The sequence below is a fragment of the Nuphar pumila genome, chromosome 17 (assembly GCF_984573655.1).
Source record: "Nuphar pumila chromosome 17, dmNupPumi1.hap1.1, whole genome shotgun sequence".
NCBI lineage: Eukaryota > Viridiplantae > Streptophyta > Magnoliopsida > Nymphaeales > Nymphaeaceae > Nuphar > Nuphar pumila.
The window spans coordinates 44,619,989-44,692,077 of NC_143265.1; positions in this window are offsets into that span (position 1 = coordinate 44,619,989).

Consider the following 72,089-nt stretch of genomic DNA (forward strand, 5'->3'; position numbering starts at 1 on the left):
TGAAAGAATTCATCTTTTGCGTTGTCAAAAGAATCGCCTTACTCCTTTGGATCGCCTTGTCATCTTTCGCGCTGTTGAAAGAATCGCCTTGTTCCTTTGGATCGCCTTTCTTATCTTTCGCATTGTCGAAAGAATTCATCTTTCGTGTTGTCGAAAGAGTCACCTTATTCCTCTTCAAGAAAATTGTCTTATTCACCATCCAACTTACCATTTCATTTTCCGCCCAATCAGGATAAGGGTACAAACCTGAGCCTCCTTTGATGAGGTATTTTATTTTCTGCCCAATCAGGATAAGGGTACAAACCTGAGCCTCCTTTGTTGAGGTATTTTATTTTCCGCCCAATCAGGATAAGGGTACAAACCTGAGCCTCCTTTGATGAGGTATTTTATTTTCTGCCCAATCAGGATAAGGGTACAAACCTGAGCCTCCTTTGATGAGGTATTTCATTTTTTGCCCAATCAGGATAAGGGTACAAACCTGAGCCTCCTTTGTTGAGGTATTTTATTTTCCGCCCAATCAGGATAAGGGTACAAACCTGAGCCTCCTTTGATGAGGTATTTTATTTTCTGCCCAATCAGGATAAGGGTACAAACCTGAGCCTCCTTTGATGAGGTATTTCATTTTTCCTCCCAATCAGGATAAGGGTACAAACCTGAGCCTCCTTTGATGAGGTATTTCATTTCCCGGTCAGGTTAAGGGTCAAACCTGAGCTTCGTTTCTACACGAGGTATTTCCTGTCCCATCCAGATTAAGGGCAAAACCTGAATATCACTTCTTTTGAAGTAAACTCTTTCCTCTTCATTCTACATTTCATATCTACATTTTCATCAGGGCTAAATCTCTTCATATCCAGTCAGATCCTTCTAACTGGGGCATTTTTATAGCCCAAATTTGGTGTGTTTTTCTTTGCCACTAAGCTCGTCTTCAAGCCGGCTTAGTAGCAAAGAGGGGCATCTGTAAACACCCCAAATTTTCCTCACTCATTCTCAAACAATCCTCCTTGTTCAGTGCCAACCCTGTCAGGTCAGTGTAGGAGTCAAACCCCGAGTCAGTTTCAGAAAATCACCATTTTACCCTTTTTCACTAGGAAAATTACCATTTTACCCCTAGGTCATCCCGAACCCCAGTCAGTCAGAGTCAACCAAACTTGTTGGTCAGTTCAGAATAGTTAGAATATCAGTCATTTCAAGCTCATCTGAGCTCACAATGAACAGACATTTTCATTTCTGACCATTCCTGCCAAAATGGGATCATTTCTTTAGAAATGAGCTCATTTCTAACTCAAATCCAAACCAATTGTCTCCGAGTTAGTCATTCCTAGTCAGTCATGTTCCCCAGAGTCTAACTTGAGCTCACCAGAAGTTCAAGCACTCCAGTTTCAGTTCAAAACCATTTCCAAGTGTCTAGGAGCCCATCTTAGTCCATTTTAGCTCTTTCAGCTGAAATTGAGTTGAGTTTAGTCAATTGAGGTAGTGTTTGAGCTTCGATTTTAGTTCATGTCAGTATTATTGACCTTTTTTTTTTAGCTCAAAGCCAGCTCAAGTTCGTAATTCAATTCGCTCCAGTGATCATTCCGTACCATTTCTCTAAAAATGGCAAGTTTTCTTGAAAATTCAGTCGGAAAGGTCAATTGAGTCAGTATCATTGTCAGCTCATTGGAGTTCTGAAACTCTAAAACCTAGCTCAATCTGGCTCATCTCAGTTCAATCCAGCTCGAACCTCAATTTTCAGTGTCACTCTGACCCAGTAGAGTCCCGAAAACCATTTCTTGAGCTATTTTGAAAATTTTATCAATTTTAATGCTTTCTAAACTGATACAAGTGTCGATCGGGGTCTGACATCCAAAATTCTTCATTCAGAGTTAGCATTTCGCATAGCATTTCATGTCATTTCTCATCATTTCATATCATTTCTCAGCATTTCATAACATTTCATCACATTTCATTTCATTTTCGAAGTCCAGAACTCCAGTTTTATAAATTTCAATCCAGATTGAGTTTTAAAAGTTTTCAGAAATCAATTTCAAACCTCGGGTTTCCAAAATTGGCATTTTCACCCCGAGATTCTAAATTTGGAAATATTTTCTTGAGAAAAACAATCTGGATTTCTTCCAAAATCAAATTTTTAAATTCTATACTGGATTTGCTTCGCAACGAGCTATTAAACTTCAAAATCTGAGCTCGTTTCAAAAACTGCCAAAAATAGCTCGTTTCGTTTGGAAATATTTTCTCGAGAAAAACAATCTGGATTTCTTTTAAAATCAAATTTTCAAATTCTACACTGGATTTGCTTTGCAATGAGCTATTGAACTTCAAAATTCGAGCTCATTTCAAAAACTACCAAAAATAGCTCGTTTTGTCTAAAAATAGATTTGGAAGCATTTTCTCGAGAAAAATAATCTGGATTTCTTTCAAAATTATATTTTTAAATTCTATATTGAATTTGCTTCGCAACGGGGTATTGAACTTCAAGATCCGAGCTCGTTTCAAAAACTGCCAAAAATAGCTCGTTTCGTCTAAAAAAAATTTCTAAAAAGACTATTTTGCCCCTCTAATCGTCAAAATGAATTTCAAAATCAAAATTTGGACCCGCTCTGAGATGGCCCATTCATTTGCATTTCTATTTTATTAAAAAAAAAAAAAAAGATGCTTCTTTTTATTTGTTTATTTTTGTTTTTATTGATTTTTATTTATTTTTTTTATTTTATTTTTATTTTTATTTTTTTTAGAGAGGTGGGACCCACAAGGTGGTTGCCCAAACCTCCAGCCCTATTTCTTTCTTTCTTTCCTTTTTCTTTTTCCCTCTCTTTCCCTTTCTTCCTTTTCTTCTTCCTCTTCTTTCCCTTTTCCTTCTTCCCTTCTTTCTTTCTCTCTTTTTCCCCAACCTCCAACCCATTCACGTAAAGGGGAGATTTCCTTTTTCATTAGGTCATTAAGACCTAGGTTAGAAGGCAATTAAAACCTAAGTTTAAAACCAAAAAAAAAAGGAAGCACAAAAAAAGAACGTGGCCTCTCTCCCATCTCACGCCTCTCTATCTCTCTCTCTCTCTCTCTCTCTCTCTTCTTCTCCCCTTGGCTGTGACAGCCACAGCAACCCTCACAGCCCCTTCAAGAACCAGCCGGCACTTCCAAGCTCCCTCCTGAACCTCCAGCCACAATCATTGGCAGTCATTGCCACAGCTGCAGCTCCCTCCATTGGTGTACCGTAGCAACAGGTTCAACATCATCTCCGGCCATAGCCGGCGCTCCACCACCGGTTCAGCACAGTAGCAGCACCACCATCTCCAAGACACCCAGCTATTTGCAGTCTCCTACACCAAGGTAGCAAGCCTCCTCTTCCAATCATTTTTCCAGCATATTTCAATTTTCCAAAGCAAACATCATATTTTTTTCAAACTTGCATTTTTTAAAATTCCATAGCACAAGCCTGATTCTTTGTGCATTCTAGGAAAAATAGAGCATAATTTAGATATTTGAGTCGAGTTAAAGCACATAATTGGTCCTTGGTTTAATTACCCCTGGTAAAGGCGCCAGGAACGGTTGAACCTCGTACCGACAGGCGGATCCCATTCTACGGAATTTTCCCGCAAATTTTCAAAACGGAGGCGAGTAAATTTTCAAAATCATTTTCAAAACTTTGGTCGAGTTTGACTCGCAAATTCGTTTCTCTCTCGCAAGGGAGGGGAACAATTTTGCGATGATAACAGGTCCTACCAAACCATACCTAGTCTATATGCATTCCATGTCAGCTGGGTTCAAGTCTAGGCTCCTAGGTTCACATGATAGCATAAATTAAAAGCTGACATTCCATGAAAATCGATTTTGACAACTTGAACTAAATAGAGCATTAAATTGATCAGGTGAAGACAGGTCCCATCACGGTCGCCAAACCTGTTATCATAGCAAAATTTTTTACTTTTGCAAATCAAACTGACCTTTGAAAAAGATTTTGAAAATAACTCGCCTCCGTTTTAAAATGCAGGAAAATTCCGTAGAATGGGACTCGCCTGTCGGTACGAGGTTCAACCGTTCCTGCCACCTTTAACAGGGGTAATTGAACCAATGATCAATCTTATGCTCTACTCTATTCAACTTGTCTAAATCATATTCTAATTTCTAAATGCACATAGAATCAGGCATGTGCTATGAATTTTCAGAAAATGCACATTTGAAAACATGATGTTTGCTTTGAATGATTGAAATATTTAAAAAATGTAAATCGTGAATTGGGATTTGAAATATACTTTTGAGAGAAATAAAATCGATTTTGAGGAATCCTTGACATTTGGTGAAAATCGATTCTGAGAGACTTGGTTTCTCTGAATTCAAACTTGGAAATTGAAATTCTAACTTAGAAAATTTGAATTTGGAACTTGGGAAATACTTGAAATATCCTTTGAAATTCAATGTCTTTGGGAAAATCGATTTTGCTATAAGACTTAGGAGATTTTGAGAAAATGAACTTCTTTGAATTGAAATTGGCAAATGCATGAAATGAATGAATATGATTTTGAGGAATTGAGAAATACTTTTTGTATTTTGAGAAATGCAGTGCAATTTTGAAGTTAGCCTAAGAGTGTAGGCTGAATGTGGCTAATGTGAAGATCATAAATCTAAGTATCATTCGTATTCTGACTATGGCCATAAATACAAATTCCACCAAGTTTATAAACTTCATAGAAGCTAGTGCATGTGCCATTCGTGTAGACCATGGTGAATTTGTAAAAATATGCATGAATCATCATCCATCACACATTAAAATTATAAAAAAAATAAACTATATGCAATGCAACCTAAGCTAAGCAGGAAATATAAATTCTTATTCCAAAGTTTAATTACAAATTACATCACTATTGAAATTTAAATACATGAAAAATAAAGTCTTCAATGTACCTGCAAAACTAGAAAACTTGTTAATGAATATATGTTGGCTTTTCTAGATTTATCCAACAATATCAGGAAATTGTTGGATTTTGCTAGATATAAGCCTTTTTGCCATGATTCCCTTAAATCAAAATGATGAAATATGAAATAAAATTGAATAAATAAGGAAGGTAAGATATGTAATTTCGAAATTGGGGTCCAAATGACCAAAATACCCCTAATAAAAAGACTATGGCCTTGAAATTAGAGTTTTTAGAAAGATATTTTGATAAAATGCAAGTTTTGAAATTTGAATGGAATAAACTAAGCTAAATATGATGTGACATGCTTAAATATGTGAAAATTAGGGTTAGGGATTTCGAAATTGAGGTCAAATGACCAAATTGCCCCTGATAGCAAGACTATGGCCTTGAAATCAGGGTTTTTAGAAAGAGATTTTGGTAAAAATTTGGGTTTTATGACCTAAATGAAATCAAATGAGCATAAAATTAAACCTAAAGTATCCTAAGATGCTTATGAACATAATAAAACCCTAAAACCATATGCTTATGCACGAAAATCCAATAATATCACAAATTTTGTGATTTTTGCAGTGTTTTTGGATCTTTCAGGAACCAGGTTTTACAATTTGCTTAATTCAGCCATCAAATGGATCCCAAAATCTATAAAAATTGGTACCTGCACTTGTTATAACCCTAATGTCGAATTGGAATTATAAAAATAATTTTTTGACATTAAATTAATCCGAAAATTGCATTAAACCCTAAAAATACGCTATTTTTGACCTAATTCACCAACCAGTATCAGTCCAAGACCTGAACCAGGGGTCAAATCTCCATGAAAATTTATGAAATTTTACAGAGACTAACTAAAGAGGAAAAACAGAGATTTCCCAATTTACAGATCGGAAAAATCATCTCCAGTTAGGGAGAAACCCTTCCGGCAATCTGAGCTAACATATATCACTTTTAACAGGGATTAAAACGGCTACTTCAGATTGAAAATACAGACATAAATATCAATACTAAATAAAAATATCTGAAATTTTAGTGGTAAACAGTAGACAGAAAAATAACAATATTCACTTTTTACAGATCACGAATCGGATCTGTGGTTTGGGATTTATGACTAACACAAGTCTGATTAGGGTTTTGGTAAACCCTAACGAGTTTTAAATTTAAAAACAGATTCTCTGAAAGGGGAAAAATACTAAACAGTAATCAAAAAATCCAAAAATTTCACAGAAGACAGATCTACTCAATGTGAATCCATAGAACTTTACATATCTAAAATCGAATATAAGATGAGAGAAATATCATAACAGAAAGTTACCTTCTTGATTTTAACCACGATTTTAAAACTTTAAAAATCCGATTTGATGTCTGATTTTTTTGACAGGGTTCCCGAGATCCAAAACCTCTGATTTTTCTACAGTAACTCAATAACTCATGCATGCATCACATATAAAAAAATTAGAAATAAACAATGAGAACTTCAATCCGAAATAACATTATCTTTACTGTTCTAAACCTAAAACACACAGAAATTTAAGAAACTTGACAAACCATGCATTAACTAATGTAAATAAATAAAATAAACCATAAAACAGTAAATAAAACTTATTTCTATGCTATAGAACGTAAAAAAAACATAAATAAACCATGAAAATAAAATAAAAACAGGGAATCAATGGCTGGAATTTGATATCACCTTTAAAACATAGATTTAACCCATTAAAAGGGGTAAATCATATATTTTATTGGTTAATAATGTAAAAAATCATATTAAAATCAATTCTAATGGATTAAAATCTCTGTAAATCATCCAAAACAGGGTTAGATCACCTTCTTGGATCGTTCTTTCTGATTCTTGATGGTTCTTGAGGTTGAATCCATGGTTTAATCCATGAAGGGGATGACACCAATGGCTAAAATTGATTTAAAACATGAAAAAGTATTAAATAAAACTAAAAAATATTAAAAATATTACCTTGGTGCTTGCAGCTGCAATGGAGGAAGGTGGAGGTGCTGGAGAGGAGAGAGAGGCCACGAAAATTTGAGAGAAAAGAGCCCCCCTATTGGCCCCCCTTAGGTCCCTTTTTATAGTTTTTCAAAAAGTCACTTAATTAGGGTTAATTAAGAGGTTTTTCATTTTTTTAGGACTCTTTCTAATAAATCCACTAAAGGCAACGATTTTTTGTGGTTTTCTAACCCTAAATGAACTCTAATTAAACCTTAATTAACACCTAATTAAACCCTAAAAAGTCCAAATGTGGTACCACCTAGTATGGACCCACATTTGGTTTTTAAAACCTGAATTTAAAACCTTTAAAAACCAATGGTTTAAAACTTAAATAAAATGGATTTTTAAAATTGATTTTGACTCCTCTAAACCTCTAACACTAACCAAGACACTGACTAACCCTAGTCTAGCCCTGACTTACTCGAATATGGCGCCACCCAGAGTGGGCCCTACTTGAGTTTTTCAAAAAGCGATTTTAGAACTTGAAATTGAAGGAGACTTTCAAAAGTAAACTTAAAATTAGAATTTTTGAAATGGCATAGAGTTCCAACTGGGTCAGAACTCCTCTGGATATGGCGCCAACTGAGTGGGCCCACATCGAGTTTTGCAAATTTTTAAATAAACACTGAAAATACCTTTGAAAAGGGGTTAAAATTAATAATTAAAATTCAAGATCTTTGAAAATAGGGTCTCAAGCGAACTGGAACTCCGGGTTAGAGTCCTGAACTCTTAGGACTCTGAGATTTTAGATTTTAAAAGCCAAATGAAAGAATTTTCAAAAGATTTTATCAAGAAATGATGAAATAAGTCAGAAAACACAGTCAGGGTTAGACTCCTAACTCGACCGAACTCTAAAATAGAGTCCTGAACTAACTGGACTCTGTAAAATGACCTAAATTTTGAAAATAATCGAAAAAGACTAAAAATGGAAGTAAAACAGACTTAAAAACAGACTCCTGACTGGATTAGGACTCTGAGACAGAGTCCTGATCGAACTGAAACTTTCAAAAATTTGAGAAATTTGATGAATAGAGGAGTTCAGAAGCGACACCACCTCAATGGGTCTCATCTGTGAATTGGAATCGATTAAAATTTGAATTTGAAATGAATCCAGATTGTTTTCTGAGAAAATATTTCGAAATATAAAGTCCTGGGGTTGGAAAATGACAGAGTATTGAATAAAAACCCAGGTTTTGAAATTGATTTTGAAATAAAGCTTTAAAATTCAAATCTGGATTGAATGTTTTGAAATAGGAGTGCTGGATCTCGAAAATGAGATATAATGACATGTAATGCCATGCAATGCAATGAAATGATATGCAAAAATGGATGCAGTGATATGCAATGATATATGAAATGGACAAACACTGGATGAGGGTGAAAATTTGGGGTGTTTACACGCTGCTAAAAGCTTTTCTATGTTCCGTTGCAATGAAAAAAAAAAAATTCATGAAAATTTTAACTTAGCTTTGTTTTGGAAATCCGGGGCGTTACACTTCCAGGGAGAGGTTTTTTTTTTTTCTCTTTTCCTACTTGATCTTGATCCCCGGTGAAGGATCACCATTCGCCAGAACTTCCAGTATTGGATCATCTAAATTCCAGTTTGAGGTTTGAAGCTGGGTCTGTGTAAGTAGCGATTTATCAGCAGGACTCCATGTATATTTGTTTGAAACTCTAAAACAATCATATGATTGTCGGTAATGGAAATGGCACCCGGACATTGGTTGAATAATCTCAGGTGCGAATTGGCCGATTTCAATCAAATGGGTATATGAAGGTCTGAATCGACTACCCAATTTCTGGTAAGTTTTTTTTATTATTATTATTATCTTCTTTTTTTTTTTTTTCTTCTTCTTTCCTCTTTACAGGTAAGTGCGAATTTTGGCTATGTTCGTTTCTCAAAATGACCTGAGTTCTGTTGTTTTGATCATTTAATAATTCCATTTCATTGTATCTTGTTTCTCCATCAGAAGGTATTCCTTGATGATCCTCATTGGATTGTTAGGGATCAAGGTTGTGAAGATCAATATGACCATCTCAGTATTGTTCAAAATGTCTGCCGACTCTTGGCCCCAATAACCACGAGCTTTCAACTGAACTCTGACGAGTTTGGTTGAGTTTGTTTGCAAGGTTAACCTAGCTTACTGAGGTCGCTATATATAGTCATATGATATAGCGAACCTTAGCTACTAACATCAATTGGTAAATACTGCTGGTTAAGAATCCTGTGAGCAAATGACTGAATGGTTTAATTTCTCGTTATATGGATTATCTGAGTTACCTGAGATCACTAAATGTTGTCACCTGTTTCTGCATGGGATGAACACTTTCATATTTGGTCATCTGGATCGATGAACTGACCTCCAGCAACCTTCCAAAGCTTGCTTGACCACCGGACCCTCTCTCCAAGCATGGGAAGATCTGTCGATTTAGTCGCTACCATTATCCAGGTCAGTTAGCAATCCTTTAAAGCTAGCGTGAGTGTACATTTTCCTTGAGTAATGATAAGTGTATTCAATAGGATCCATTAGGGACCATGTTCATAACCCAGGGAAATCATGAAAGGGATACTGTTGGTACTGCGTATGAGGAGCAATCTCTGTTTATTTCCAGCTGCTTATATATGTTCATCACTAATGTATCCCCTGTATACTTCTAGTCATCCGTCAGCTCCACTGTATTTCCTCTAAGTTTGGAAGTAGAATCCAACCATTGTATTTGAACACTATATGGACTAATAATGAGTGTTAAATGTTAGCATAGAATATGTTGGCCTTGGGTGGTCAGTATGAATGTTAGTAAATATCAGCATCAATGAGTCGGTGTCAACAGAGGATGTCAGCATCGTGCAAAATAGCTCACCTATGGGGTATATGTTGTTAGTATTATGTATCGGTTCTTGTAAATATTCATAACTTACATTATTCAATAATGATACTGATGAGGTATAACATGCACAGTGTAAGCAAAACCAAATAGAAAAAAGGGTCGGTGTATCAGCAGCAGCATGGACAGTAAGTCAGCCTGTCTTCGTTAGCATGTTTTATGTCAGGATGAAATGTGATGATATCTACAGCCGCGGGTGTAAAACCCTGTAAAATTTCAATAATTATCATAATAAATAAATGATGAAGAAGAATTTTCAATTTCGTATTCTTATGATGCTAAGATGAGGTATCTCGGACTTTCCGGGCAATGAACTTTGGGCTTGAGTGAGGAGGCATCAGAGGACCACACATGCTTAAAAGGTATTGAAATAGTAAAGAAGACAAGAAGCAAAGAAGTAGAGTAGAGGTGGAGCGCACGGCTAGAAGGGAGGATGTCCCAAGTTCAAATCCCCTTGGGCGCCAGAAAATTTTTGCTTCAAAGCCAGACAACCATAAAGATGTTAAATAAAATTGGGTTGCAAGAATTTGCAACGAAATGAGACATAGCGCACCGGCAGGGCTCGTTACCCCTTCGGGAGGAGAACCTCGGTTCAAATCCTCTGGTGTGTCAAGAAGACCTTTTTGGCCAAAACAACAAAAAGAAGGGAGGAATTGAGATTTCAAAATTTGAAGTACGCTAGAAAAAATGTGGACTTAAAGGGAGCATTAAAACAAGAAATTCCATTTTTTCTTTTTTTTAAAGAGGGCTGAGTGGATGACCAAGGTTGGAAACCCAACCGTTTGGAATAGGAAGGCCATCCCACAATTTTTTAAAAAAGGTGCAGTTATATCCCATAATGGGTTGGGAGTTACAAAACATTAATAAGGAAACTGTGGGAATTCAATGAGGAAAGGGTTTAAAGATATAAAAAAAAATTTGATGTTCATTGGAAACCGTTCCTTTTTTTTCTCTCTCAAAATTGTTTTGTTTCTCTCACGCCTCCTCTTCCAGCCCAGCCTTGTGAACTCCCCTTCTCTCTCTCAAGTGTTACCTTGTCCTTCTCAAGCCTCCAACCAGTTGGACGACTCCCCCACCTTCATTGTCTTTCACCATTGAACCCGACGAGGAGTTGATGCAAGGCTACCGGACGTCCGCGAGAAAGGCGAACATTTTTCCGGTGGATTCGCAGCTTCACGAGGTAGGGGATGCACAACTCAATACATATGGGTAGTGTAGTGTGTACCTAAATCATAAAATTTCGTTTGTTGGTTCTGTATAAAAATATATATATATATATACTACCTTGACATTGAGAAATATTTAGATCTAAGTTGTTAGAGGGAAATAAAGATATATCCTGTGTAAAGTTTGTTTAAACATGTTATAAACATGACCTGAACATAAAATTTAGACGCTAGGGAACAAAACACACCCTGCGTGGTTTGTTCAACTTGTTGGACTGCGTGTGATGAAATGAAGAAAAAAAAAATCTGGGTAGACTTATTAGCCCCAACCTGTTTTTTTTTTTTCGTCTTGTTGTGATTCCATATGCCTCTCACGTTTCATTGAGGGCTGCCAGCAAACAAATGACGTAATGGGCCTAGACAATCAACTAACAAAAAAAAAAATTCTATGCATGTAGTTGGGATTGGAATTGGGTTTCGGACTATTACCATAGAATGAATAGCATTAAATAAAGCAGATTTCCAATGTAACTATATGTATAATAAAGGTTTGAAATAGTTCAATTTCAGATCACCTGCTTGTTAGTTTTAGTTGTATGCCTAGTGTGAACATAAAGTATTGAAATAAATTTTTTTATTACTCAGACATATTGAGATTATGCAATTATATTGAGAGGAAAATTTCTGTTATCATATGTCCAGACCAAGGTATCTCAACATGAACTTGTTCAAATGGTAGTATTTAACTTATCATATTAATAGTTCTAACTCATATAAGGATCAGGCTGTCTAAAGGTTTACCTATATGAATGTCTGCACACGTTCTGTTTCTTGTTTGAACTTAAGAGGTGGCTTGCCTAATGACATAACATAGTGGGAGTGTTATTTGAAATCAGTCGCTGTTGCAGCTAGTAATAGGGCAACTAGATGGCACGCTGTAGGGCCTCTTGTGACTTGCTGGGCCATGATGGTTGGAGTCCAGTTCGACTGGTCTGGACTGATAGTGATGGCGGATGTGGTAGGGTTCAATAGAACCGAGTTCTATTGCGATCAACGGCTTGTGTTGGCAAACTCACAGTGGTGAGTCAGAAAACCGCACCCAGCAACTAGAGTGTTGTCACAGGGTGGACCAATGGAACTGCATTCATTCACTAGATGATTTGCATCTACCCCCATGATATTTTTATTTCCAGCACTATGGAAACAAAGGTGAACGTAACTTCATGTTTTGACTACTTAAAGTTAGTCTGATAACATAATACATGGGATTCAATGAAATAATATCATCTAGTATCTAATTGGGTTACTTAATTAGCTTTGTATCAAATTGGATACTTAACACAACAGGTTAAACTACTGTATTAATCCAACGAAAAAAATATATATATATATATATATAGTTGGACAGTTTTAAATCTGAGTTTCAGTGCACTCAGACTTCATATTAACGTTAAATTTCAATACAAATGTGATGCAAACTTTCACTAACAGTTGAAGCTTGAGTTCTATTGAACTCAGACTTAGCATTAATGTTATCTACCATTCTAAATGAGATGCACCCTTGACTGACAGTTTGCAATCTGAATGTCAGCAACTCAGACTTAGTGTTAAGGTTCATTATCATGCAAATGACTGCAAGTTGCATGATAATCTACCATTATGTTTTGCTACTGGATATGAACACCTTGATGTGAAATCGTGATACTCAGACTCTATCATAAACCAATTAGTTTTCCTTGTTAAAGTAGCACATCTCCTTTTTAATGTCAACTTTAGATGATTACATGATCAAGAGTTTGTCTTAGCATCTCTATTGTGATAGGTGAGAAACATGTAAGCATATCCCATGAATCACATGGGTAAACCATAATGCTCATCAACAAAAGTAAGCCATGTGTGCTATGATTTCTTTTACTATACTTAGAATGATAAACACATTGTGGCATCCAAATGCAAACAAATTTTTTTTAGTCCTGTAACGTATGCCGTAACACAGAGGAGCACAAATGAATGTATCCCTTGAATCTTCTCTCTTTGAGCGACGGAGGTCTTGTGAAATCTTTAGATCATAAATGCTTGAATTTGAAAGACCTCAATTCTTAATATATCCTCATTTATTCGACTACATGAATTGATATGGGAATTCAAATGGGTGTTGCTATCACCGTGGACACACACACTGGGACATGGTTGTACGTATTGAGAATGTACGTATTGAGGATTGAACGAGATAATAATGATGTAGTCATATTGCCTATGGTTTTGTATGTGGCTTGTTGGTAAACACACATGTTTGTTATAATTGCACAATTGAGAAATACTACGAAGGCACGATAAAACAAATTGAAACTGAGCAGGACAAATCTTTGTGGTGCCAAACGGGTACATATAATGCTAAGTGAATTGCATATAATTGAGTCACGATCGCTTGTAAATATTATGACATGTTTTGTGCCGATTGATGTATGCTTGTTCTGCATATAATTGCCTAATAAAGGGGCACTTGTCATGTCATGATCATGTAAGAGCTCAAAAATCGAGCTTGCGGTCTCGTAGTGCCATACGAGCACTTAAGAACTGATAAAAGTGAATAATGTTATGTTACGGCGTAACTAGTGGGGTACGATATGTATACCCTAGCACCAAAAACAAAGGCTAAATTAATACATGGTGACATAAAGGAAAATTCTAGACTCTGGTACACTTGGAAAACGGTATTTGTTACCAGTTTCTATTTGGGATTCTAGGTATACCTGAAAGAGGGTATATGTTACTAGATTTTCTCCAAAGTTCTAGGTACACCTGAAAGATGGTGTATGTTACTGGATCCAAACAAAGAAAGAATGAAAATCATGCACATATAAAATAATATATGGGATTCTGGGTATACCTAAAATGGTATATGTTACTGGCTTCCCGGGATACTGGGTATACCTGACAACGGTATATGTTACTGGTTTCTCAGGGCTCTAGGTACACGTGAAAGACGGTGTATGTTACTGGACCCATGGTCTACCTTGGAGAGGGTAGATGGTACAAACTCCGTGGGACATTCTTATTTTTGTGAGAGCGAGGCGTCTCACCCGGTCCCCAGTCCTCGGAGTTAGGGGGCCAGAACTACCAATTCGTCCTAGGTGGTAGATCCAAGTCTTCTGCAGAAGTACAGGGTGCATCCTAATTATATTTCTAGCCATTGGGGAGTACTCTCTCGGTCGTGAACCGTCCCCTTTGGATATCCGTACGGCTAGTCATACAGGTTATAAAATAATAAACCCCCGTGTGGTCTCGGTCCGCTACGATGTCGAATGCTTGTGCGTACCCACAGGGTAATTAACAAGATGAGACATAAGGTTAGTGCATTGAGAAAAATCTTCAAGTAGTTGCATACTGCTTGCTGTTGAAATTGTTGGAGTAAGTTGTGACTCCTGCAGGGCATGATTTAAATTGGTTTTTCTTTACATGAAATGCTTTACTTAAGTCAGTTGTACACCCACATAAGTTCCAAAGTTGTTATTACTTATATAAATATGGTTTATGGATCGTGCTTTGATGTTGATGAAATATATCATGAAATGTTTGACTTTAGTGACTTTTACATTTATCAATTGTTAAATGGTTATTAGTTCTATCTAAACTTGTCGCACACATACTTGTTCACATGACACTGCACATATGTATTTTGGACTGTATCACTTACTCAGATGTGGTAGTCTGACCCTTTCTGAATTAATGTTTTTCAGGAAACTGAATGACGAGCAATTGCGGTCGTCGCTGCGACAGTGCCATGTGACCATATCTTCTTCGGATGTCCTGAGAATTTCTGACTTGTAATAAATCATCAAGTTGTAAATGATAACTTGTAGTATTTCAATGCAAGAATTTATTTTACTTAAATGCCTTGAGTCTGTGCTATTACTTGTAACCCGCCCAAATAATTTGAATAAAGATTTAATAAAGTTTTCCGCTGTTGTTTAGAAAAAAAAAATTTATTCCAAAATTTTCAAGTTAAATATTTGGGGCGTTACAGCGGGTAGATGGTTAAGACAATCAGTATTAGCAGAAAACATGTGTCAGCATCAATAGTCCATAACTTGTTAAAAACCAACAGTGGGTGTTAATATGGTATTGAATAGCAGTGTATACATATTAGCAAAGGGGTATACATTATGTTAACAGTTAGGGTACGATTGGCAGTAATTGAAAGTGTTAGGTAGCTTATTATGGTTACTACTTTTTGTTCCAGTTTTACAGCCAAGTCTTGCAGTTAAGTAAAAAAAAAAAAATTATATTGGGTGTTTACTTTCCTCAATTCACTGTACTTTACTTGTATGACCACCTCCAGTGCACCTTACTACTTACACCTATTACACAGGTAACAACAGTATCTTCATCATTTCTATGCTTCTCATACTACCATTTGTGCATGGCCTTAGCATCTCTGTATCTCTCGTCAACCAAACACTCTGCTACCTACATCCTCGTTTCTCATCTACCTGAATAGGCAAAACACTTGCTTGTTATACAGTGATTTCGCTCCCTATCATTCCTGTCAACCAATCATTCCACATATGCAACTCACAGCGATTCATTTTTTTTACAAAAGTAACTTTGAATTACCACGGTTGCCTGTTAACATTTGACAGTTGACATAAATTGAATCTCTGTTGTTACTGTTCCTATGAGTTTTATATTTCACTGGGAAAGTGAAATTGGCATCCTCATCCTCCCTTTATCTGTTTCTCACCTCTCCACAGTCTCACATGCACATAGCTACTTCACTTTCAGCATTTAGGTACACAGTGTCACTACACTGAGTTCACCACAGCCACCACATCCCAATCCTTCCATCCATATCATCACCTGTATACTCTACTTATGAGTCACCTTCATCATATTGTGTTGCTTCACCATTTCCTGCAATGGTTCATCCCCTGTTGCCTCACTTTCTTTTAGTCTAACATGTTATGGTATAAATATACATCACATCTGAATCACCATTACATGCGTTGAATCTTGGGTTGTAGTGTGGCTGAGCATCTTTTTTTTTTTTTTTGAATTTTATAATGGTTGTTCTATCTCTTTCTCATGTAAGTATAAAGCATCATGTGGGCAGCATCATTCTTTTATTATCAAAAGCATGAGCAGATGTACATATATACCCCTTTCATGTAGGTATCTCATTTGCATATTTGCATATTTGCACTAGGCTTTGGTGTGATGCCTTCCATTATCATCCAGGCCTTCATGTGAAACCGGTTTTGCAGGAAATGTGTGTGAAAGGGATTATTTCTCTTCTTAGCTTAGAAAATTGTATTTCAATTTCAGAAATGTAATAACTAGACATTAATGAGAATATTTACATTTTCAGTTATAGATTAGAATGTATGAGCATGTATATTTGCTAGAAATGCTTGTTTTATGTTATTTTTCTCTTTTCTTTTAAAAATTCACAAGTGGAAACACGAATGGCACGTGCACCATTTCGTAAGAGGTAAGATAATCCTAAGTTGATGATCCATATCAATGGCCATAGTCAGGGTGTGGATAAAAACTTAGTATTTTTATCTTTTACGAAATAAACACTGGATCCATTTTCAAAAATTCATCATATTTTCCTTAAATATCTTCTTCTTTTATCAGAATTTAACTTAGAATTAATTCAAAATATATACCAATGGCCATAGTCAGGGTATATTGAGAGTTAATTTTATTTTAAATTCTATAAAAGCACCAAATGTATTTTATTCTTCACCTGAATTTAAATATAGATTATTATATAATACATTCAATGACCATAGTCAAGGATGTATTATATCTTCAATCTTATTTTAATTCATTTAGAGAATGGAATAGCTTTTCAAAAAAATCCAATTTCAAAATCTTTAAATTCATTCATCATATAGGATAGAATTGCATCATATTTTCAAAATTCCCTTTGCAAAATTTCAAGTGATTCTTATTCTTCATTTCTCAGATCAAATCTTATTCAAATCCAATTCATTCTTTCAATTTCCAAAATTCTATTTCATTTTTTAATCTCAAAGTTCAATCTAACTTTGAGATTTCAAATTCATTTTATATTCAAATTCAAAACATATTTCAAAGCTCAATTTGACTTTGGAATTTCAAATTCATTTATGTTCGAATACTCCAAATCCAATCCAAAGTTCAATTTAACTTTGAGATTCCCTTCATCTTCTAAAAATTCAAAATCAAACTTCAAAGTTCAAAGTCTAACTTGACTTTGAAATTCATTTGTATATTCAAGATTCAAATTTTGAATTTCATTTTTTTAATCTGGAAGTTCTTGATTCATCTTCTGAATTTAACAAACTCTAAATTCATTTTTAGGATCCAGGATTCAACACTCAAATTGGATCTCAGACTTCAAATCCAAATCCATCTTAGGATCCAGAATCAAATTCTACCTTGGATCTCAGACTTCAGACCCAAATCCATCTTAGGATCCATAATCAAATTCTACCTTGGATCTCAGACTTCAGATCCAAATTCATCTTAGGATCCAGAATCAAATTCTACCTTGGATCTCAGACTTCAGATCCAAATCCATCTTAGGATCCAGAATCCAATTTTACCTTGAATCTCAAACTTCAGATCCAAACCCATTCTAAGATCCAGAACTCAAGTCCATCTTGGATTTCAAATCTCGGATCCCATTCTTTTTAGGATCTGAAATCCAACTCCAATTCTAGATTTCAATTTCATTTTCGGATCTAATCTGAATCTCTTAAATCCATTTCTATTCCTAAATACCATTGATTTTCTCAATTCATTCCAAATTTCAAACTTCAAAATTTTAATTCCATCTCAAGTATTCATTTCCTCTCCTAAATTCAAGTTCAAAACTCAAAATTCATTTTCGATTTCGAAAGCTTCATTTCCTCTCATTTCAAAAACTTTATTCTTTCTCAAAAGTCAAGATCTATCCTTCCAAACTCTGATTCACTTTAAAAACTTGGAACTTCTCTAATCTATCTCAAGTTCTAAGTTAGATTCAATCACTCCTTACCAAGTTCATCTCAAAATACTTGGAAATTTCCAAAACATTCTTTTCAAAAGAGCATACATCCTTGCATTGCACAAGTATGATTCTTTGTGCATTTAGAGTTAGAATAAATTCTTAGATTATATTTAGGCAAAGCAAAAGGCATAGACTCGATCCTTGGTTTGATTACCCCTGGTAAAGGCGCCAGGAACGGTCGAACCTCGTACAACCCTTTCAAAAAGAAGAAGTTCCAAGGAGGGAACAACACTCAACAAGTCATGAGGCCAAGACAGAACACAACTACGATGGTCAGCAGTCCAACTTCAGCTGCTCAAGGTGTCGTGTGAACCACCCCGAAAAGCCGTGTCCTCGTGACATTGGTGGGTGCTTGTATTGTAGCAAGATGGGCCACTTTATAAAGGATTGCACCAAGAAGGCTGCAGATGAACAGAGGAGTAATGCTGGATCTGCCGGACCCTCTTGACCAGCACTACAACGTTCTCAGTTTCAACGACCTCCACCTAGAGTAGAACAAAGGCCTGCTGCAGGTCATGTATATGCTGTAACGACTGAACAAGTCAAAAATGGTGACCTGATTGAAGGCATCGTACCTGTTAATGGACATGCAACTTACGTCTTGTTTGATTGTAGTGCTACTCATATGTTTATCTCCAACGATTTCACCGAACAACTCCACGCCTCGATGCAACCGATTGATAAAATGATTGAAGTGTATAACCCATTGGGTTCACGCACCAAATGTATCCAGTGTGTGAAAAACTTGGATATAGAGATAGTTGGGCAACACTTGCCTACTGACGCCATCCTGATCGATATGATACAGTACGATGTCATTATGGGAATGAATTGGTTGGCTCAGAATAATGCCAAGATTCTGTGTCGTGAGGGCAGAGTGATTCTATTTTGACCCGGATTGCCTAAAATGGAATACCGGTTACCCAAACCAATTCCACAGAAAAGGCTCATATCAGCACTTAAGGTACAAAAATACCTTAGAAAGGGTTGTGTGGCCTTCCTGTTAAGCCTCTCGGTGGAAAAATCCAACGACCAACCCCTTGAGAGTTTGGAAGTGGTGCGGGAGTTTCCCGATGTGTTTCCTGAGGAATTGCCAGGACTTCAGCCACTTCGTGAGGTTGAATTTGGAATTCAATCCTTACCTGGAATAGCGTCGATATTCGAAACCCCGTATCGAATGGCGCCAGCTGAACCCAGTGAGTTGAAGTGTCAGTTGGAAGAACTGATGGAACAAGGGTTCATCCGTCCTAGTGTGTCACCGTGGGGAGCCCCGGTGCTGTTTATAAAGAAGAAGAATGGATCCCTTTGGTTATGCATCGATTATCGGATGCTTAACCAGGCAACCGTTAAAAATAAGTATCTGTTGCCTCAGATTGAGGACTTATTCGATCAACTCAGAACAGCGAGAGTGTTCTCCAAGATTGACCTCAGGTCTGGGTACAATCAACTCAGAGTTAAGGAAGTGGATATACCTAAGACTGCCTTTAGAACGAGATATGGCCATTATGTGTTCGTAGTAATGCTCTTCGGACTCACTAATGCACCTGCTGTCTTTATGGACCTGATGAACCGAGTGTTCAAGCCATACGTAGACACTTTTGTCATCGTCTTCATTGATGACATTCTCGTGTATTCAGAGAATGACGAACAGCACAAGGAGCACTCGAGAATCGTCTTGAAAACCCTTCAAGATAATCAGCTTTATGCCAAGTTTTTAAAATGTGAATTCTGGCTAAACAAAGTAATGTTCCTTGGCCATGTGATCTCAAAAGATGGAATCGCAGTAGATCCTGCGAAGGTCGAAGCTGTGATAGACTTGAAGCAGCCAGAAAATATCACTGAGGTCCGTAGCTTCCTTGGACTTGCCGGGTATTATCGGAAGTTCATACAAGACTTCTCCTGAATTGCTGTACCGATGACAAAATTGTTGAAAAAGAGAGTCAAGTTCGAATGGACTGACCAGTGTAAGGAGTGCTTTGAGGTTCTCAAACAGAGGCTTACCACTGCCCCTGTCCTTACCTTACCTTCTGGTCAGAGAGACTTCGTCGCTTATACCGATGCCTTGGGAACAGGTCTGGGTTGCGTGTTGATGCAGCATGGCAAAGTAATCGCCTATGCGTCTCGACAGTTGAGAGTCCATGAGAAAAACTATCCAACCCACGACTTGGAGCTTGCCGCGGTAGTGTTTGCGCTTAAAATCTGCCGACACTACCTCTATGGAGAGAAATTTGAGGTAATGTCGGACCATAAAAGCCTAAAATACCTCTTTTCTCAAAAAGAACTCAATATGCGTCAACAGCGATGACTGAAATTCCTCAAAGACTATGAATTCACACTTTCCTATCACCCCGGAAAGGCGAATATCGTAGCAGATGCCCTTAGTCACAAGACTGTTGGCACTCTGGCCAGCCTCACCGGACAATGGAAGTTGATGGAGGATTTCGTCAACTAGAAGCCATTTTTGTCTGATTCTGGCAAAATCCAAATGTCATGTTTGACAATCCACATTGAGCTCCTCGATCGAATTGTAGCTGAACAGTTCAAGGACCCCCAGTACTCGGAGCTAAAGGCTCGAGCTGAAAAAGATGATACTTTCTTCCATTTAAAAAAAGATGGAGGAATATGGATGGAAGAAAGGATTTGGGTTCCAAATAACCCTGATCTAAGGCAGAAAGTACTCCAGGAGGCTCATAGTAGCAAGTACACCATTCACCTTGGAGGTACAAAGATGTTCCGGGACTTGCAGAGAAAGTACTGGTGAAGGGGTATGAAGCGTGATGTGGCTATGTTTGTCTCGAAGTGTTTGATCTGCTAGCAAGTTAAGATCGAACATCAGCGCCCTGGTGGAAAGATGCAATGGATCGAGATTCCAGAATGGAAATGGGAAGGCATTACGATGGATTTCATCGTTGGATTGCCTCGATCCAAGAGACAACATGACTCGATATGGGTGATCGTGGACAGACTCACCAAGTCTGCTCACTTTCTGCCAATCAACACTCGATACTCAACTGAGCGATTGGCAGAGATCTACATTCGGGAAATCGTTAGACTCCATGGAGTGCCGATTTCAATCATATCTGATTGTGACCCGAAGTTCACCTCTCACTTTTGGGAGTAGCTTCAGAGAGCCTTGGGGACGAAACTCTAGTTCAGTACAACATTCCATCCCCAAACAGATGGGCAATCAGAATGAACCATACAGACTCTTGAAGATATGCTAAGAGCGTGTATGCTGGAATGGAAGGGTGATTGGGATTCCCACCTAGCGTTGGCTGAATTTGCTTATAATAATAGCCACCACGCTAGCATTGGGATGGCACCGTATGAAGCCTTGTACGGGTGACCCTGTCGATCACCAATCCATTGGGGTGAAGTGGGTGAGTGAACCTTGGACTCGCCCATTGTGTTGCAGCATTACACTGAGCAGGTCCATATGATCAGAAAGAAGCTACTGACTGCTCAGAGTCGACAGAAGAGCTACGCCGATCAACGACGTAGGGAGCTCACTTTTGCGGTTGGAGATAAGGTTTTTATCAAGGTCTCTCCAACCAAGAGTGTGTTTCGTTTTGGAAAGAAGGGGAAGCTCAGCCCCAGATTCGTTGGTCCCTTCGAAGTTTTGAGCCGAATCGAAGAGATGACCTACCGAGTAGCATTGCCACCGCAATACGCGCAAATACATGATATATTTCACGTGTCAATGCTAAGAAAGTACGTTCATGATCCTTCTCACGTCATTCAACATGAAGATATTGACATCCGGGAAGATATGACTGTAGAAGAAAGGCTAGTGGAGATCATGGACTGCCGGGAGCAAGTGCTAAGAACGAAGGTCATTCCACTTGTCAAAGTGAGGTGGCAACATCATGAAATCGATGATTGCACTTGGGAGCCCGAATCGGATATGCGGGATAAATATCCTGAACTCTTCACTTTGTACTCTTGACTGAATTTTGCGAACGAAATTCCTTTAAGGGGGTAATGATGTAAGACAAGCAATTTTTCAGAAAATATCTGAATAAATTCATGAGGCATTTACCGGTAAAAATAACATTTTTTTCTCAGAATGCGAAACAAATCAATTCCTGCGAGCCAGTTATACTTAAGATATTCGTCGCTTTGCGAATATATGCTCAAACACTCTGGAAGCCATAACTTCCTACCTGAACGAAATCAAAGGATTCCTGCGAGCCAACTTTCTTAGTTACGTCAATACGAAGGGAATGGCGTACTCAGAATTTTTCGGAAAAAAATCTCCGAAAACCCGAAATTTTTGCGGGACCCACGGAAATGTTGGTAGGACCCACAGAAATATTTCTCAGAAAATATTCTAGAATATTCTAGAATATTCTAGAATATTCTAGAATATTCTAGCACCTTCCAGGACCTTCCAGCTCCTTCCAGCACCTTCCATGGAAGGGATTTCTGAAAAGCCAAGGGGTAAAAGGGTAAAAGTGAAACTTGGGCCCAAGTTTCACTTCTTATAAATAGAGGAGCCCCCCTCTCTCTAAAAATCGCCAACCCCTCTCTCTCTCCTCCTTTTCCCAAACCTCCCCTACTTAGCCTAAGCCTGCCTGACCTGGTCTGAGCCTGCCTGACTTAGCCTGAGCCTGCCTGACTTAGCCTGAGCCTGCCTGATTTGGTCCTAACCCACCTGACCTAGGTCTGAACCTACCTGACCTAAGTCTGAACCCAGTTGACTTGACTTGAACCTGGTTTGGTTCAAAGTCAAAGTCCTTTTTCGTCCGAAGTTCAAAGTTGATCCTTTTTCGAAGTCGAGCCTCGTTCAAAGCGTTTGAAGCAATCAGAGTTGTTTCTTCCAAGATTTGAAGTAAGTTCGCTTCATTAATCCATCTCTCTCAAGTATTTGATTGTTTGTATATAGCATATACTTTTTAAAGTAGTATCTTGCTTTAGTTCTTGGTTGAGCCCTCTAGGACGCTTCGGTGTTCACGCGCTCGCCTCGTAACTATTGTCAGATATATATGTTCGAATGCGCAATATATGCGTTCTTTAAAAATAGTATCTTGCCCTAGTTCTTGGTTGAGCCCTCTAGGACACTTCGGTGTTCACTCGCTCGCCTCGTAACTATCGTTGGATACAGATCTAGGTGTATATCTGTTGATTCTGCCGACGCGTCCTATATCGCACAGGCTATGTAATTTACCTTTGCCGTCGCGTCGTATGATGCCAATGCTCCCTGCTTTCTGCACTTTCTGATTAATGCACTTCCGATTATGCATTTACTTACGTCGTCGCGTCGAACGATGCCAAGGCTCCTGCTTTCTGTAATGTATTTACTTACGCCGTTGCGTCGAACGATGCTAAGGCTCCTATTTTGTTATATATGTAGAATATTTTGTTCAGTTACACACCCTGAACAATAGTATATGCATTTCCTTTATGCCGCCGCTGTATAAAGCACATGCTTCTGCTTATACTACATATATGGCGCGTAAATGAAAGTTCAAATGGAGATCAAACTCCAAATCGCCAATGTGATTCCTTTACCGCTCCTCGTTCAAGATTCTGCTTGACGAATGAAGCCCCTATTGGAAAGGCTTCGGTTTTTGGCAAAATGCTTTTTACGTAAAGACAGTCAATTACGTATGGCCTGGCTATGGCCCAGGGTTCCTGCAATCTTGATGGATGCAAAGTACGCACAACGGTGCACATCCATTTCCCCGAATTAAGCGTGGCGATTTCCTACCAAAGAGGGGAGATGCCGCTGAAATGGATAAATGAAACGCACACTTTCTCCGTAAAAGAGAGGAAGTGCTGCAGAAATTTCTGAAGAAGCTAAGAATAACTCATAAAAGAACGTAGCAGGATACTCTGACATATAGCAGAGTGCTACCTGATTCATGGAATGCCCTCTACAACGTAGAAGGGTTCGTCGCACCACTGCCGATGGAGCAAGGGAGGTGCTGACGAAATGGTTGGCAGAAGAGCTGCTGGAACCAGTTGAACGGCATAATGATGTCGGTTGATGGAACGATGCCAGAATGGCTCGTATCCTTGTGCCTACGAGAACACCTTGCTCCTAAGGGCCGCTGAGCCGGAGTAGAGGTTGCGCCTTGGCTAGGTTTGGACTCGTTGCGTAAAAATACGCCAAGTAGCTGATCTATTTAGATCGAGTCATACGCATGCTCATTGAGAACGGTTACACAACCAGACTCGTAAGGGCCGAAGAGCCAGAGTGTGTTGTTTCCACCCAAAGAGGTGTGATGCTCGTGGTGGCCGAAGTGCCAAGAGCGGTGTTCTGCATGCATATGAATAAGACTTAAGGTCGCACATGCCCCGCGGTTGAAAATCGTGTTAGGGGTATCCCCTCAGTAATGACTGTGTTGGGGCGAACTGAATGGGGTCGGGTACATACTCCCGTAGTGCTAAGGCACGGGCTGCCTAAATGACATGCAGATTCTGTCCAAGTAATTGTAAGACTGGCAGACCCCTTCAGGAATTATGCTCATTGTGGAATGACAGTGATGGTACAACCTTGAGTGACACGTATTTTACTTTGGACCTGATAGAGTCCACAATGGCCTCAGTCACTCATGGGTTTTGGGGTCGTGGTTATCCTTAAGATCTAAGGATTGAACCCAACTACTGCAAGTAGAGGATGCATCCGAATATGGGCCTAGTAGGGTTCTCCCAGTTGAAACACACTTCCCTACTATGGATAGGGTCAACAGGCCTCTAGGGTATCTAAAATACATAGAATAATCAACCCCCAAAACGTCGCGTTGATGCCCGGACAATAGCTCTACCTGCGTACCAAAGGCGGGAGCGGTTAATTATCAAAACAATGCATTAGTTCTAGGTACAGTGATGTTTTGAATGTATGAGTGGATGACGTGTTGAGTCAGTCATGCATAACCTTTGTGAAGGTGTCATGTTCGGTATACTACTGGACCGACTGGGCAAAGAGCCGTGTTGTATCTGCACGGCTAAGTGAAGCTCGAAGAGCTGTCCTTAGATGCGTGGGATACAGATGTGCCAAGTATGAAGACTTGAGCTAGACATCACTTTGAGACCCGAAAGAGGTCATGGCTAAGTCGTGAAGACTTGAGCGAATGTTCAACTCATAGCCCTGAGAAGGCTCTTGCGATATACGCTAAGTCTTGGAGGCTTGAGCGTCGTTATTACGAACTGCGACCCTGAGTGGTCATCGTATGTGCTTGAGTTGAATAGACGCATGATTGCATGCTTACCAGACCATCAGTGGTTCTGACCCCGTTTAATGGGGATTTCAGGTGTTGGACCTGCGTGGCGATATGCGGAGCAAGGCGGCATCGAGTTCCAGGGTTTCTCTAGACAGAGTTGTACTGCTTCCTTTTATTGAACCTACATTGCATTTCTAAAGCAGTAGTGTTGTAATAAACATGTGGTTTTCGATAAAATGGAATACTTTGGTGGTCAATGAGTTGCTTGGCCACATACCTACAACGTGCTCAGAGTTTTCTAAAATCGACGACTCATTATCGTCTTATTCTGCTGCTAAAAGCGTTTGTAAGTTCCGCTGCAAAGAAAAAAAAAAAGAAATTCATGAAAATTTTAACTTAGCTTTGTTTTGGAAATCCGGGGCGTTACACATACACAATCAGTCACTGTTGATTCAAGAGCGCTCTTCTGACTTGCTATCAAGGCCAATCGGCTATGGTCAGGAAGGTCGTTTTGCAGAAAGTGACCCATTATTCTGCTGACTCATATCTGCAGAAAGCTTATTCTGTAACTAAGCAGAAGATGCCACATTTCAGCCTATAGATGGTGAAATCTAAGAGCTTTATTTAGGTGGTTCATTCAGGAGATTTGAGGTCATTATATTTTGAAGATTTGCTTAAAATGTTTGATTCACTTGTTTTATGATAGGCTTCTTTTCTTTTTATTGAGAAGAACCAGATCAGAATAGTTCGTGGCTGCTAGTTTTTGCCAGATTCCTATCTTCACCCTGCAGGTATCGGTTCATAAAATGTTCAAATGGGCTAAAAGCTTCATATGGTTTCATTTGTGTCATATTACAGTATTCGAATTATACTATTGTTCACATTTTTTTTCTCTTTCTTGGTGAAAACTTGTTATCAATAATGTGCAACACTATTTTTACTGATTTCTGAAGCTAATCTGAAGTATAGAGGTGATGCTTTTGTGAGTATTCGTATCGGTTGTATATATGGGATGTGAATCTCAAAGGCTTTCGTCTATGAGCTCAAACAAGCAGTCATACCCAAGACATGTATTGTAAATATCATAAACATCATCAGTGGTGCTACTGTTGCCTATTAACATCATTTCTTGGATGGAAATCATGAGAAGTCTATCTCATGGATGAAGGAAAAGTGATATACACTGTAATCTGCTATAATGTGCACGTAAAACAAAGAAGAAAAATGTCTGATATCTTGTCAGCAGCGGTCACAATTTCATAAAGTTTTTATCAGATATGTTGTGGAATCCAGTATTGATGGTTTTGCTAATAGGATACTAATGTGCATACTGCATCCCTCTCCCCAGTATATTTTCCAGCATCAATCCATACCATCTTTTGCTGTCCATCACCTCCCCCTACAACTGCCCCTGCAGCTGAGCATATTTACCTCATATCACTACATCATTATTTATGCACTCACTCAGCACATCCATTGAGCTATCTGCACAGCACAATTGTACCTTGACACATGCACCATCTACGGCGCCTCTGTGGCTGCCTTCCCAATCTCCTGCTGTCCACTATCCACTATGGCATCCATGTGGTTGCCTTATATCACTAGTAATACATTACCACTCTTTCTGCTTTCCAAGTGTCTTCACCTAGCACTTCCCTTCAACCCTGATTCCCAACACATGTCTCCTCACCGCCCAGCCTCTGTTAGGTACCCACCCACTGCAGATTTTGCACAGCAACCACACTACAACCAGTTAGTTTATCTGCCATTGAATGTTAATTAACCTCATATCAGGGTTAGCTCATAGCATCTCACCTTGTTTGGATCGCCAATGTAAGCCCTACTGTTTTTCTGAAGAATTTTAAGTGAGATATACTTCATTATTGGAAAAATCCTTGTTCCATCATGAGCAATACTCGTAAATTTAGCAATTATCGCTTTCTGAGGTTCTGACTCGCGTAGATTTGCTCTACGAGGCGATTCAGGGCAAACCGCGACGGATCCAACCTCAATATTTGTAGATTATATATATATTGTGTTCACATGAGTTCGCTTCGGATTTGGAGTTTAAACGAGAGCAATATCTTGTTATTTCATGGATTTTGGCGAAATAGGGGTATATCGGTAATTACGAGTCCTACCAAGGCCCAATTTCGTTGAAATTGGGAAATTAAATATACTTTATGAAAGTTTAAATCTTAATTCACAAAATGTAATTTAAAATTGTGAATTTTAAATTAGTTTAGATGAGTCCATTTAAATACTCATTATATTGAGTTTTTTTTAAAAAAAAAAGAAAGAAAGAAGTAAATCGCAAATTGGTAAAAACCTAGAAGAGGGTTTTTGAAAACATTTTTACAAGAGGGTTGGTTTTGGCATTTATAAAACCTTGGCATGGGCTCCACCACACCCCATGTCATCTTGAGGCTTTATAAAAAATTTTACTTTTACAAAAAAACTCTTTTCAAAAGAGGATTTTGAAAAGTAAGCAAAACTCAAGTTTTGGGGCCTTAAAGAGGCAATTTGAAAAGTAAGTGGGCATAGGCCCATGGTTTTTTTTTGAAAGGGGCTGGGGGTAGCCCCTAGCCCCATTTAAAGCTATTTCAAAAAAAAAAGAAAAAAAGTTTAAAAATTTGGAGAAAACGTATGGCTTGGCTTTGAGAGGGTTGGCTTTGAAAAGTCAAAGCCAACCACTCCCCTTGAATCAAGGGGAGTGGTTGGGGGTGGTTGGGGGCCATCCCTTGACCCCCTATGACCCTCTTTGCTGGGATTAGGGAGGGGATTGAGGAGGACCCTCCATCTCCCCTCCTTTACTCCCCACCTTTCATCACCCTCAACTCCCTTTTAAGTGGAAAGGAGGGGAAGAGAGAGGGTCGACACTCTCTCCCTTCTCCTCTCTCCCTTTTTCTCTCTCCAGCAGCTCCCCTCTTCTCCCTTCCTCCTCCCTCAAGTTGCAGTATCTCCAGCTGAGCCAACTCAGCACCAAGGTGAGCCTCACCCCCCTCCATGCATTTCATCCTTTTTATTGCTTATGATTTCGGTTTGGGGCTTGGGCCCAGCCCACTCCTTTGCACCCTTGGTGCAGTGGGGTGGTGTGTGGGTTAAACCCACAAGGTGATGGGGAAACCTCTGGTTTCCCCATTCTTTGTTTGATCCCACCTTTAAAAAAAACAAAAACAAAAGTCGTTATTTCATTCCTCGTTTTTTCGAGTTCTTAGAGAACCCTCCAGTAAAATGAGCGTATCTCCCTGGATACACGTCAAAACAGAGAGTTCTTGTTCATTTCGGAAAGCTTGGACAGATATCCACAAAGCTGTAGTTTTTTGTTTCTGCTGATTCGACTTGAAGAGCTGACGAAAATCAGCATCTTTCTCAGATACGTTTTTCCCATCAGCAACCGAGAAACGTCTTGAGTGACGCCTGGTTTTCCGGCGATATTTTCCGAACCATTAATCAGATTTCAGATATCTTGGTTGCTGTAGAAAGCTTACAAAACCCTCTACGAGTTTTGTGTTTGGCGTTTTGGCCGGAGCAGCCTATAGACTGCCAGAAAATGGCAGTCTTTCGACTGCATTTTCTGATATATATATGGTTATATATATATATATATATATATATATATATATATATATATATATACACACGTATAAGTATATATATCTTAGGGATTCGCGTTGCGTGGGAAGGGCCACAGCCCTGGTCCGAACCCCTACGAGACTCGGACCAAGGGGCTGCATAGCTCCTTCTTTCTCTTTCCTTGGGTTGCCTAGAGGCAGCACGGGACTGGGTGCCCTTGGCACCCGGGTTTTTGCCTTGGCGCACCCACTTGGTGGGGGCGCCGGCCAACGTTTGGCCTGGTTTGGACCCACTGTAGGGTCAGACCAGGAGCCACAGACCGTAGGTCTGTGGCTGGCCATCAGTCCGTGGCCTTGCACGGTCTGGATCTGCATGGTCCAGACCATGCAGGCTGGCCGGCACCGACCTACAGGGTGACAGCACCATTGGCGCACCCTTGGGTGCTGGGGCAGCCTGGTCTGGACTCCTCTAGGAGACCAACCGAGGGCCTGGGCTCAGCACATGCCCAGTGTGCTGCCCTGCTCCTTTTTGGGTTCGGTAGGGACTGGTCTCATAGGGCCCAGACCCCGCCCCCTTGTTGGCCCGCCTAGTCGGGTGTTCTGGGCTAGCCACACCCCACGCGGGTGTGGGCTTAGCCCAGCGCCCCGGTCTGAACCCCCTGGGTTCAGACCAGGGGCCCTCCTGTTAACCCAGCTGGGTCTGGTCTTTGTTGGACCAGACCTACAGGGTGGACTAGGCCCAACCCTTTTGGGCCTAGCATCGTCGGAGCCACTACGGGGCTCCCTTGTTGTTTCGCCGGGTGCGGGAGCACCCGGGTGAGCTCGGTATCTGCGTGACCAGTGCCGCAGCCCAGCAGCACTTGGTTTGCACGTAGGGTGCAGACCAAGATGGTCGTGGGCCCCGTAACCCGTCAGTGGCAGCCCCCCCATAGGCCTTGCCTCTTTTGGCCCTTGGCGCCAAGACCAGCACCGAGCGCTGAGGCAATCGGTAGCTTCGCTACCTTTGGGCAGCCGTGAGCTGGACCCAGGCTCCTGTTCGAAGTTGCTAGTAGTTTTAGTGTGGGTGCCCGTGTCACCCATGAAGTTCCCGTGAAGGTCCGGTGGTGGCACCCGTTTCTCTCATCGCCGCCAAGCGAAACTAGTTGTTAAGGGGACAATGTTTATTGTCGTGGTGGTCGCATGCTCACACCCCACTGACTACCTTGGCAGCAAGGTGTTTGCGTCGTGACTTATGTCACGATACGCATTTGCGTGTACTTCGCTTGTTCTCTTCAGACGCTTGCGACGTTTGGGATTTGTGCCCCGGTTGCACGGGCGGAGGGCGACTATACCGTGATAACGGCGATGTGTTTTCCATTCAGATGAAATTGTTTTGACCTCGCTCTCGACACACTTGGGTGTTGATTTTTGCGAGGATTTTACACCGATGGCCTCGCTACATGGGTTTTGGCCGCAGTGTGAGGGTTGAAATACGCGTATTGGGAAAATACGTATTCCAAGCCCTGATCGCTCCTCGCTCATGCAATGAGCATCGCATATGTATTTTGAGCCTTGTGTTGCTCAGTTTTGGTAGTTGTGGCACTTTACCAGTTCATTGGCGTATCGTTGCTCACAGCACGATACTTGTGCGAGATTGAAGTTTTGTGGTTTTTCATGTTTCGCACGTGCATGTTGGCACATCTTGCCACATATGTCACTGGGTTTTGGTTGTCAAACTTGCATTTGGTTGACTCACATTCGTATATCGATGGATATACGCAGCACCAGTGGTGTGCTTTACACTTGACCTGACATACACTTGGAAAGAACTAAAAACACTATAGGGTTTGACACTTTTGACCTGTTGAGGTCTTGAGACTCGGTTGGAGTCTATGGGCAATGGCCCGGGTTTGTGAGAATGTGCTCACATGTTCGTGTCACCCTAGGCATAAAATAAAATGGTAAATTATCGCCCTCACAGGCGGTGTGCTCGTGGTGGCCGTGTGAGGCCGAGCACGTGAATGGGCAGGCTAAGTCCTCGTTTGCGTACCCCGCGGGGACAACGAGGCACGACTACCTCGAGAGGAGGTATGACCTGAAGTGTGAGCCTAAATAAGATAAACTGTCGCGCCCCATTCACAATTTGGTCACCCAGGAAGAGGGTGAATGGTACAGCCCCGAGTGACGTGTCGTTACTACGAATTGTTCTTTAGAGGAGCCGGTGTGCCCTCTGACCTCCAGTCACTCGAAGTTAGGGAGGTCAAGGTGCCCTCCGCAGGGACCTTTACTACTGCAGTAGTACGGATTGCAATCCTTTACCCCTGCGAAAGGTTTCTCCTGGCTGCGTGTCGCCCGCAGGTAGTTTTCTCATTCTGTAGCATCCCCGGTTACCACATTAGAAATTGAATAACAGACGCCGGGTGCATGTCTCACAGAACTCGAGGGTTTTCCTTCGCGTACCCGAAGGAGGTAAAAAGATGAACATAAGGACTAACCAATCAGACTGACTTACTGTAGTTGTTACTTTAGAGCAGTACACACTTTTGTTCAGTTGCTACCCTCTGTTGGTTGGTTCCTACTCTGTTGCTTTAGCTGCTACTTCTGTCGTTCAGTTTCTGTTTTGTTACTTTAGTAGTTGCACTGTTACTTACTTGTAGTTTTACAGTCTTGTGGCACGTGCACCTACCTGACACGCACTGGTACTTTTATTCAAGTGCTTCTAACTGTTCCATCATGCTAGTTATAATCTGGTACTTAGCACACTTGTAGCTTGTTGCTTACCTTCTGTTTTTCCTTAAAAATGATAATGTATAGATGGTTTGTCTCACCAACTCGCAAGAGTACTGACCCCGTTTTATGGAGATACAGGTGACGAGTAGACGCAGCGCGATGCGACGGCGCACAGCAGGAGCCTTGAGACCCACACTTTGCAGCAGATTTTGGCCTCTTCTGGTTTTGGGGTTGAGGGGTTGTACCCCTCCTTTTTGTGAGACTGTCCCTTTTTGTACCCGGTCTCGTTTTTGTATCATTGCAACTATTGTGAAAATGAAAAATATTTTACTTACCTTTTGGTTGGTTTTCTCACTCTGGCTCGCTCAGACTTGCGGCCTTTGTTTTGCCCCTGTTTCCCTCCTTTACTTCCGCTAGTGTTTTTCCACTCTGTATACCCTTTCAAAAAAAATTCCTCAAAAACCCAAGGTTTTAACAAGGTCGGGGTTTGGGGCGTCACAGCCAATTATGTAGGTATATTAGTCATATCTTTATAAGTTCCGCTATTTATGCCATATGATAACTTATGTATCAAGTATAGGTAACATAGGTCTCATTGGTATACTGTCATTTCCTGCAACTATTTGCAGCACCCTCACTGCTGCTTTACTTACCACAATGCACACCTTCCACCTATACATATATATATATTTATATATATACTTATATGTATATAGATATACATATATATATGTATGCATGTATATATGTACATAGGCGTATATCATTTTCATTTTTCCATACTTTAGATCTTAAATACCTTGGCATGCGAGCATCTTTTACCATTGATGTCCATATGATATGTGCAATTTTTCTCCATTTTCATACTAATCAGGTGTTGTGTAAGGAATATGTGGAAAATATCATTACTTGGAGTTGTAAATTCAAATCTTATATGTTGTAATAAGTTAGGTCTTAATGAGAATTTACATTTCCAGCTTTTAGATAGAATGAATGAGCATTGTTAATATCATAAATTGCTTATTTTCATGCTTCTTACCTTTATTTTTCAAATCTCACAAATGGGAACACGAATAACACGTGCACCATTTCGTAAGAGGTAATTGATCATAAGTCGATGATCCACATCAATGGCCATAGTCAGGGTGTGGATAAAACTTAGGGTTTTTATCTTTTATGAAATAACACTGGATCCACACTGGATCCGTTTTTCAAAATTCATCATATTTTCCTTAAATATTTTCTTCTTTTATCAGAATTTAACTTAAAATTAATTCAAAACATATATCAATGGCCATAGTCAGGGTATATTGAGAGTTAATTTCATTTTAAATTCTATAAAAGCACCAAATGTTTTTCATTCTTCACCTGAATTTAAATATAGATTATTATATAATACATTCAATGACCATAGTCAAGGATGTATTATATCTTCAATCTTATTTTAATTCATTTAAAGAATGGAATAGCTTTTCAAAATCCAATTTCAAAAATTTAAATTCATTCATCATTTAGGATAGAATTGCATCATATTTTTAAAAAATTCTTTTTCATAAATCCAAGTGATTCTTTCCTTCATTTCTCAAATCAAATCCTATTCATAAATTCAAATTCAACTCTATTTCTCAAAAGGATTCAAGAATTCAATTTCAAGGTCCCATTTGACTTTGAAACTTTAGAATCAGCTTATATCCAAAATTTAAATTCTAACTTCAAATTCAAAGTCTAAATTGACTTTGAAATTCATTTGTATATCCAAAACTCCAAATCTAAATGAAATTTCAAAGTTCAAATTAACTTTGAAACTTCTGATTCATCTTCAAATTCAAAAACCAAGTTCATCTTTTCAAATCCAAAACCAAAAGTTTGAGATTGATCCTGAATCTCAAAAGCTTGGCCTTTTCTAAGTTTTAAAATTCAATCCGGGTTTTTCAAAACCCAGATCCATACTCAAAAGTCCCATTTTTGGACTTTCAAAAACTCAAATCCAAAATTAGATAAACTTGGATCCAGTTCTCTAAATACGATTCTACTTTTGGATCTTAGACTCCAGATCCATATCACATATAGGATTCCAGACCTCAGATCCAATTCCATTTTAGGACCCAGAATCCGATTTCACTTTGGATCTCAGACTTCAGATCCAATTCTATTTTAGGATCCAGAATCCAATTTCACTTTGGATCTCAGACTTTAGATCCAATTCCATTTTAGGATCCAGAATCGAATTTCGCTTTGGATCTCAGACTTCAGATACAATTCCATTTTAGGATTCAGAGTCCAATTTCACATCGGATCTTAGACTTCAGATCCAATTCCATTATAGGATCCAGAATCCAATTCTACTTTGGATCTCAGACTTCAGACCCAAATCCATTTTAGGGTCCATAATTCAATCACACTTTGGATCTCAGACTTCAGATCCAAATCCATTTTAGGGTCCAGAACTCAACTCTCACTTCGGATCTCAGATTCCAAAATCCAAATCCATTTTAAGATCCAATTCCATTCCCAATTCTAGATTTCAAATCCAAGGCCATTTCCAGATCTCATTTGAACTCCCTAAATCCATTTTCTATTCTTAAATATCATTTGATTTTCTCAGATCCATTCTAAGATTCGAATTCAATATCACTTCAAAACTTCATATTCTTCTCCTAAATCCATGATTAAATTCAAAGTCCATTTCTGACTTTGAAACTTCATTTTTAAAGCTTCAAATCATTCTTTCTCAAAATCAAGATCTATTCTTCCAGCTCTGATTTACTTCAAAAACTTAGAACTTCTCTGATCTATCTCAAAGTTCTAAAGTTAGATTCAATCATTTCTTCACTCTATTACTAAGTTCATCTCAGAATACTTGGAAATTTCCAAATCAAATTTTCAAAAAGAGCATACATCCTTGCATTGCACAAGCATGATTCTTTGCGCATTTAGATCTTTAGGATAAATTCTTAGATAATATTTTAGGCAAAGCAAAAGGCATAGATTTGATCCTTGGTTCGATTACCCCTGGTAAAGGCGCCAGGAACAGTCGAACCTCGTACCGACGAGCGAATCCCGTCTCTCCATTTTTCTCGCAAATTTTCAAAACGGAGGCGAGTTAAATTTCTAAATATTTTTCAAATTAAGGTCAAGTGAGACCGCGCAAAAGAGTTCCTCTTTCTTTCTTTTCTCTTTTCTCTATTTTTTTTTCTTTCTTTTATTCTTCTCTCTTAAAAAAGGAGGAAAATAGAAGTTAGAAGAGAAAAGAGAAGGAAGAGAATGAAAACATAAAGAGAGGAAAAATTTTGCGATGATCACAGTTTTGGCGACCGTGATGGGACATCATCTTCGTCTGGTCGAATTTAATGCCTTTTGCTTTGCTTTGATATTATCTGAGTCTTTATTCTAACATATGTCAGCTATATTTCCATGCAAACCTTAGGAGCCTAGACTCTGTCCTAAGCTGACATCATTTGCATATAGGATTTAAGTATGGTTTGGTAGGACAATATTGAGGAGATTATTCCATGTTCACATTAGACTTAGGTTTGAAATATAACTCTCCTCAATTTTAGGGATTGAATGCAAACAATGTATGCAAGTGTATGCTTCTCTTCATTTTAATTAGCTCTTTAGGACTTGCATTAGAGCCATCTGATTTCTTGCATGATGAGCATATTTTGAAAACCTTCTTACCTATATTGTCCCGGTCTTCACGTTGCTGGGCTATCTCACTTTACCATAGTTCGGGAGAGAGTCTCACAACTGGGCCACTTATTTGGGTTCGCGCCCCCCTACCACGTACCTAAGGGCCATAGTCCGAGGTATATCGGTAGGTGCTCAAGGATGTTGGGAAGCCATTACCCTAGAACCGGAGAATTACTTTTATGCCACGTACTTCAGGCTTCGGCTTGAGTATATCAGCGTACCTTGATTGGAATCAGATGATCTGAACCATAGAGTTAAGATTAAGGTCCTACAAGCTATTTTCAAATATTGCATTTAGAGGCAGCCTTTAGGGAATGCTGTATGCATATCCTTGTTTGTGTGGTTTTGGTTATGCAATGTCTCTCGTGTTTTCATATATACATCAAACTTTTCCAAAACCCTGGGTATATTATTCAAAATTTTCCTTATCTTCAAACACCTCAGGTGTATTTTCTTTTCTTTTTCTGATTTCTTTAAATTCTTTTCTGATCCTGCCTGCAATTTTTCCAATTTTTCAAAATTTACCATCTATTATTCTAAAATTTTCTTCTACGTATCTTCTAAATCTATTTTATAACAAAAATCTCTTTCATCAATGTTATCGTCGCGAATTTTTTCCCCGCCTTCCCTTCCTTGCAGAAGAGAGAGAGGGAAACGCTTTCGCGCTTCAAACTTGACCGGATTTTGGAAATTGTTTTGAAATACTCACCTCTGTTTTGAAAATTGCGGGAAAATCCATGGGATGGGGCTCGACCTGTCGGTACGAGGTTCGACCGTTCCTGCCGCCTTTAACAGGGGTAATTGAACCAGGGACCAAAATTGTGCTTGACTTAGTTAAATCATTAAAATCATGTTCTATCCTAAATGCACAGAGAATTCAGGCATGTGCTATGATATTTTGTAAAATGCCAGTTGGAAAACATGATGTATGCTCAGAAAACCTTTGGAGTTGAAAAACATTTCTCAGGAAAAAGGTCAATTTCTCAGGAAACTCATACGAAAAAGGGTTTTTGAAATCATGGGAAAGTTCATAAAGATATGGGAAAATCATGAATAGTTGAGAATCCTGAGAAAATTGAAGTGATTCTTGAGAAAATGGTGAACATTTGAAAAAGGAAACACTTCTCAGAAAAACTCGGACTTTGAGAATTTTTCTTAGGAAAATGATGAAAAATTTATAGGAAAACTAATTGGAGAAGAAAACTGAAACTTGGGAAATTGAAATCCTGGGAATCTTAGCCTTAAAACCCTTGAAAATTGATTTTTGATTCTTGAGAAAGGTGAGAGACTTCTTTTGAAAATCTTGGGAAAATAACCTTTTCCATGGAAAACTGTGGAAAAACTTGACTTGGGAAAACCGATTTTGAAAAATTCTCAGAGTTTCTTGAGAAATCGATTTCCTTGAAATGAAATTTTCTTGAGAAAATTATGAAAAAAACCAATGATTTCATGATGCAAATGATATGAGTGAATGAATGCACTTTGAAAGATTTTCTAAGAAATTTGTTGGAAAAATGTGCATTAAGTCAAAATAAATCCTTCACATATCCTGACTATGGCCATGAATATGTTCAGAGTTTAATTGATTTAATGCACAATACTTTGAAAATTTGGAAATATGGTGTGCATTTTTAAGATAGCCTAAGAGTGTAGGCTCAATGTGACTGGTAGAAAGATGATGGATCTGGGTCTCGTCCATATTCCGACTAGGTCCGTAAATATGGACTCCACCGAGTCCATCAACTCCCTAAGAGTTGGTGCACATGCCATTCATGAACATCCATAGTGCTTTTGAAATAAAATGCATGAATCACATAAACAGGATATTGCATAAATTCAAACTATATGATATGCATCCTAGTCTAAGCAGAAAATTAAATTTCTTATTCCAAAATTTACATTATTACATCACTAAATAAATGAAATAAATGCAAATTGCAGACTTCAGCTCCTTCATTTGAATGTCCTTGCCAAGCTTGAAATAAGGTTAGCTCAAATATGTGGTTTTTTCCAAGATTTTCCAATAATATTATGAAATTATTGGACTTAATTGGATATAAACCCTATTCTCATGCTTGCTTGATATTTGAAATGATATAAATGCAAGAAATTCGGTGGAAAATAGTTTGAAATTCTAAATGGTGGTCAAAATGACCAAAATACCCTAATTATAAAGTTATACCTTTAAAATCAAGGTTTTTTTAAGGAAAATTTGGTAAAATTGAGATTTTGAAATTCAAATTGAATCAAATGATGATGAAGTGCAGTATGAGACATGATGACATGCTACTAAACACATTAGGACTGTAAAATATAAATTTGATATTTTACAATTTATCCAAAATAACGAATTTCGCTTGTTTTTCGCTTGGATCCGGGTCCTGCGGGGACCTATTTTGATGATATGGCTAAATCAAGCCTCAAATAAATTCCAAATTACACCAAATTCGGTATGAAGCATCTTCCTACTCTGATAAACATCCTAGAATGCTAAAAATCACGAAATAATATGATTTGAATGCTAAACTTTAAAGAAAATCCTAAAATGGATGAATTTCACCTATGGACCCGAACCAAATGCAATGCTTAATATGATAATGCAAAATTTACACCATGAAAACTTCTGATATTTTTCAGACTGCTAAAGTACCTGAAATGAAACACTTTTGGTTTTTACAGCCTCGGGATTTGAACCATGGTGAGTTTGGTAATGGGGATTTGGTTCTGATGGAGGTAAAATCGACCTAATCTAACATAAAATACTCAATAAATAAAAAACTGGCATGGAAATTTCTGATATTTAACAGAGATACTCATGACACCTACAGGGACAACTTTAATGTTCATGACTTTGGTATTTGATCAACAGAAACACAGATAAAAATATAACTCTTTGTTCCTAAATTGACCGAACAGACAAATGTGACCAAACAGGTGACTCACAAGAAAAATACGAAGCAGATATCACAACTGTTCTAAAAATCACAGGCTTTCAGATGCAAATAGAGCACATCTCGGACATAATATTCACTTTTTACGGATTTGGATTTGGAGTAATACCCAAAGAGAACCCATAGCCTTAAGTCGATCCAAAGTCTCGGAAGCCCAAATCAGGCTTTGACACGTGTCCTGAACTCTCGGATTTTTGTCAGACATTAAACAAATTCGTAAAAATCTGAGAAAATCAGGTTAAAAACTAGACATCCTCTTGAGTTCAGAACATCTTTCGGATCAAAAATCAAATCTCTCATGAGGGAGATCTCGATTTTACAAGACGGAAATATAATTTTAAAATGCATCCTGGGTAATAAAATCCGACTCACCTTTTTGAACGTTTACCGCAGTAAACGAATTCAAATCCTTCCGAATTTTTGGCACATTTCTAGGGACAGCTAAGGGCGCATTCCATGATGTTTTTAGATTTTTTTATGAATAATAAATGCATGAAATGACGTGTGGACTAACTGACAAAAACAGAGAGCTACTAAAATTGAGCAGAATTGAAATAAATACCTAATTAACCTATGAAACATGCTAAATTAACGAAATAAAATGCAAATTAAATTTAGCTAAATGCATGAATGCTAAAAATCATCAAGGAATCATAATCATGTATTTTTATATAAGTCGTTTTATGAGAATAGCTCAATCCATCTCTCGGATGAGCTCTTTCTTCAAACGACTCTCGAATCGAATTATGAAATCAAATCAAGAGGAAAAGAGGTGCACCTTGCTTCGTTAGGCAGCGTTGAAGCTCTTGAAAGGGACGGCTATCACGAGCTTCGTTCGTCCTCCGATCCGGGCTTCGGATGATCCACCAAGATCGACCCACTTCACCTTCTCCACTGAGCCAAAGGGGGCGTGAATTCCAAAGTTCAAAATCGGGTTCTCCAGAAGGCTAGGTCGAATTTCAAAGTCTAGAATGATCTCCTCTAGGCTGGGCATGAACCCTTGTTTTTATAAATTTTTCTGAAAATTTTGAATTTCAAACAGGCTCAATCTGAGCCCTCCATGTGGCGCCATCTCAGGGGTGCTATTTTGATTTTTTTTTTAGAAAATAAAATAGGGAATTTGTGGGTGAGACACCTCAGCAGGGGAATTTGTAATTTTTCAAAAAGGCTTGCTTGATTTTCTCTGCAGGAAGCTCCCAGATGGCGCCACCTCAGGGGGTGCTCTCTTGGAGTTTGAAATTCAAAATCGCCTTTTGTAGGGAGTCCTCAGGTGGCGCCACCTCATGGTGGGCTACTTTTATTAAAAATAAATAAAAATAAAATTTGAAGCCAAGTGGGACTCTGAATTGGCGCTACCTCAAAAGGTGATTTGAGGTGTAAAGCTGAAAACAATAGGAGCATGCCATGTGGCGCCATCTCTGGAGGTGTTTCACATGTGTCAGAAGGACAGGATTGGAGGAAGCTGACTGTGCCACCTCAAAGGAATTCAAATTCTACTTTTCTGCAAGAAAGGAGAGGCTGACATGTGGCGGTTCCTCAGAGTGGCTCCTACAATGCCATGTGGCAGGAGAACAAGACTGGAATAAGCAGAATGCACCACCTCAAAGGGGGGGTTTTCTACTTTTTCTAATGCAGGGAGGTTTGGACATGTGACAGACAAGTGTCAGTTGTCTGGAGAGGCCTTCTCAAATGGCGCCACCTTAGAGGGGAATTTGAATTTCAAATGGAGGTTGGCCTTGGAGAAATGGAGAATGGACATGTGGCATTTCCTCAGAATGGCTCCTACGATGCCATGTGGCAGTTTGGGAAAGGCAAGGAACATGTGGCGCCATCTTAGGCCAAGTAGAAAAAGGTAGAACTCCAGGATTTTGGCCACCTAGCTCTTGTCTTAAAATTTTTGAATGGTTGCTTTTCTAAAGGAAGCCAAGAGTGACATGTGTCCTCTACTTTTTCTGAAGGAGGTAGAAGGAGACATGTGTCACCTGCTTTTTCTGAAAGAAGCAGAGAATGACACATGGCAGAGGGGAGAGAAGGAGGTCCACGCCATGTGGCGCCATCTCAAACAGAATGAAAAAGGTAGAAGTTCAGGATTTGCGCCACCTCTGGAGAGATTTGAATATTTGAATTCTAGCTTTTCTGAAGAAAGCAGGAAATGACACATGGCATCTACTTTTTCTGAGAAGAGCAAAGAATGACACATGTCACCTGCTTTTTCTGAAAAGAGTAGAGGATGACACATGGAATTTGCTTTTTCTGAGGAGATGAGAGATTGACATGTGTCCTCTGCTGGAGACACTCTTCAAATGGCGCCACCTCAGAGGAGACAAGCCTACTTTTCTGGAGGAAGCTAGGAGTGACATGTGTCTCCTACTTTTCTGAGAAAAGTAGGAAGGGACATGTGTCAGTCTACTTTTCTGAAAGAAGGAGAGGTTGACACGTGTCCTCTGCAGGAGACACTCTTGAAATGACGCCACCTCAGAGGAGACAAGTTTTGCTTTTTTTGGATAGGACAACACATGACACTTGGCATTCCCTGGTGATCTGTGGAATGACACATGGAGCAGGATGGATATGTTGGATACTGACACATGGCAGATAAATGGGATGACATGTGGCGACTTCTTAAGATACCCCCACACTGACACTTGGGAGATAAATAGGAGGAGGGAGAAAAGACAAGTGGCACCAATCCAGGGGACAAGGCTCCTATATTTTTGGGTTTTTCAAAATTCAAATTTTTCAAAAGAAAAGCCTATGTGACACCACCTCAGTGTGGGTCCCACATTGCTTCTTTATTGAAATAAGGATAAAACAACAACTTCTTTTTGGAATTTTCATAAAATCTGGACTAATTGGTAAAACATAAATTTTTGGAAAGAGTTAGCCCCTGTAGAGCGATTTTGTAAAAGAATGATAGTTGAAATAGCTGACAAAAGGCCAAATCTGAGTTGAAATTTATTGAAAATTATCCAGATTGTTTTCCTGAGGAAATATTTTGAAATTCAGAGCCCTGGGGGTAAAATGGGAAGAATTGATAATTTTGAAGACCCAGGGTTTTGAAATCAAATTTGAAGAGAGTTAAAATTCTAATCTGGATTGAAAATTTTGAAATCAAGAGTTCTGGACCTCGAAATGACATGCTGTGCAGTGCAGTGATATGAGATGCTCATGCAATGATATGCAATGCCATGTCTTATGAAATGCAATCTTGAACCAAGACTTGGAGTTGTTTGTCTCCTGTCAGGAATAAATTTTTGAACAGCTGAGTTAAAAATAGAGAAATTTTGAGAGTTCCAGATGAAATTTGGACTTTTGCAAGGTCCGGGCTCAGAAAATGACCATTTTGCCCTCTAGCGATTTCAGAGGCTGGATGATGATGTTTGGTGAAAATGTCGGGGAGGTGAGTGAAAATTTGGGGTGTTTATAGATGCCCCTCTTTGCTACTAAGCCGGCTCATGGCCGAGCTTAGTGGCAAAGAAAAACACACCAAATTTGGGCTATACATAAAAAATGCCCCAGTTAGAAGGATCTGACTGGGTGTGAAGAAATTAGCCCGAGGAACATGGTAGATATGGAACGAAGAATGAAGAGGAAAGATTTTCTCTACGAGAGCAAAGTTCAGGTTTATGCCTTTGACCTGGATGGGACAAAAATACCTCGCATGGAACGAAGCTCAGGTTTGACCCTTAACCTGATTGGGGAATGGAATATCTCATCGAAATGAGGCTCAGGTTTGTACCCTTAACCTGATCGGGCAGAAAATGAAATATCTCTTTGAGTGAGGCTCAGGTTTGTACCCTTATTCTGATTGGGCGGAAAATGAAATACCTCTTCGACGGAAGCTCAGGTTTGTACCCTTATCCTGATCGGGCGGAAAATGAAATACCTCTTCGACGGAGGCTCAGGTTTGTACCCTTATCCTGATCGGGCAGAAAATGAAATACCTCTTTGAATGAGGCTCAGGTTTATACCCTTATCCTGATCGGGCAGAAGATGGAATACCTCATTGGATGAGGCTCAGGTTTTTACCCTTATCCTGATCGGGCAAAAAATTGGAATACCTCTTTGAATGAGGCTCAGGTTTGTACCCTTATCCTGATCGGGCAAAAATGGAATAGAATCCTCGAAGGAAGAGACAATGATGGAACCTTCGGATTTTGCACAGTAAATCCGACAGGGGTTTTGCAAAAGGAAGGAAAATGGGGTCCCTAAAGCTTGAAAAGGGGTTGATTTTGGGCGTCTCATTGCTGAGACTAAATAGCTTTTGAAATTGCCTTTTGCAGGAAATGATTGGTGGTTCGACCTCGAACCGAAATGGGACTGTCTATGGTGGGACAGTGGGGACATAGGGAATTGTGCGAATCTGAGAGCTCACGCTCTCAAAGAAGGGAAGGAATCAAGTCCTTAGGAGGGATTTAAAATTGGTGTCAGGATGTATCAAAGACGGACATCCAGCTCTCACTTCACGTCAGGATAACTAGAAAATATTATCAAAATGTTAAGAATTTTGTTGTTGATGCAAAGTTTTTGAAAATGTTGCGCATTGTTGCAAAGATATTCTTTCTTTTCTACCCAAAACATTACCTCCAAACAAGGTTCACTTCGTAGAATCTAGATTGGAATCCAAATTGCTTGCAATTGACCTTCTTCAAGGAAACTATCAATTTCCTTGATATGAACAGGAAAGAGAATTTGATATTATGAAAGCAGTTGATGAAAGAATATTGATAATAGAATTTCACAAGATTAAAGAGGATTCTTGATAGATTTGGCAGTTTGATCTCCTGAGAGCTTCTCTCTTGATAATCTTTCTGCACTCTTTTGGCTCTCTGGTGTTTTGGCTATATTCTCCTTCATTTTGGAAATGTTCTGACTTTTTCTCTCTTTCTTTTTCCTCTCTTGCTCTCTTTTTGGGAAGGGTACGTCACAAACTCCTTTAACTTGGAGATGTTTTGATCCTTCTTTGATGATATTGGCTCATGGGTTAGATATCTTTGGATGATAGCTGAAATTAAATATCTTTTAGGGATTGTCGAGAGGTTCATCGCATCTGCCTTCATCTCGACAGTGCTTTGGACTTTCCCTGGAAGGATCCGTTACAAACTCCGTCATCTTGGAGATGTTTCAAATCTTCTTTGGCCCTGGGGGTCAACTCGCTTGATTCGCCTTCATCTTGACGACAATTGAGAGATCCCTTTTGCGGATATTTAATTTCAACCTAGATGATTTTGAGGAGACAAGGCTTGGATGAATTCTCCCTTTTTCTAGCGCTCAGGATATTTCCACTGCCTCATCTTCAGAAGAATGGTCTTTAGAAATGTGCCATAACTGCGATCAATATCAATCATCTATGGCTTTTCAATAACATTGAATCTTCTTTTCTGGCCATATCGAGGATTTATCCTTCATCCTTTTGGTTGACCAATAGAAAGGATTTGGATTTTGAATCCTTCTTCACAAAAGCTTTGCCTTTTTGGAAGTAATACTGAAGGTAAACTGAGGTAAAATTTTGTGCAATAAAATTCTGAAATCAACAGGTAATTGATTGACAAATTGACAAAGTGTTCTTGAAATCCTTAGTAAAAGAGATCGCTTGACATCCGAGTTGACACATCCCTGACGATGGTACTCAATTTTGAAGGTAAATCCAATACGAAGTTGGAATTTTGAAGGTAAGTCCTGGCATAATGCTGGATTTTGAAGGTAAGCTTAACTCAAAAGTTGCTTTTGAAAGACCCTCCGAATCAGGGCTCAGATTCTACAAGGAAAGCTGGAAGATTCGAGTCGAAATTCGAGCCTTCGAAGGAAAGCTAGGAAGTTTGGTTTCTAAGGAGATAAAGTTCGGTTTGAAACCCAAATCTTCAAAGGAAAAACTAGGCCAATTCAGATTTTTGAGTCGAAACTCAAATATTCAAAGGCAAGTTGGAAAGTTCGAGTCGGGGCTCGAATCTCAAAGGAAAACTGAGAAGTTCAGATTTTGAAGGAAAGAAAACTTGAGTTAAAACTCAAATCTTCGAAGGAAAGCAGGAAAGTTTGAGTCAGAGCTCGAATCTCAAAAGGAAACTGGAAAGTTTAGATTTTGAAGGAAAGAAGACTTGAGTTAAAACTCAAATCTTCGAAGGAAAGCAGGAAAGTTCGAGTCAGGGCTCGAATCTCAAAAGGTAACTGGAAAGTTTAGGTCTTGAAGGAAAGAAGACTTGAGTTAAAACTCAAATCTTCAAAGGAAAGCAGAAAAGTTCGAGTCAGGGCTCGAATCTCAAAGGAAAATCTTGAATCAGAAGATTGAAATTTTAAAAATCGATAGTGCGAGGATTGGGATTGAAAGTTTGGAGAATGGCCAGTTTGAGGACTCGATTACTTTGACTTGCAATGAAAAAGACCATCATATTTAGATGTATGTGGTCTGTTTTTCAGGATTAACCCCTTATCTTGAACGGGGATATGAATGGAAATTAGAAAATTATGGAAAATGATTCAGGTTTATCCCTTAACCTGAAGGGGAAGAAAATAGATGCAGATTTAATGCAAAATGAAATGTAAATGAATGCAAAATTAATGCAAATGAGTGCATATATATGCAAAATGAGATTGGTTTATCCTGCCTGCATACAGAATGTTTGAAAACAAAATTTTAAAACATGCCCCAGTGTAACTAGGAAGAGGGAATAAAATTTAAAGAAGGCTCTCTGCAGGGCAAAGACAAGATCAAATTTTGAGGAAATGTTTTTGGATTTTTGGAGGAAAATATTGAGGAAAATATGGTAGACCATTGGAAGAGTATCCCATTACTAGGGATTGAGTCGTCATAAGGATTATGACATTTGTGTTGTCATCCTTTTGCAAGAGAAATAAACAACGTAAAATGTGCCTTGTTACCTAGGCGAGGTCGTCAACCACGAGGAAAACACCATTTTGAAGGAAAGAAATATCTCTTAGAGAAACAATCCGCAAATGGATTTAGAATAAGGAGAAGGCAAGTGGGTAAACAATTTCCACCGCAATAATCAAGGTATGCGCGAGGACAATAAGGTGAAGAATTTTTGCAAGTAGACAAAAGAATTGAAAATCCAATGAGAGAAAACATATGATTTTGAGAAAATTGCTGGCAGGATAAAAATGCAGTTGGAAATTCGAGATCCAGTAGAATGGGAGAATGAAAAATCACCTGGATTTGGAAAGAAATTGGATATTTGGGAAAATCATTCAGGGTTTGAGAAAATAAAGGAAAAGGTGAGAAATATGGAAATTTGAAAATATTTTTGGGAAAATATGAGGGAAATAAAAGTAGCATACAATCACATCTTGCACAAACATTTATGCACATACAGCACTCTCTAAAAGGCTGACTTTAGATGCATCATTTTAAAAACAGCTGTAGGAACCTAATCCTAACTCTAGGCTCAGATCATCTTTGTCCAATCCAGTCATGCCAATATACCCGAATCAAAATCCGAGGTACGTGGCATATAATTTCAACTTTGATTGTAAGGAAAGGTTTTCCAACATCCTTGAGCGCCTACCGATATACTTCAGACTGTGGCCTGCGGTACGTGGTAGGGGGGCGTTAACCCAAATAATTGGCCCAGTTGTGAGGCTCTGTCCCGAACTATGGTTTTAGAATAGAGCCCAGCAACGTGAAGACCGGGTAATGATAGGTAAAGGGGTTTGGAAAAATGATCACATGCAAGAAATAGAGGGCTCTAAATCTTAGAGAGATAGATTTTGAAAACTTTGAAGAAGCATACATTGTTTGCATTCAGATCCTAAATTGAGGAGAGTTGTATTTAGACCTAAGTCTATGTGAGCATGAAAATATCTCCTTAATCTGGTCCTACCAAACCATGCCTAGTCTATAAGCAATCAATGTCAGCTAGGTCAGAATCTAGGCTCCTAGGTTCGCATGATATCAAAAGTAAAGAGCTGATATTTTGTGAACACAGTTTCGATAATAGAACTAAGTCAAACATAATTTTAATCAGACAAGGACATGTCCCATCACGGTCGCCAAACCTGTTATCGTCGCGAAATTTTTCTCCGCCTTCCCTTCCTTGCGGAAGAGAGAGAGGGAAACGCTTTCGCGCTTCAAACTTGACCGGATTTTGGAAATTGTTTTGAAATACTCACCTCTGTTTTGAAAATTGCGGGAAAATCCATGGGATGGGGCTCGACCTGTCGGTACGAGGTTCGACCGTTCCTGCCGCCTTTAACAGGGGTAATCGAACCAGGGACCAAAATTGTGCTTGACTTAGTTAAATCATTAAAATCATGTTCTATCCTAAATGCACAGAGAATTCAGGCATGTGCTATGATATTTTGTAAAATGCCAGTTGGAAAACATGATGTATGCTCAGAAAACCTTTGGAGTTGAAAAATATTTCTCAGGAAAAAGGTCAATTTCTCAGGAAACTCAGATGAAAAAGGGTTTTTGAAATCATGGGAAAGTTCATAAAGATATGGGAAAATCATGAATAGTTGAGAATCCTGAGAAAATTGAAGTGATTCTTGAGAAAAGGGTGAACATTTGAAAAAGGAAACACTTCTCAGAAAAACTCGGACTTTGAGAAATTTTCTTAGGAAAATGATGGAAAATTTATAAGAAAACTCATTGGAGAAGAAAACTGAAACTTGGGAAATTGAAATCCTGGGAATCTTAGCCTTAAAACCCTTGAAAATTGATTTTTGATTCTTGAGAAAGGTGAGAGACTTCTTTTGAAAATCTTGGGAAAATAACCTTTTCCATGGAAAACTGTGGAAAAACTTGACTTGGGAAAACCGATTTTGAAAAATTCTCAGAGTTTCTTGAGAAATCGATTTCCTTGAAATGAAATTTTCTTGAGAAAATTATGAAAAAAACCAATGATTTCATGATGCAAATGATATGAGTGAATGAATGCACTTTGAAAGATTTTCTAAGAAATTTGTTGGAAAAATGTGCATTAAGTCAAAATAAATCCTTCACATATCCTGACTATGGCCATGAATATGTTCAGAGTTTAATTGATTTAATGCACAATACTTTGAAAATTTGGAAATATGGTGTGCATTTTTAAGATAGCCTAAGAGTGTAGGCTCAATATGACTGGTAGAAAGATGATAGATCTGGGTCTCGTCCATATTCCGACTATGGCCGTAAATATGGACTCCACCGAGTCCATCAACTCCCTAAGAGTTGGTGCACATGCCATTCGTGAACATCCATAGTGCTTTTGAAATAAAATGCATGAATCACATAAACAGGATATTGCATAAATTCAAACTATATGATATGCATCCTAGTGTAAGCAGAAAATTAAATTTCTTATTCCAAAATTTACATTATTACATCACTAAATAAATGAAATAAATGCAAATTTTAGACTTCAGCTCCTTCATTTGAATGTCCCTGCCAAGCTTGAAATAAGGTTAGCTCAAATATGTGGGTTTTTCCAAGATTTTCCAATAATATTATGAAATTATTGGACTTAATTGGATATAAACCCTATTCTCATGCTTGCTTGATATTTGAAATGATATAAATTCAAGAAATTCGGTGGAAAATAGTTTGAAATTCGAAATGGTGGTCAAAATGACCAAAATACCTTAATTATAAAGTTATACCTTTAAAATCAGGGTTTTTTGAAGGAAAATTTGGTAAAATTGAGATTTCAAAATTCAAATTGAATCAAATGATGATGAAATGCAGTATGAGACATGATGACATACTGCTAAACACATTAGAACTGTAAAATCAGAATTTGATATTTTACAATTTATCCAAAATAACGAATTTCGCTTGCTTTTCGCTTGGATTCGGGTCCTGCGGGGCCCTGTTTTGATGATATGGCTAAATCAAGCCTCAAATAAATTCCAAATTACACCAAATTCGGTATGAAGCATCTTTCTACTCTGATAAACATCCTACAATGCTAAAAATCATGAAATGATATGATTTGAATGCTAAACTTTAAAGAAAATCCTAAAATGGATGAATTTCACCTATGGATCCGAACCAAATGCAATGCTTAATATGATAATGCAAAATTTACACCATGAAAACTTCTGATATTTTTCAGACTGCTAAAGGACCTTAAATGAAACACTTTTGGTTTTTACAGCCTCGGGATTTGAGCCATGGTGAGTTCGGTAATGGGGATTTGGTTCTGATGGAGGTAAAATTGACCTAATCTAACATAAAATACTCAATAAATAGAAAACAACCATGGAAATTTCTGATATTTAACAAAGATACTCACGACACCTGCAGGAACAACTTTAATGTTCATAACTTTGGTATTTAATCAACAGAAACACATATAAAAATATAACTCTTTGTTCCTAAATCGACAGAACAGACAAATGTGACCAAACAGGTGACTGACAAGAAAAATTTGAAGCAGATATCACAACTATTCTAAAAATCGCAGGCTCTCAGATGCAAATAGAGGACATCTCTGACATAATATTCACTTTTTACAGATTTGGATTTGGAGTAATACCCAAAGAGAACCCATAGCCTTAAGTCGATCCAAAGTCTCGAAGGCCCAAATCACGCTCTGACACGTGTCTTGAACTCTCGGATTTTTTTCAGACATTAAAAAAATTCATAAACATCTGATAAAATTAGGTTAAAAACTAGACATCCTCCTAAGTTCAGAACATCTTTCCGATCGAAAATCGGATCTCCCATGAGGGAGATCTCGATTTTACAAGACGGAAGTAAAATTTTAAAATGCATCCTAGGTAATAAAACCCGACTTACCTTTTTGAACGTTTACCGCAGTAAACAAATTCAAATCCTTTCGAATTTTTGGCACATTTCTAGAGACACCTAAGGGCGCATTCCATGATTTTTTTAGATTTTGTTATGAATAATAAATGCATGAAATGATGTGTGGACTGACTGACAAAAACAGAGAGCTACTGAAATTGAGCAGAATTGAAATAAATACCTAATTAACCTATGAAACATGTTAAATTAACGAAATAAAATGTAAATTAAATTTAGCTAAATGCATGAATGCTAAAAATCATCAAGGAATCATAATCATGTATTTTTATATATGTCGTTTTATGAGAATAGCTCAATTCATCTCTCGGATGAGCTCTTTCTTCAAACGACTCCCGAATCGATATATGAAATCAAATCAAGAGGAAAAGAGGTGCACCTTGCTTCGTTAGGCAGCGTTGAAGCTCTTGAAAGGGATGGATATCACGAGTTTCATTCGTCCTCCGATCCGGGCTTCAGATGATCCACCAAGATCGACCCACTGCACCTTCTCCACTAAGCCAAAGGGGGCGTGAATTCCAAAGTTCAAAATCGGGTTCTCCAGAAGGCTAGGTCGAATTTCAAACTCCAGAATGATCACCTCTAGGCTGGGCGTGAACCCTTGTTTTTATAGATTTTTCTGAAAAATTTGAATTTCAAACAGGCTCAATCTGAGTCCTCCATGTGGCACCATCTCAGGGGTGCTATTTTGATTTTTTTTAAGAAAATAAAATAGGGAATTTGTGGGTGAGACACCTCAGCAGAGGAATTTGGAATTTTTCAAAAAGGCTTGCTTGATTTTCTCTGCAGGAAGCTCCCAGATGGCGCCACCTCAGGGGGTGCTCTCTTGGAGTTTGAAATTCAAAATTGCCTTTTGTAGGGAGTCCTCAGGTGGCGCCACCTCAAAAGGTGATTTGAGGTGTAAAGCTGGAAACAAGAGGAGCATGCCATGTGGCGCCATCTCTGGAGGTGTTTCACATGTGTCAGAAGGACAGTGTGATCATCGCAAATTTTTTTTTTTTTTATTCTCTTGTTTCTCTCTCTTCCTTCTCTTTTCCTTTTCTAACCTCTATTTTCCTCCTTTTTGAAGGGAGAAGAATAGAAGAAAGAAAAGAGAAAGAGGAGGGAAAAAAAAGAGAAAAAAGAAAAGAAAAGAAAGAGGAATCCTTTTGCGCGGTCTCACTTGACCTTTATTTGAAAATATTTAGAAAAATTACTCGCCTCCGTTTTTGAAAAATTTGCGGGAAAATGGAGAGACGGGATTCGCTCGTCGGTACGAGGTTCGACCGTTCCTGGCGCCTTTACCAGGGGTAATCGAACCAAGGATCGAATCTATGCCCTTTGCTTTGCCTAAATATAATCTAAGAATTTATCCTAACTCTAAATGCACAATGAATCAGGCTTGTGCAATGCAAGGATGTATGCTCTTTTTGAAAGATGTTTTGAAAATTTCCAAGTGTTCCGAGATGGACTTGATAAGGGAGTGAAGAAATGATTTGAATCTAACTTAGAACTTTGAAACAGATCAGAGAAGTTCTAAGTCTTTGAAGTAAATTAGAGTTGGAAGAATAAATGAGAAAGAATGATTTGAACTTTTTGAAAATGAAATTTTAAAGTCAGAAAGGGACTTTGAATTTGAACTTTGGATTTAGGAGGAGAAATGAATACTTGAGACAGAATTGAATTTAGATTTTGAAGTTTGGAATTGGAATGGACTGGGGAAATCAAATGGCATTTTAAGAATAGAAAATGGATTTAGGGAGTTCAGATGAGATCTGGAAATTGACTTGGATTTGAAATCTAGATTTTGAAATTGAATTGGATCTCAAAATGGACTTAAGGTCTGGGATCTGAGATCCGATGTAAAATTGGGTTCTGGATTCTAAGATGGATTTGGATCTGAAATCTGAGATCCAAAATGTGATTGAATTCTGGATCCTAAAATGGAACCGGATCTGAAGTCTGAGATCCAATGTAGAGTTTGGATTCTGGATCCTAAAGGGGAATTGGATCTGAAACCTGAGATCCAATGGTGAAATTGGAGTCTGAATCCTAAAGAGGAATTGGATCTGAAGTCTGAGATCCAATGTAGAGTTTGGATTCTAGATCCTAAAGGGGAATTGGATCTGAAACCTGATATCCAATGGTGAAATTGGAGTCTGGATCCTAAAGAGGAATTGGATCTGAAGTCTGAGATCCAATGTAGAGTTTGGATTCTGGATCCTAAAGGGGAATTGGATCTGAAGCCTGAGATCCGATATGAGTGTTGAATCCTGGATACTAGAATGGGTTTTGGATCTGAATTTGAGATCCAAAAAAATGGGGATTTATATTTGGAAATCTAGAACCAAATTGGATTTAGGATTAAATTCAGAAGATGAATCAAGGACTTCCAAGTTTAAATTGAACTTGGAAAACGAATTTTAGAATTCGAATCTTGAACGTACAAATGAATTTCAAAATTAAATTGGATTTAGAATTTGAAATTTGAAATACAAAATGATTCTGAAGTTTCAAAGTCAAATGGGACCTTGAAATTGGATTCTTGAATTCTTTTTGAGAAATAGAGTTGAATTTGAATTTATGAATGGGGTTTGATCTGAGAAATGAAGGAAAGAATTAGTTGGATTTATGAAAAAGAATTTAAAAATATGATGCAATTCTATCTAAATGATGAATGAATTTAAATTTTTGAAATTGGATTTTGAAAAGCTATTCCATTCTTTAAATGAATTAAAACAAGATTGAAGATATAATACATCCTTGACTATGGTCATTGAATGTATTATATAATAATCTATATTTAAATTCAAGAGAAGAATAAAATACATTTGGTGCTTTTATAGACTTTAAAATGAAATTAACTCTCAATATACCCTGACTATGGCCATTGGTATATATTTTGAGTCAATTTTAAGTTAAATTCTAACAAAAGGAGAAAATATTTAAGGAAATATGATGAATTTCGAAAATAGATCCAGTGTTATTTCGTAAAAGATAAAAATCTTAAGTTTTGTCCATACCCTGACTATGGCCATTGATATGGATCATCAACTTAGGATTAATTTACCTCTTACGAAATGGTGCACGTGCCATTCGTGTTTCACCATTGTGAGATTTTGAGAAACAAAAAAAAAAAAATGCATGAAGAACAAGTAATTCATGATATCTACAATGCTCATTCATTCTATTCTAATACTTGAAATATAGAATTCTCATTATGATTTAACTATCGCAATATTGAATTAAATAAAGAATTTCTAAGCTAAGAAGAGAATTGTATGTTCCATGTATTTCCTGCAAATGGATTAACATAAAATGGAAGGAAATGGCATATATCATGTGGATATCTAAAGAAACAAAACAATGGTCATATACCAAGATATGAATGATGGAAAGATGGGAAATTATATATATATATATCTATATACCTGCATATATATATATGTATATAGGTATATACATATACCTAGATAGATACAATATCCTGGGAAAGCATATGGGCATATATATGTATATATATATATATATACATAAGTGCATATATGTACCTATATCAGAACGTCTAAAATCAAATGAGAAACTATATATGAAAAGGATATTCCGAATTTTGCCTTTTAAATGAATGATAAGATGCGCATATGGTCATTCGGCAAATGTACAAGAATGACAGATATGCTAATATTAGGGAAGAGGCATTGATGGTGGATGCCAATGTTGCTGCAAGCAGTGCTGTAGCAGCATTGTGATTGACACATGAAGGTAGGTTTAATGGACCAAGTGGGTGTATTGAACTGCTGCATTTACTGTGCAGCAGCTCTCTGACAAGTCCTTCTCCTATGAGTGCTTAGGGCAAATCAGTAAAGCCAGAAGAGTTAGACAGGTCTTACATTCTGAGAATGACTTGAAAGTATAATTCATGGAAGGCAACCCAAACAAGTTTGCCATACATGGAAAAAGCTAGTTCAATTTTATTTCATGCAGGGGATAGCTCTGTTTCATGCACCAGGTGCTTATTGTCATCGTTGGTCTTGAGTTCTAACAGCAATGACTTTTCACAAGTTTTATGACACATTGGTCTGGATCGGCTTTTGGGGAATACTCCTAAAAATATATTGGATTTGAGGCTGTTGACAGGAACCCCGAGAACAAAACTCTAAATTTCCTTTTGCAAGCTTGCAACTCCTAGATGAGCTTTGAAAGCCACATCAGTAGCTTACTTTGATCATCCATACAACTAGAGACAGTAAAGTACTATAATACAAGCATCTTATTACACTCATCTACAATGAAAACTGTGAAGAAGCATACGGATGTTAACTTTGTTACAGGAAAAAAAAATGTACACCCTTTCTCACCAACCTTTGGGTCCTTCGGATGATCTCACAGTGTATTTGCAAGGATCAAGGAATCAATCTTCAAATCCACCATAATCAGCATCGACCGCACCATCATTAGTGTCTTGCTCCTTTTTATTTGATTTTTTTTTTTTAAGCTGAAAATGTTAGCCGATGCTGCTACTAATTCTGCAGATATTCTCAAGGAGGGGATTGGATTCTTTTCTCTCAACTGCGAAAACCTCTTGTCACCGGAAGGGAGAGGAGAATCCTCTGCAGCTCTGTGGATAAGAGATCTACCTTCAATCTCTTGAATGCGATACACCGGAGGAGAAAGGGTTATGAGTTTTAAGAAAAATGGGGAAGTCAGGATCTCTGGTTGCTAATGACAAGAGTGCTCGACAAAGGGTCCAATCCCCTGTAGAAAGAGGGTCCCTTGTATTTATAACAGGGAAGGGGAACCATAGAAGGATCCAGAGGAAGTTGGGGATCAAGGGCGGAGAAGGAGGGCGTTGCAGATGGATGAAGGGTGGAGGCTGTAAATGGATGTCGCGCATGGGGCTGGCCGGGGGAAGCTTCGTCAAGGTGGGGGAAGTTAAAGATGATGTTGGCGATCAAGGGTTGCCCTGAAGCAGAAGGGGGATGAGCGGTTAATGGAAACGGGGCGTGCGAAGCCGTTGCAGATGAAGGGCGAATGGAGGCCATGGGGGCTTCGAGAGGGGGTTTCGCACATGGGGCTGGCGGGGGAAGGAAGGCGAGTTAGGGTTTTCAAAACCCTAACTCGACCCTTAAACGTCAAAAATCGGTTTTTCCAGAAAGGGGCCTCCTTTTGAGATTTTTCTAAAAAGATGGTTAAAGGTGAGTTTTTCGGAAAAAGTTTTCAAAAACCACGTAGTTTTTCCTAATTTCTTTGTTTTTTGGCATGATTTTCCATTTTTTTGTATTTTTAGAATAAAATCCTAAAGTTTGCAAGAAAACAAGGATTAAAACTATTTTTTTTGTATTTTTCCATTTTTTGTATTTTTGTAATAGAAAAACTAAGATTTAAAGTTTAAACACTAAATTTTTGTATTTTTCTAAGGAATATTTAAAAATGTTTTCTCAAGGATTTCGGGCCATCTTGGAGAAAATTTCTTCAGACAAAGGGGTTTGGACCCAGGTTTTGAGAAAATGTTCGAGTTTTAAACCTCGAATCGAGAAACACAACTTGATGGATCCAAACGGATACCAGACGAAGTGTCTGAGCTTTTCAAAAGATTATTTTAGTAATTTTGAGAATTTAATTTAAAATTGGATAATGAAGCTCAGATTTGGATTTTGATGTAGATCCGAATCCGAAATTGAGTCAGATATGTAAAATGAATTTAATTTCAACAAAATTTGAGAAATAAAAATGGAATTTAGATTTAAAACCGACCCAATTACCCAGAAGATGGGGGAAAAAGCAAAAAGGGGATATTTACAACATTTTGAAAAATTTGGGGTGTTCACAGATGCCCCTCTTTGCTACTAAGCAGGTTGAAAGCCGAGCTTAGTGGCAAAGAAACACTCCAAATTTTGAAAAATGCCCCAGTCAGCCCATCTGAACTGAGTGTGGAAGAATTTATTTTTAAAATACGACTTTTCAGGCTTAAGACCTTATCCCGAATGGTCCTGGGGGGATGAAATCCTCGACAATGATACGACTGAATGATAGTAATGAGGAAATCGTGATGGGACTTTGGGCGAAGATCCCGAAATGGTGAGAGAATTTTGATCAGGTCTCATGGGTGAGACGAGATCTACCTTTTGGAATGACTCAGGTTTAGCCCTTAACCTGGATGGGACGAAGATAGATCAAGATAAATTGGATGAGGAAGGAATATAGGCAGACCTTGATGGGACATTTTTGAGAAAAATGTCTCATGAAATGAAACGTCAAGGACGATCCTTTCCTGGATGGATGTACAAAGAGCACGGATTCCTTTGCGGGGAAAATCAGGATGGGACAGGAGGATTGCCTTGTCTAAATGAAGCTCTGTCTAAATGAAGCTCAGGTTTAACCCAAACCTGAAAGGAAGGTACCTCGCGGAGCGAGGTTTAGGCTTTATTCTTATCTTGAAAGGGACGACCATACAGGATCCTCGAACGAGGAAGCCGTGATGGGACAACAAATGCATTGCCGAAGCGAGATTCAGGTTTAACCCTTGACCTGAGTGGGAGATGAAGCGGAATCTTCGAATGGAGAAACCGTGATGGTACTAGAAAGGATATCTAGTCGGAAATGGGACTCAGGTTTAACCCTAACCTGAACGGAAGGTACCTCATGGGGCGAGGTCCAGACTTAACCCTTAACCTGAAAGGGGCGATGATACGGAATCCTCGGATGAAGAAACCATGATGGGGCCTTCGGAATTTGGACGAACAAATCCAGAAGGGATTTGCGAGAAGAGAAAAACAAGGGGTTCCCTAAAGCTTGAAAAGGGGATGATCTTGGGCGCCTCATTGCTGAGACTAAAACCAGCTTTCTAAAACAGACGACCTCTCGCAGAAGGTTTTGGGTTACACCTCGAGGAGCGAGGTGACAGGTTTAATCCTTAGCCTGAATGGATACAGAATCCTCGAGGAGCGAAAAAAACTGTGATGGACCTCTAGACTTTGCACAACAAGTCCAAGAGGGGTTTTTGCAAAAGGATGAAAATGGGGGTCCCTAAAGCTTGAAAAGGGGTTGTTCTTGGGCGCCTCATTGCTGAGACTGAAAATAGCTTTTGACAATAACAGATCCTTTGCAAAAAGTTCAGGTTTAACCCTTATCCTGAGCGGGAATTGTCCATGGCGGGACAGTGGGGAGCATAGGGAAGGGTGTGAATCTGAGAGCGCTCAGATTAGACGGAAGGAAAGGACTTTTCAGTCCTAAGGAGGGATGATGTCAGGATACGTCAAAACGATCTCAAGTTCACACTTCATGTTGGGATAATTAGAAAATATTGCCAATAAAATGCCAAAAATTGTAGTTGATTCAGAATGATTGAATGGTGCTCATGTGTGAAGATATCACCTCTTTCTACCTAGAGTATTAGCTTCAATTGGGCTAACTCTATAGAATTTGAGATCTAAAATTCAAATTTGTTGCTGTTGAGTTTCCTCAAGGAGGATATCAATTTCCCTAATATGAAAAGAAGAGGAAACATTCTTAGCTTCATAAAAGCAATTAAGCGAAAAGACATTGATAAAGAATTTCACATAGATAGAGATGATTCTTGACAGTTTCGGGCAGTTTGATATCCTGGGCATTTCCTATGATGATCTGTTTGCACTCTTTTTGAACCATGGATCTTTTCTGGGTTCTTTTACATCCTCCTTTATCTTGGAGATGTCCTGACTTTTCTCTCTTTTTCGAGGAAGGGTACGTCACAAACTCCTTCATCTTGGAGATGCTCCGATCCTTCTTTCCTTTCTCAGGGATTGGTTCTTGGGTTGAAATTTTTAAATGATAGCAGAAATCAAATATCTTTTAGGGTTTGTCGGTAGGTTCATCGCATCCGCCTTCATCTCGACGGTGATCCGAACTTTCCCTGGAAGGATCCGTCACAAACTCCGTCATCTTGGAGATGTTTCAAATCTTCTTTGGCCCCGGGGATCCACTCGCTTAATTCGCCTTCATCTTGACGACAATTGAGAGATCCCTTTTGCGGATATTTGATTGCAGCTTAGCTTGGATGACTGAGGATATATGGATTGGGTAGGTTCTTTTTACTGCCCAGGATATTTCCACTGTATTACTGCCAAAAGAATAATCTTTAAGAATGCGCCACTGCTATGATTAATATCAGTTCACTTATGGCTTTTCAACATCATTGAATTTTCCTTTGCCGGTCATATCAAAGATTTTTCTTCAACCTCTTGGTTGACCAACAGAAAAAGCTTGAACTTAGCTCTTATTTCGCAAGAGTCTTGCTCTTTTGAAAATGATACTGAAGGTAGTTTGAGATAATTCTTTGTGCGATGAAAGCTTTGAGATCAACAATGACTTTTGATAGCAAATTGGCAACGTATTCTAGAAATCCTTGATGAAAGAGATTGCTTGATATCGAACTGACACGTCCATGACAAAATTCTCCTCTCTTTTTCCCCAAAAGAGAGACTCAGGCTTAAGCCCTTACCTGAATGGGAAGTTGGAAATACTCCCCTCTTCCCTGAAAGAGGAGGTGTTTGCAAAACGGAACTTTCGAAGAGAAATTAAGTTTTCGTCAAAACTCCCTATCTCTAGGCTTCTCTTATGGAAAGGTGGCCGAAAAACAAAGTTGAGAAAGTATCACCGAGGAACGAGTCCATCACACTCTCCCTAGAAGAGGGTCCTCTGTGAAGGAGTTGGCCAAAGATGATAAAACAGGGGCCACAAAAGAAACGAGCTTCCGTCGAAGCCCTCCCTAGAAAAAGGGTTCTTTTGTGTAAAGTCGGTTGTTGTTTTGCAAACTGTTCGGGAAGAAAACGAGTCCCTTCAAACTCTCCCTGGAAGAGGGTTCTTGCGAACGAAAGATGGTTGTATGCGAAAAGAACGAGCTCCCTCGAACTCTCCCTGAAGAGGGTCCTTCGCAAGAGAAAAAGATTGATTTTTGATAAAATGATAACCCGAAGGTTGAAATTGAGAATTTAAGACTTGAGTTGTTGTTTGGTTAGTACAAAGACTGAACCTGGATAGCTAACTGATCAGTCAGCCAAACATTAGCGCAAGCGCTAGATGCACCAGCACGAGTGCTGGATTTCAAAAAATGCCCCAGTACGAGCATTGGGTTTTCGAAAAATGCACACCAGTACGAGCACTAGGTTTTCGAAAAATGCACACCAGTACGAGCACTGGGTTTTCGAAAAATGCACACCAGTACGAGCACTGGGTTTTCGAAATGCACACCAGTACGAGCACTGGGTTTTCGAAAAATGCACACCAGTACGAGCACTGGGTTTTCGAAATGCACACCAGTACGAGCACTGGGTTTTCGAAAAATGCACACCAGTACGAGCACTGGGTTTTCGAAATGCACACCAGTACGAGCACTGGGTTTTCGAAATGCACACCAGTACGAGCACTGGTTGGTTCAATAGGAGAATTTGAAAATGAGACCGACATTCAAAGATACTTGAGAATTAAGCAAAAATGATTGTCGATGTTTCAGGATTATCCCTTATCCTGAAGGGGAAATGAGGAGTGAATGTGAAAACTCGAATTCACAATAACTTGTCCAATACGAGCATTGGATTCAAAAGGAAGTTCAAGTCGGGACTTGAGACTTCAAAAATAAGAATATACAAAGACGGAAAATCCGAGTCGGAACCCGTGTTTTAAATATAAGAAAGAAAGTGAGAATTAGGTTCGAAAACTCGAATTCTCAAAACAAAGAATTATCCAACGCGAGCGTTGGATTTAAAAGGAAGTTCAAGTCGGAACTTGAAACTTCAAAAAAAATAAGAATATATATATAAAAGAAGGAAAATCCGAGTCGGAACCCGGTTTTTAATATAAGAAAGAAAGTGAGAATCGGGTTCGGAAACTCGAATTCTTAAAACAAAGAATTATCCAACACGAGTGTTGGATTTAAAAGGAAGTTCAAGTCGGAACTTGAGACTTCAAAAATAAGAATATATATATATATATAAAAGAAGGAAAATCTGAGTCGGGACCCGGTTTTTAATACAAGAAAGAAAGTGAGAATCGGGTTCGGAAACTCGAATTCTCAAAACAAAGAATTATCCAACACGAGCGTTGGATTTAAAAGGAAGTTCAAGTCGGAACTTGTGACTTCAAAAATGAGAATATACAATAAGAAAAATCCGAATCGGAACCCAGATGAAAAAGGAGATAATTCCTACCCAAGAGTCGGATTGAAAGGATTGACAAAAAGCGTGAATAGGTTCCGCCGATTACAAAGATTTATTCAAGATTCTTGACCCAAGATGGTCTGAGTTTTGATGACTTCAGGATTTTCCCTTATCCTGAAGAGGAATGAATAAAGGTTGATATGAATTGAAGATTTTATGAGACGTAGTTCAGGTTTTAACCCTTAACCTGAAAGGGATAAAAGATCGATAAAATTTAAAAGTTTGATAAAACTTGATAAAAACTTGACAAAATGATAAGAATGGATAACAAATCGATGAAAATTCAATTAAATTGGCAAATGAAATAGATGCAATTTAAATAAAAATAGATTAACTGAAAAATTGATAAGTTTTTCAGAAAAAGAGTTCATCTAATCCTGCCTGCATACGACGAAGGAAGACATGTACAGATCAAAAATAAAATGCCCCAGTATCAGGGAGAAGATGTGAGAGTTTAATAGAAAATCATCGCTTTATTGAGAGAGACTTTTGAAGAGTACAAAAGGCTAGGAATTTAGGTGTAAAATCTCTTCAAATGTGAAGCATTAATAGGATCTGGCAATTCCGCTCCATCTACATTGATCAGACGATAGGAATTACGGGGCAATGCTTCCTTAACCACATAAGGGCCTTCCCAATTGGGTGACCACTTGCCTTTCGGCCGGTGTTTGAGATGAGCCGTCGATCTGAGCACAAGATCATTGACTCGAAATCTTCTCTCAATGACCGATTTGGCGTAGTGCCTAGCTATCCTCTGACGATAGGCCTGAGCGTGCTCTGCTGCCTTGAGTCTTTTCTCGTCTAATAGATCAAGTTGTACCAATCTCTGCTGCAGATACTGATCAAGTGGAAGTTCAATGAGCGACGCAAACTTGAGTGTGGGCTTCTGAACGTGGAGAGGTAACACTACCTCTGTCCCGTAGATGAGCTCTGAAGGAGTAGCATTGGTTGGGGTTCGAATGGTGGTTCGGTATGCCCAAAGTGCGTCGTGCATCTTCTCGTGCCAATCACGGCCTGTTTCCACAGTTCTTTCCAAGATGCGGATCAAAATCTTGTTGGTGCCTCAGCTTGGCCATTCCCTTGGGGATAGTAAGGAGCTGAGAAGTGGTGATGAATCCCGAACTTCGAGCAAAATGTCTTCATCTTCTCATTCTTGAAATGGCTGCCATTATCTGACACAATATCATGTGGGACGCCGAAGCGACAGAGAAGATTTCTATGAATAAATGAAACCACGTGCCGGCCTTCTACTGTTCGCAGAGTTACAACCTCGACCCATTTGGTGAAGTATTCTGTAGCCGCGAGAAAGTATTTGTGGCCATTAGATGCAGAAGGAGTGATTGGACCCACCACGTCGAAGGCCCACATTGAAAAGGGCCAAGGAGAGACCACTGACTGCAAGTATGCGGCTGGCGCATGAATGGAAGGTGCATGCATTTGACACTTGACGCATTTCCTTACAAATTGATGGCAATCTTGCTGCATGGTTTTCCAATAATATCCTGCGCGGATAATCTGCTTGACGAGTGTTTCGTAGCCGACGTGGCCACCACAAATTCCTTCGTGTGCCTCTTGGATAACTTTCATGGCTTCGTCTTTGTCTAAGCATCTGGCATACTCAGAACTGAACCCACGACGGTATAGAGTATTGGCAAGGATAAAATAGCGGACTGACATGCGTTGAATCGCATGTTGCTCCTTTCTTGGCATTTCTGCTGGAAACTCACCGGTTTCAATAAAGTTTTTGATGTCTTGATACCAAGGCTTTTCCTTCTGAGCGGCCTAGTTCACTTGCTCAATTGGAATGTAGGCAGGTTGATCAAGTCTGCCGATCTCGAAGGAACGACAGGATTCACTGTCTTTAAAAGACAAAATAGAGCCTAAGCACGCTAAGCCATCGGCTATGTGATTGTATTCCCTCTTGACATGATTGAGCTGAAATTCTTCAAAGCCGCTTATGAGAGCTAAGGCAATCTTCTGATAGGGGATTAACTTTAAATCCTTGACTTGCCATTCAGCATTAACTTGGCTGATAACAAGTAATGAGTCACCGAAGGCGTGTACTCTCTTGACATCAAAGCTTTGCAAAATTTTGAGGCCTTGTATTAGAGCTTCATACTCAGCCATGTTGTGAGTACATTGGAAATTGAGCTTGAGGGAATAGGGGAGCATCTCCTTTTCAGGAGTGATTAACAAGATCCCAATTCCTATACCAGACATATTTCTGGCTCCGTCAAAGAATAGAGTCCAGAGTGGAGATTCCTGAACACTGCAGATGCGATCATCAGGAAAATCATCTTCTGCTTTGATCTCTTCTGTCAGCGGAAAATCTGCTAACTGATCTGCGATGGACTGACCCTTGACCGATTTCTGAGAAACGTACTCCAAATCATACTGCATCAGGAGGACTTGCCATTTCGCAATCCGTCCTGTAAGGAACGGCTGCTCAAGGATGTATTTGAGAGGGTTGAGTCTCGACAGGATCTTGATTTCTGATGCCATTAGATAATGCCTCAGCTTCTAACACATCCACACTAAGGCTAGACATGTCTTCTCCATCTGAGAGTATCTCTTTTCATAATCGATGAAAGTCTTGCTGATATAGTAGATGGCATGCTCTATCCGGCTGCCTTCCTCATACTGCGCAAGAAATCCACCACAAGCATTGTGGTTGACAGAAATATATAAGAGCAGCGGCTTTCCAAGTTCGGGTGGCTTCAGAACTGGTGGATTGAGGAGATATTGTTTGATGCGCTCAAATGAGAGTTGGCATTCTGATCCCCATTCAAATTTCACTTCTTTTCTTAGCAAGTGATTGAAGGGCTCGCATCTCATGGCCAAATTTGAGATGAAACGTCGAATAGACTGAATGTGCCCCTGAAGGCTCCTTAATTCTTTGAGGTTGGTGGAAGGCGGCATGTCGATGATTGCCTTTGCTTTGGCAGGATCCACCTTTATGCCTTTCTTGCTGATCATGTAGCCAAGCAGCTTGCCTGACTCTACCCCGAAGACACATTTCTGCGGATTGAGTCGTAATTTGTAGAGGATAAGTCTTTCAAAGACTTGGCCGAGAGCATCGAGATGGTCCTCTCCTTCTTTAGATTTGACCAGGATGTCATCCACACAGGCATCCATGTTTTTGTGCATCTGGTCATGAAAGATAACTGCCATTGCTCTCTGATAGGTTGCCCCCGCGTTCTTGAGTCCAAACGGCATGACTGTATAGCAAAAAGTACCCCAAGGCATAGTGAAAGAAGTTTTGGATTGGTCACGAGCGGCCAATTTGATTTGATTATAGCCCGAATATCCATCCATCAAGGAGAACATGGCATGGCCTGCCGTGCTATCGATCAGAAGATCGATGTTGGGGAGTGGATAATCATCTTTTGGGGTTGCTTTGTTCAGATCTCTGAAGTCAATGCAGATTCGAACTTTGCCATTCTTTTTGGGGATTGCCATAATGTTCGCCAACCAATCTGGGTATTCGATGGTCCGAATGAACTCTGCTTTTAATAACTCTTCAAGCCCTTCTTTAACTTGTGGTGCCACTCGAGGATCCATCTTCCTGAGTTTCTGCTTGATTGGTTTGCAATCTGGCTTCAACACAAGGCGATGCTCGACTAACTTGGAGTCTAAACCTGGCATATCCTCATAAGTCCAAGCGAAGACTTCCTGATGCTGTTTGAGGAAGTAGATGAGCCTTTCCTTCTCATCTGATCTTAGACTGGAACCAATTTTGAGGATTCTTGGATCGTCTTCTGAACCAATATTGACATCCTCTGTTGGATCTTGAATCAACGGCGATGGTTCATCCTGCTTCTGAATTCTGGCAAATCTTGAATCGTCGAGTCGAATTCTGCCAATTCTTCAATCAGCTCTGTCATTTTGCTGACTTCTGCCCCTGCCTTCGCTTTGCATGCTTTGGCTGGTTTATTTTGAAAAAGGTTGGTATTGATAACGAGCTTTTTGAATGATTTAGGAGCCATGATCACGGCAATCCTGTAAGTGAAAAGGAGGCTTTTGAGAAAAAGGTAAAAGATCTGAAAAATAGCTTTTTGTACAGAGATAGAGAATGACAACATAGATAAGGATATAAGCAGAGAATTTGTGTACACCAAGATGAACAGAGAAAACAAACTTTTCATTGATTGAATAAACTTTGATATTTACAAGCGACTGTTTGAGACAAGGAAAGAAATTGGGGCGGATCTTGCCCTTACAAGATGACAAAAGGAAAGAGAACAAAAAACACTGGCATTGTCTTCATTACTGAGCTCCCTTGACGAAGATGGTCTTTCTGCCGGATGGCTGACCTGTGAAACCCAAGCCTGTGCCGGTGACATGCTGAACAGGGATGATCGGCTCCAGAATGCCGTCTTCATTTTTGCCTAGGCCCCTGAAGGGCTGATACCCATGCTTCATCAGAAGATCAAATCCTTTCCTTGATTTTGAGAATCGAGGAAACAGAGGGTGATCTTTAATTGAGGTGCAATCGAGGCATCCTCCTAGCTTGAAGAAGCGAGGTCCCTGCCACTGAACAACTGCAGTGACATTTTCTGTTGGCTGGATTCCTTTCAGATTCAGCATATCCAGGCTTTCACTCAGATTGATCTCGTCAACTTCCCTAATGCTCAGGATGTCGGCAGTGAAAGTGGGACGGGGAATCATCGGCTGCGGGAGTCGTTCTTCTGGATCCTCTCCTAGGACCGTGGTGATCATGCCTCCTTTCGACCATTTGATACACTGGTGCAGGGTTGATGCGACCGCATTGGCATTGTGAATCCAAGTGCATCCGAGGAGCAGATTGTATGTAGGTGGCACATTCACTACATGAAACAGGACCGTATGTACCGAATAATTGATGAAAATTTCGAGAAATATCTTCCCCTTGGCTGTCTGCCCATGGTTATCAAAACCGTAGATAGTGATCGGATCTGGGGTGTATTCCTCTTCTTTTAGGCCCAATGCCTTGGCCGCCATCTCTGGACAGATATTGAGGCTGCTACCTCCATCAACGAGCACATGAGGGACTGTCATGCCCCTGGTCCGCACTACTATGTATAGGGCGTTGTTATGAAACGAATGAGGCTTTGGCAAATCCTCATCAGAAAAAGTGATTGGTGCATTCGTCATGGCCTGATTGACGATCTGAGCCATATCTTGCGGGGTCGTGCTAGGCTTGACTTTGATCTTTCTAAGAAGATCTTCTAGTACTTGCTGGTGCTCAGATGAAGCGTGGGTCAGGTCCAAGATAGAGATGTTGGATAATGCAGTAATCGGCTTCTGAATTGACCCTGAAGCCTCTTTTTTCTTCGAAGATGCCTTGATAAAGCGCTTCGGGATCCTGGGAACTAGCTTGGCAGTTCCTGTTGCTGCCTTTGTTGGTTTGCTGGAAGATGGGATGACATCCGCCCTCTTCACGGATGACTGTGCCTGGCGAAGGACTAGGACCTGATGTTGATCCTGAATGTCCTGCCTAGAACATGGTTGGATACTGTCTTGCAAAGAGAATGCTTGCTCTGAGATGACCGAAGCTGAATGCTTAGGGAATGGTTTGGACAAGACTTCTGGCTGCTGCTCATCCTCGTCCTCAATTAACATGTTTTTGTCAATACAATCTTGAATGATATTTTTGAGGACAAAACAGTGCTCGGTGTCATGTCCGACAGTCCGATGGAACTTGCAAAATTTATCAGTCCATTTACCCATAGCGACGGGAGGATCGGCCACCTTGGGAAGTTAGATCATTCCTTTCGACATCATATATTCTAAGATGTCTTCGCGGGACTGCTCTAATGCTGAAAATTCCCGATCATAACTCCAACCTTCGTGCTTCGGCTTTTCTGGCTGCTTCGCTTCTGGCTGGGGCGCTGGTTGGATGGGCTTAACAAATTTTCCCTTCTGGGCTGCCGAGTTTGTCCTTTCGGCCCTGGGATGCCCTGAGTTCTTGCTGCGGCCTTTCTTGCTTTTCTTTTTGCCGGAACCGGTGCTGCCCTGATCTGTCAATCCTGCGGCATAGGCGACGTGCGCCTTTTTCTTTTGATCAGGATTTCCTCTGACAAAAGGATATCCTTCGTATAGACCATTGTCTAGGCCGGTCTCGAGCCACTCGGCTCTCTCAATTAATTTGATGAATGACTTGGCAGGTGAAGTGGAAATGAGGTTCCTCAAAGGCTGAGCGAAATTATTCAGAATAATCTGCAGGGCGTGCTCCTCCGAGATGGGGACCTTCATTCTGTTACAGGTGCTCCTCCACCTGTGGATGAACTCACTGGCTTTCTCATTCTCCATCTGTTTTAAATTGTACAGATGATTGAGGGTTGGTGAGGCTTCAACATTGAACATGAAGCGCTCAATGAATAAGTTGACAACTTTATCGAACTCTCGTAGTTCGATAGGATTAATGTGGTCTGCATACCACCTGGCCGCTACCCCTTCAAGGCTGCGAGGAAAGCATATGAATAACGCCCAATTATCTTTTCTGAAGCGGCCGCACTCGGCATAAAAGGTGGCCAAATGAGCCTTGGGGTTACTGGTTCCATCGAATTTAAGGAACTTTCGAGGGAGATTCTCCAAATTGTCATCCCCGTCCAGACCATGATAGAAGTCTTCACCGGAGTAGGTCTGCTTGCCCTTGCTTTTAGCCTGGATATCTTTGATAGCCCTATTCATTTCTTTCATCTGCTCTTGCATCGGATCATTAACCGAAACAGGCTTGTTGATTGATTCGGGCTCTGCAGCGGTCTTTGCAAACTGCGGTGGAGGATTCTGATAGACAAGCTGCTCTTCCTCTTCCGATTCCTCAACTGATTCTGTTTCTTCAGAAGTGGTGTCGTGCTGTACTTGCTTTCTAACAATCCTGACTGGCTTCTTTACAGCCTTCTTCTTTGGCTTGCTCTTTGGAACAACTTCTTTTTTATTGGCCTCGGCCTGCTCAGCCATCATTTTGGTCATCATTCTTTTAAACAGATTATACATGGCTGGATCGATATCATCTGTTTGATTCTGTCCTCTGACCGATTTGGGAGAATCCATCCTTTCGGCCTCGCTGTCGCTGTGTTGAGGAACTGTTTCTTTTCCTGCCCTTGTTACAACCATTTCGCCAATGCCAGTGATTTCCTGCGGAGGTGAAAGGAATGATTAGGGTTCGAGGAAACTTTTGAAAATGTGATTTCTTTTAGAAAAAGGCATGAGGGAAGAAATTGGCAAATTTTTGCAATGATTGCGTCATCCTTTTATGGTGACAAAATGCACCTTATGACCTAGGCGGGGTCGTTTGTCATGACGAGGGATAAAAGAATAGACAAAAATGGGTCTCATCACTGGGGATGAATCCGTAACTATATGAAATAAAATAAGATTTGGCCACAAAATAAAAGTTTGCATTTTCATTGATTGACAAAATTTAAATACAAAGAGAAGGTGGGCAGACAGTTAGCCACCATTCTCGATACTCTAATGATACATTAGGACCAGGAAATATAGACAAAGGAATAAAGGAGTCCCAAGTGTATTTGGCGACGTGGTATGCTCCAGACCACTGATCTGACCGTAGATCGAACTCTGGCATGCGGCCTGTCGGGAAGCGAGTGTTGGCACGAACCTGCCGCTGCGAAAATTGTCTGAGACATCTCTCTGGCTGATAGTCTACGCAGAAGAAAGGGCCGAGCAGTTTGTAACGCTTGTCACGAGCATAGGTGTAACGAGGAATGGTCTCTCTTCTGTCGAAGAAGTCCCAAACGATTTCCTTCTGATGCAGTTTCTCGATCAAATCTCGGCACTGAATGGCTGACTTTGGCTGCTTGTTGCTGAATCTGAAAGAGCTGGCTTTTGACGGCACATGTCGCAGGAACCATGACTGCAAGGCGTACGTGCACCCTTCTATCAAAATGGTCTCTTCGAGGGAAAATCGAGTCAAACCTCTGTAGAGAAAAGCTAGAGCTGCCATGGATACTGAAAGCTGGCGGGTCTGTTTGCTTCCCCATCTTCGAAAGAGCTGGGCGACTCTGATGTCGATGAAATTCTGACCATCCTGAAAGAATGCTAATCCTACTGTGCATAGGACCATGGCATGCTGGATTCTTTCTTTCGCTGCTCGAGATAAGGTATTGATTTCTTCGTAGGCCCCATATTTGTTGTAGAATTCGAACAGATCGATGAACTGACTTCCGCTGATCTCTGTGAGAGGCCAGGATCTGCTCCCTGTAGCTCTGGCCAATGCTTCTCGAACATCTACCCCTTTGACATTGATCAAAAATTGCTGCTCGACCGGATCATCTGGCTAACCAGGTGGCTCTGGCAATCCCATGATGTCATTGAACTCATCCATTAGCATAGTCATCTCCCCCCACGGAAACCAAAACGTGCAGGTACGCGGATTCCATCGTTCTGCCATAGCTTGAATTAGACTGCCGTTGATGGTTTGTTTGCCAACTGCCGATGCCATCTCCAATCCACAATCATCCAAGTGGTCTGGGAACATACGCGAGAAGGCGGTGAACCAAGAATAGTACCACCGAGGGAAGAAGGTACGAGACTGAATGACCCGATGATCTGGGGTTCCATCCCTTATTTGATAGAAGACATGATCCCAAGGAAAGATAGCATCGGGAGATTCGGATGCCATCGGAGTGATACTGAGGCAAAAGGAGGAAGAGAGTCAGATAGAATGCAGGACTTACGGATAGACTTTTTGATGAAAGAAGGGGACAAACATTAATCCTGGAAATTTTGGAAAGAACAGGAGATTTGAAAAAGACTTTCCAAGGTTTTTAAGAAAAAGTTTTGACATACAAAAAAAAGGGAAAAGAATATAGGCAAAGGGAAAAATATGCACCTGGGGTTTTTGAAAATAGAGGAAGTTTTAAATAGTACACCCAGGGTTTTAAAAGAGGTCGATATAGGAGAACACACACACACAAAAAAAAAAAAAAACATCGCATAATCATAGCTGCACAAACAAGGATGCGCACACAGCACTCCCTAAAGTCTGACTCTATATGCAATATTTGAAATAGCTTGTAGGACCTTAATCCTAACTCTATGGTTCAGATCATCTGATTCCAATCAAGGTATGCCGATATACTGAAGTCGAAGCTCGAAGTACGTGGCATATAAGATATTTCTCCGGTTCTAAGGTAAGGGCTTCCCAACATCCTTGAGCACCTACCGATATACCTCGGACTATGGCCCTTAGGTACGTGGTAGGGGGGCGCGAACCCAAATAAGTGGTCCAGTTGTGAGGCTCTCTCCCAAACTATGGTTCAGTGAGACAGCCCAGCAACGTGAAGACCGGGACAATATAGGTAGGGATGTTTTCAAAATATGATCAACATGCAATAAAATCAGAAGGCTCTAATGTAAGCCCTAAAGAGATAGATTTTAAATGAAAAGAAGCATACACTTGCATACATTGTTTTTGCATTCAATCCCTAAAATTGAGGAGAGTTGTATTTAAAACCTAAGTCAAATGTGAACATGGAATAATCTCCTCAATATGGTCCTACCAAACCATACTTAGATCCTATATGCAATGATGTCAGCTTGGGACAAAATCTAGGCTTCCTAAGGTTTGCATGAAAATGTAGCTGACATATGTTAGAATAAAGACTTAGATTATAGAAAAGCAAAGCAAAGGCATAGATCCAACCGGACGAAGACGGGTCCCATCACGGTCGCCAAAACTGTGATCATCGCAAAATTTTTTTTTTTTTTATTCTCTTGTTTCTCTCTCTTCCTTCTCTTTTCCTTTTCTAACCTCTATTTTCCTCCTTTTTGAAGGGAGAAGAATAGAAGAAAGAAAAGAGAAAGAGGAGGGAAAAAAAAGAAAAAGAAAAGAAAGAGGAATCCTTTTGCGCGGTCTCACTTGACCTTTATTTGAAAATATTTAGAAAAATTACTCGCCTCCGTTTTTGAAAAATTTGCGGGAAAATGGAGAGACGGGATTCGCTCGTCGGTACGAGGTTCGACCGTTCCTGGCGCCTTTACCAGGGGTAATCGAACCAATGATCGAATCTATGCCCTTTGCTTTGCCTAAATATAATCTAAGAATTTATCCTAACTCTAAATGCACAATGAATCAGGCTTGTGCAATGCAAGGATGTATGCTCTTTTTGAAAGATGTTTTGAAAATTTCCAAGTGTTCCGAGATGGACTTGATAAGGGAGTGAAGAAATGATTTGAATCTAACTTAGAACTTTGAAACAGATCAGAGAAGTTCTAAGTCTTTGAAGTAAATTAGAGTTGGAAGAATAAATGAGAAAGAATGATTTGAACTTTTTGAAAATGAAATTTTAAAGTCAGAAAGGGACTTTGAATTTGAACTTTGGATTTATGAGGAGAAATGAATACTTGAGACGGAATTGAATTTAGATTTTGCAGTTTGGAATTGGAATGGACTGGGGAAATCAAATGGCATTTTAAGAATAGAAAATGGATTTAGGGAGTTCAGATGAGATCTGGAAATTGACTTGGATTTGAAATCTAGATTTTGAAATTGAATTGGATCTCAAAATGGACTTAAGGTCTGGGATCTGAGATCCGATGTAAAATTGGGTTCTGGATTCTAAGATGGATTTGGATCTGAAATCTGAGATCCAAAATGTGATTGAATTCTGGATCCTAAAATGGAACCGGATCTGAAGTCTGAGATCCAATGTAGAGTTTGGATTCTGGATCCTAAAGGGGAATTGAATCTGAAACCTGAGATCCAATGGTGAAATTGGAGTTTGGATCCTAAAGAGGAATTGGATCTGAAGTCTGAGATCCAATGTAGAGTTTGGATTCTGGATCCTAAAGGGGAATTGGATCTGAAACCTGAGATCCAATGGTGAAATTGGAGTCTGGATCCTAAAGAGGAATTGGATCTGAAGTCTGAGATCCAATGTAGAGTTTGGATTCTGGATCCTAAAGGGGAATTGGATCTGAAGCCTGAGATCCTATATGAATGTTGAATCCTGGATCCTATAATGGGTTTTGGATCTGAATTTGAGATCCAAAAAAATGGGGATTTATATTTGGAAATCTGGAACCAAATTGGATTTAGGATTAAATTCAGAAGATGAATCAAGGACTTCCAAGTTTAAATTGAACTTGGAAAACGAATTTTAGAATTCGAATCTTGAACGTACAAATGAATTTCAAAATTAAATTGGATTTAGAATTTGAAATACAAAATGATTCTGAAGTTTCAAAGTCAAATGGGACCTTGAAATTGGATTCTTGAATTCTTTTTGAGAAATAGAGTTGAATTTGAATTTATGAATGGGGTTTGATCTGAGAAATGAAGGAAAGAATTACTTGGATTTATGAAAAAGAATTTAAAAATATGATGCAATTCTATCTAAATGATGAATGAATTTAAATTTTTGAAATTGGATTTTGAAAAGCTATTCCATTCTTTAAATGAATTAAAACAAGATTGAAGATATAATACATCCTTGACTATGGTCATTGAATGTATTATATAATAATCTATATTTAAATTCAAGAGAAGAATAAAATACATTTGGTGCTTTTATAGACTTTAAAATGAAATTAACTCTCAATATACCCTGACTATGGCCATTGGTATATATTTTGAGTCAATTTTAAGTTAAATTCTAACAAAAGGAGAAAATATTTAAGGAAATATGATGAATTTCGAAAATAGATCCAGTGTTATTTCGTAAAAGATAAAAAACTTAAGTTTTGTCCATACCCTGACTATGGCCATTGATATGGATCATCAACTTAGGATTAATTTACCTCTTACGAAATGGTGCACGTGCCATTCGTGTTTCACCATTGTGAGATTTTGAGAAAAAAAAAATGCATGAAGAACAAGTAATTCATGATATCTACAATGCTCATTCATTCTATTCTAATACTTGAAATATAGAATTCTCATTATGATTTAACTATCGCAATATTGAATTAAATAAAGAATTTCTAAGCTAAGAAGAGAATTGTATTTTCCATGTATTTCCTGCAAATGGATTAACATAAAATGGAAGGAAATGGCATATATCATGTGGATATCTAAAGAAACAAAACAATGGTCATATACCAAGATATGAATGATGGAAAGATGGGAAATTATATATATATATATCTATATATCTGCATATATATATATATATATATATATATATATATATATATATATATATATATATATATATATATATATATATATATATATATGTATATAGGTATATACATATACCTAGATAGATACAATATCCTGGGAAAGCTTATGGACATATATATGTATATATATATATATATATATATATATATATATATATATATATATATATATATATATATATATATATATATATATATATATATATATATATATATATACATAAGTGCATATATGTACCTATATCAGAACGTCTAAAATCAAATGAGAAACTATATATGAAAAGGATATTCCGAATTTTGCCTTTTAAATGAATGATAAGATGCGCATATGGTCATTCGGCAAATGTACAAGAATGACAAATATGCTAATATTAGGGAAGAGGCATTGATGGTGGATGCCAATGTTGCTGCAAGCAGTGTTGTAGCAGCATTGTGATTGACACATGAAGGTAGGTTTAATGGACAAAGTGGGTGTATCGAACTGCTGCATTTACTGTGCAGCAGCTCTCTAACAAGTCCTACTCCTATGAGTACTTAGGGCAAATCAGTAAAGCCAGAAGAGTTAGACAGGTCTTACATTCTGAGAATGACTTGAAAGTATAATTCATGGAAGGCAACCCAAACAAGTTTGCCATACATGGAAAAAGCAAGTTCAGTTTTATTTCATGCAGGGGATAGCTCTGTTTCATGCACCAGGTGCTTATTGTCATCGTTGGTCTTGAGTTCTAACAGCAATGACTTTTCACAAGTTTCATGACACATTGGTCTGGATCGGCTTTTGGGGAATACTCCTAAAAATATATTGGATTTGAGGCTGTTGACAAGAACCCCGAGAACAAAACTCTTTATTTCCTTTTGCAAGCTTGCAACTCCTAGCTGAGCTTTGAAAGCCACATCAGTAGCTTACTTTGATCATCCATACAACTAGA